General features: G+C 32.9%; 1 protein-coding gene and 1 pseudogene across 3 annotated transcripts; both read right to left on the bottom strand.

Moving 5' to 3' along the window:
- Positions 1-1,123: 1,123 nt before the first annotated feature.
- On the bottom strand, positions 1,124-11,840 carry LOC107873015 (putative tyrosine-protein phosphatase auxilin). 3 transcript variants are annotated; one of them, XM_016719705.2, is made up of 8 exons: positions 11,113-11,840; positions 7,759-8,116; positions 7,534-7,651; positions 7,349-7,449; positions 5,176-5,241; positions 4,535-4,624; positions 3,718-3,894; positions 1,124-1,580 (listed from the first exon to the last, which is right to left on the bottom strand). In XM_016719705.2, the coding sequence occupies exons 1-8, from the start codon at positions 11,604-11,606 to the stop codon at positions 1,542-1,544; spliced, it is 1,443 nt and encodes a 480-aa protein (XP_016575191.2). In that variant the 5' UTR covers positions 11,607-11,840; the 3' UTR covers positions 1,124-1,541. The 3 variants fall into 3 exon arrangements, with proteins under 3 accessions (XP_016575191.2, XP_016575192.2, XP_047270919.1); XM_016719706.2 differs by having other exon boundaries at positions 7,759-8,113; positions 11,113-11,797; XM_047414963.1 differs by lacking the exon at positions 1,124-1,580 and having other exon boundaries at positions 3,831-4,135; positions 11,113-11,783.
- A 4,279-nt stretch (positions 11,841-16,119) lies between these two features.
- LOC107874077 lies at positions 16,120-49,393 on the bottom strand (annotated as a pseudogene).
- Positions 49,394-72,089: the final 22,696 nt, after the last annotated feature.

Below are 72,089 nucleotides of genomic sequence, written 5' to 3'. Positions count from 1 at the left end.
CATGAGTTAATGGTGAAGTAAAAATAAAATGTGGGGTTTTGTTGATATGTATTAAGAGTAAAGTTGAAAATCGGGATTTAATATAAATTTAAAAAATGTAAGGGATATTGGACAATATAGTCTCTTAAATTTAAATTTTATGTAATTTATCCTAAATAAAAAGTAACAATATCATTTCATTCTTTAGTTTAAATAATTTCAATGCAATGTCATGACAAAAAACAAATTAGTCTGGATACTAAATTAAAGTCTGGATCATCTCTAATTTATATTGGTGTTTGTTTCATTATGGGTTCATCGTCACGTAAAACGCTACTCTCAATGTTGGTAATTGTTTTGACAAATAAAATTAAAAACTTGGAATTGTGAGAGATGTTCCATTATTGATCTACTTACTACTATTCCTCATGATAGGGTCAGAAAAAAGGAGACAAACAAGAGAGAAATGAGCTCAGTAGACTTGCTTAATTCGGAAAAAATTTCATACTAATAAAGCATGTCAACCAGTTGCAATATGTCATTTTAATGTCTTTTGTTCACCTTTCAAGAACTTCAAAAAATGCAGTACCAGAATATTTTGGGCTGGCAAATCAAATGCTAGAAGGAAGTGGAGAAAAGAACAGTTCACAACTTGTATCCAGGTAATTTTCAACTCCTACCAAAATGATATATGATTTGACGCCCGATCTCACACAAAGCGAATGACCGCTGTGCCATGTGCCAATTTTGGGGTGGGGAGCGAAGAAGAGAGACAACAAAAATGATTCATTTAAATCTACGAGCTTTTCCAGCCCAAAAACTCTCAATGAATTCGTCTATCCATTTAACATCTATTCTATCTATATATCTAAGGAATCTTTCTATCAACAGAGATTTTTTAACAGAATAATACGATCGGCTAGCTGTAGCTTCATATCACTCCAGATAATTTAAGATTTAAGAATTTAAGAATCCTCGTTGATATGAATGGAAGATGTCTCTTCATAATTTCATTAGATGCTTTTTATGAATGTTAATATAACCCTCAAAACTTAAAAAAGAACAATTCTGATATGATCCTACTTTTAGCAAACAATTTCATGGAGATCACTGAAAAATTCCAACCTCAATTGAAACACAATCCTTGAAATCTAAACCGGTACATCTATATATACGCGTTCATGCACAAGAAAAGGAGCAAAATATTATGACCTCCGATAGGTGTTTCACATGCAACATGTCACCAACCATGGTGTTTCACCTAAATCAATGAATTATGCACAAAAACCTACTGCTGCTGATGAAGATATCCATATATCTGACAACTCCAAGAACCAAAAGCTACTCCGTTTTAAATACATCGCCGGAGATTGTAAACATTCACATTCGTGATGGCACTAATTCCTGGTGAAGCTACTAAATATCGTGTCAGTCCACCAAAACATTAAAGTTGAGCCAATTCGCACAACAATTAGAGCACTCATACATCGTTGCTTCTTCCAAGCAAAGGGACAGCAGTTAATCATCTGCTTTCAGTAAGGAGACCTTAAAGCTGTTCGAACTCATCTTAGTTCCTCTGTGTTGAATTTATTCCATGCTTCCTGTGGTCAAATTTCAGAATAATCTCAGAACAGCATGATGCTTCCTGTGCATATTACACCATATGACAGATAACAGTACTCCATACTAGAGAACACAATACCAAACTGCGACACTGGGTAACAGTTGGCACATTCAAAATGTAGTACTAGATCTTGTGAGTTGTGACACATGAATGTATATGCCACAATCATAGACTGCTCATCCACTTCTTCTCTTTTTTGGCTGGATTTAGTTGGTATAAAAGGAAAAGTTGTAGTAGCTACTTTCCAAGAGATAAGGAAGTAATGTTAACCAAAGGAAAAGATGTATATCAAGAGATTTGGAAGCACAGTAGAAGTGAATAAGTGATCAGTGATACTTCTCTTTTTTTTGGTTCCCCTAATCATATGAAGGAGAGTTTTCGTGTACATCAAAATTTTAACCATTCCACTCAAAGATTTTGATTGAATTAATTGTATGTATTCCATACTCCCTCCAAAAGGATGATGTAGATAATGACATACATTGCTCGGACTCTACGAAAATGTCATTGGATGCGTGTCGCATCCTTCAAAAGTAGTGCATTTTTGGAGGACCCGACACGGATGCGGCAACATTTTTGGAGAGTCCGAGCAACTAAAAATTGACATATACAGACACTAGATTCATTTGCCGTAAAATTCATAAGAACAAAACAACCCAAAATTGTTCAGCTTTGCCTAACAGTACATGTCAAGGGCAACGGCACCAGTACATGTTAAGTTTGAACTGCCAAGCAAACTAAGCATTTATCTTGACTTATTTAGATGGACTCCCTAGGAGGTGTCATTTAATTTATAAAGAGGAATAACTATTATGAGTTGAACTGCTCCTCAACCTTCCCGACAAGTCAGTTTGCTTCTTTTTCTTCGATGAGCTCCTTGCTATAACTCTATATTTCAGTAGCAATTATAAGAAAGGTTTGACTGCTCCTCACACTAATTATAAAATTGGCATCTCCTATCCATATCCTTACTTCTCAACTATTTCAGTTCCCTTTACAAACAATACTACAAGTGCAGTCATTATATGCAGTTAACCAAAATATCATAATTACACCCTGGGAAAGAAATATATTTCATTAGCAGCATCACTTTTGGGTTCAAAATTAGAAGCATCATATATGATATGGATCACTAGTTGAATCCATATAAATTATCAAATTTATTCGACTTGAACTTATGACACATTTTTAATCTAGCATATTAAGTGATTTTCTTTTCCAATATTAAATTTTAATCATATAAAACCTTAACCCAACTATTGAGTATGAACTTTTAGCAGGATCACAGCTAAAGCAACAAAATCATTTTTTTCATCCAAAGAGGTTAAGTGTCTGAACATTGAGTTGGTTGTGATAAAGTATTTTTCTTTAGGATAAAAGAAAAATGGTTCACTCCATGGCCAACACATTTTTAGATCCCTTATTATGCTCCCATATTATTGACTCCATTAGGGCTATTTGTTGGGTCAATAGTGAAGATAATCCCTACATAAGATTTCGCATAAATAATATAATGTTTGGATGGACACATAAAAGAATATTTAATGCAGTGTCCAACCTAATAACGGAAACCAATCCCCATATAACTAATGTAGTGCTTGATTTGTAGTATTTAACTTGACACCAACATATGTTATGAGGGAATTCATGCATTATTTGATGCGAGATACAATACAGAATGACAATAATGACAATATGTATCAACAACAATGCATGTTGTATAAAGATCGTCTAAAAACAAAATGCTCTAAAAGTTGGCTAATCTTTGCCTAACATTTTATGTATTATTATTCCCGCTTAACCACTGCTACTTTATTATTTACCACATACACAAATAAGGGGGTGTTTGGATTGGCTTTTTTGAAGCAGCTAATAAGCTAAAGGCTTAGCTTATTTTTGTAATATTTTCAGCCTAAAAGCAAGTGCTTAAAAGCACTTTTTGTCTTTCACAAACACCTCTAAAAATAAAAAAGAGCTTAAAAGCCAAAAGCTACTTAAAATAAGTCAACTCAAACACCCTCTAAGTAATACGTGAACCAAATGACAAACATATACATGTCAGCAATGAGGATTAAAACTGTGAAATTCACCACTTGATAAACATATATACGTACCTTGAGAAGATCAAAAACCTTCTCAGCAATATACTTCTGCCGAACTGTGGCCCCTTTCTGTTGAACTTTGTCTGGGTGGACACATAAAGTTGCCTTGTGATAAATTTTTTTGACAGATGTAGAAGTAATCAGATCGGTCAATGAAACTGGCTGCCAACCGCATTCAGGCCACAATACCTGCATAGCATTCAATAGTTGCAATGGACTATGTCAGGACACTTGATACAATACCTTCAACATTGCAAGAACTATGGTCACAACTATGTAAACCTTGCAAAAGCCCATAACTACTGGCGGTATTATAAGCTATCATCTTCTCATATTTGTAGTGCAGCAGAAATGTGTATGAAATATAATCGTCTTCTCATAGTTGTAGTGCAGCTTTGTGCATGAAGTTCCATGAAGTACTGAATCTAAACTGAAGAGCATTTCATAAAGCAACGGTTCAGAAATAACAGATTCAACCAGCCCAGATGGCATCACAGATAAAAGATAGGTACTCTAACGAATGCTAATGACGCAAAAGCTAGAGCAAACATCAAACTGGCAATAAGATCAAAAGACTACACACAAAATTTTATAGTAAGAACATGGAACTACTCCCATCCACAACTGTAAGAAGCAAATCTAGAGTAATTTTATCCAGCTTAATTCCATTTTTACCCAACATGAAACCAAGAAGTGGATTATGGATTGAATCAAACTAACTTGAGAAGTATCTGAACTGGCCTGATAGAAAACAGTAAGCTCATCCGATTATGTCTTGAAAGTATCCTAACAGGTCAAAAATGGCTTTCAAGATTAGCTAATTACATACATGTTGTAGTGACGACAGCAATGCACGGAGGTTGCCTTCCTTTCCAGTAGCCCAACGTTTTATATCATAGTTCAGCGTCTCAGCAAGCCTCTGCAGCAAACAGTTTGTTCAAAATCAAAGGAAATAATACATACAGAATGTTCGAGCAGGTATTGTTAGAATATAAGTAGGATTATATATACTATTCCTATTAGAATGGTGGTCCAAGTTTTGCTAACATAATTATTGGCCAGACGGGCAGCATATATGGGTAATAGCCGCTTGTCGGCAGCGGAAGCTCTTTGATTCTCTACCAAGATCGTAGAGGCTATGACTCCATGTGAGAAATATCAGAGATCATTTTAGATTTAAGAAAATAAAGCAACTAGAGACAGCGATATGAAAGAAAGACAAAAGGGAACTGAAGGAATTTCCACACCCAATAATTTTCCTTCCTTTTGCTTTCATCCCCAGAAGAATTCATGCAGCCTGTGATATTCTACGTTGCTCGGACTCTTCAAAAATGTCAGCGGGTGCGTGTCGGTTTCGCCAAAAGTAGTCTTTGGAGAATTTGACACGGGTGCGGCATCAAAAGTGAAGAGTCCGCGCAACTTAGGTGAAAATCACTAATTGGCAGCTCTAAGCAATCAGCAGAAACTTACATGCTTCTCTTCCTGCTCATTCTGAGACTGAAGATCACGCTGAGTCTTCTCAGCCAAAGCCTTGGCCTGACACATAAAGAAAAAGAATCAGATACGGTAAAGAGTAACCCAATGCAACTACTTCACTTCAAAATAACACCACGGAATAGCATTTCCATTCTTTTATATATGTACACCCTGGAAGCATTCTGAGATGCAAATAACAACTGGACTAGAAGTCAGATTTGTCATCACCTAAACTTCGGGATTTGGGATATGAATAGAAGTATGGTTACAGACTTACCAGTGCTCAGGTACGGCTAATATAGTAATATTTATGTTCAACTCCTAAAACATAGAGCTGTAAAAAATGTAGCAACAAATATCGAGAAGACTGAAGTGATTAATTACACTCCACTTGATTTCTCCAAGTGAGCTCATTTTTTACTTGCCTATTTCAAGTGGTTTTCTGTTTTCCTAAACTCAAAATACAGATACTGAACTTCTTTCCATAAAGAAAAATGAACTTCCTTGAGCCTGTGGTGGCTTCTACAGCGTAAACCCAATAAAATATAAAAGTGTGCACGATTGTCAGGGGATGTGGATCAAGTTGGCTGAAGAAACCTTTTTTAACCAAAACAACAGCCGACACCAAGTCCAAAAGAAGGGCATATCTACTCCAGTTCGACACTTTCCAATCTGAAGCCCCCACATAAAAACTCTCCTCGTATTTCTATTCATCTTCCTAGCTCTTCTTTCTCAGGAAGGTTTCACGATTCTTTCGCCTCAAAAACAAAATACTCCTCATACAGAATTTCTTTGTTCTTCTCTCTCACTATTTAATCGTCATGCTGACTAAAGCCTCTTCTTCCTTTCCTTCTGTTAAATTCTTTGTCACTGAGTTGTGGCTTAGCTACCTTCAAGGATGAGCAAGCCATGAAGGAAGCGATTGAGGGATAGATGGCCAAATAGACGACAACAATGGACCAGGTTTGTACTTTTTGTTCTCTCGTCATCTTCTTCTCCCATTAGTCATCCTTTCATTTGCAACTCAATGCCAGTTGAGGATCCTCAAGATAATGAAGGGATATTATTTGAATCCCGTTCAAGCACTGGTGTAATGTGGATGAACACCGTTTCAAGAGAGGAAACTAAGGATCCGTGTAACATAGCAAACAACTCAAACATATCAAAGGAAAGTAAATATCACATTGGCAAATTTCCACAATGGAATTCCAACTGATAGTTAAAGCCCATATCGATACTCTATATTACACCAAAATGAGAAGGTCGAGGTCAGATGTACGGTACGGGTTCAGCAGAACCTAGTAACTTTGGGCCAAATGTATTTTTTTGAAAAATCTATTTAATATGTACGGCGTACAAATTTAGAACCAGCACCTTCAAAGGGCTAGAACCCAAAACCAATGAACTTTAAATCTTGAATCCGCCTTTAGAAAAGGTAATACAAAAGCTGCACAAGAAACAGAAGGAACCAATCTTGAGGATTTACCCCATTAAATAAGAGACCTTGCTTGCATTGTTTTAGAATGATCATTTGTAAATTACACACTGAACTTGGAACATCTCTCACTTTCCCAACCAACTCTAAAGAAATGCTTAACTTTTTTCTTTTCTGCACTACAAGTCCCAAAGGAAGATACAACCATTAGACATCAAGTTGTCAATGTGTTGTAGTACTTGACGAACGTTGTTTCCTCCGTCCCTCCAGGCTCTAACTCTCCCTCTCTCTAATTTAAAGTTTGATAGAATGCATTAAAGAGAAAAATAAAACCCCGAATCTAAGGGTAAAATGATAGTTAAGGAGATACATCACAAACCAAACTCACCCGGCCAGGAGTTCTTCACACTGCCTTTTCTAATGCATCTGGTACATCTTTAAAGCCTCTCAGTTAAATGATAACTCAAGCAAACATTTGACCAACTCATATACAGATTTTTCTTTTCTTAATGTAGCTGAATTTTTCAAATAGCCACACATCAAAACTAACTTAAAAACCATTCACTTTCAGTAGAATCAAGGTTGAATTAATGCATCTAAAAGTAGGAAGGCCATTGCAAGTTATGCATACATGCTAGCACAATACTCATCCAACAATAAGAAGGTTATTGCAAGTAATGAGGAAAAGGTAGCACAATACTCGGGCTAAAGGCCAGCTATAGGAAAGATTACCATGCGCTCTTGGGTCTTCTTATGCTGTTTCAACCTAGCATTTCTTCTTTCTTCACTTTCATCCACAACTTCTTGAAATGCTTCATAGGAAGGAGCAGAGTCTGCATGTATACAAAGGCGAAAAAAATTAAAAGCAGGAAATGGTATGATATATTAGAATTGAGACGCGTGTGAAATTAAGTCACCTCCAAAAGACATTAAGTCGTCGACAAAGTTTTTCACAGGCGACACATTCTTTTTACTGAATGATGACTTCTTTTCTTGTGGCCTTCCCTTCTCATGGAAACCTGCCGACATATGGCCCTGAAAGAAGAAGGGTATAGGGAGAAACATGACATGAGAACCAAACAGGTTATATCATCAGATCAATACACACAAAATCTTGGAACCCAACAGTCTTTATCCAATACCTCAGCTGCAGATTTTGGCTTTGTCGTATTGCTTGGTTTGTTGATTGTCACTTTCACATTTTTGGATTTCTCTTGTGGTCTCTCCACTGGCTTCTTTACGGGGGAATCCTTTTTAGGAACATGTAGTGGTTCAGTTGCATCACTCCTAACTTTAAAATTGGCAAAATCTTCAAGTTCGTCAATTGAAGATGTCACAGAGCTGACTCGAGGATGATGTTCTGATGATTCTGAAAATGGCCAAGAAGAAGCATTTGCCTCGCCGGTGGATGATTCAAAAACCAAAAATGGATCATCTGGTGAAGAGGAGCTTGATTTAGAAGAATTTGATTGCTGAGGACTTCTCGGGTCTGGTTTTCTGCTGTACAAACAGAAATATATAGTTTTAGACTATGCTTCTCAGGATGAATAGAGTTATACATAATGAAAAAAAACCAATGAAGTGCATTTCAATAGGACAATTACTTTTTCCACTTGAAACAGCCTCTGGCAGAAATGCAAGGTAAGGCTGCATGCACCCTTGTGGTGGGGCCCTTCCCCGGACGCCGCGCATAGCGATAGCTTTAGTGCACTAGGTTGCCCTTTTTTTTTTTTTTTTAATTACTTTCTCCACTAACCAAAGATATGCATGCATGTCAAATAGAAGACACGCTAGGGATGGCAGAGCTAGAGCCCAAAAGAGTTTTATTATGTGGCAAAAGTTAGTTAAGTTCATTGTTTTTTCAAGGCTTCCCTTTACTATAGATTTGAGTTACACATTTGATAAAGGTTTGTGCATAAATTTGAAGTGTTCATTTGGCAATGATAGTTATATCATAAGATGGTCACATCCTAACCAGGGGTGGACCCACGTACATTTTTGGGGTGCTCGAGCACCCACTAAACTCGACGTAGAAAAGGTATAATTATATAAGAAATAGTGAAAAAATGGTAAAATATATAAAAAGGCACCCAGAGAATAAAAGCATGGCTGGGTGCTCTGGCTTTAGGCATAACTTTCATGTCTCACATCTTGGGATCGAATCCCAGCAGCTGCATTGTTTGATAATTTTTTTTTCAAAGCACCCACAACCTAAAAAAGCTGGGTCCGCCACTGATCCTAACATGAGCCACTTGGGTATCAAGAAGGCAATCCGTATTCTTTACTTCAACACGAATGGTATCTCTTGAAGCAGCTCCAAGATCAAGATGCTAGTGAACTACTAAAGAAATTACAATTTGATGGACACCTGGTAATCAATCAAACACTTGAAAGGCATTTGCTGAGAAAAGCATACTCCCTCCGTTTCAATTTGTTTGTCTTACTCTCTTTTTAGTTTATTTCAAAAAGAATATCGCTTTCCCTTTTTTGGAAACTCTTTAATTCTAGCTATCCAAATGGCACGACTAAGACCACAAGATTAAAGGGCATTTTAGAACATTTTACATATCTTTAGTTTAAAACCACAAGATACAATAGTCTTATTTCCTCTGTGTCAAATCAAAACCAGACGAACAAATTGAAACGGAGGGAGTAATAAAAAGGAGGTGTATGTAATATAATCTTAGAAAATTTAGCTTCTCTATACACCATCTCTGTATTTTTTCACATCTCAGCATTCAAATCGCAAGGCCAAATACATTCTCAATGTTATAGTGTGCTCTTAGCTTATAGCAGAAATCTATATGATGATTTCTAGCCTAGCCTTCAGTTGACAATTCCTTTAAGTAATGAAACAAATGAACCTTTTTGCTTTTAGTTTTGCGTCACAGTTCTCAAAACTAAAAATATACCAACACACTCCTTTCATTCCAATTTTTTTTGTCTTACCTTCCTTTTTAGTCCATTTCAAAAAGGAAATATCTTCCCTTTTTCGGCAACTCTTTAATTCTAACTTTCACATGACATGATTAAAACTATAAAGATTGAAGTACATTTTGATACATTTACGTATCTTTAGTTTAATACCACAAAATTCAAAAGTCGTTCTTTAATTTCTTAAACTCCGTATCAAATTAAAACTAGACAAACAAATTGAAATGAGGGAGTAGGAAATTGTGGATCAACTGGAAAGTTCTGACCCCTGGGGCTAAAACATAAACAGACATAAAAGAAAATTGACAAATTAAATATTCCCTCCGTCCCAATTTACATGGCACCTTTGGAATTTCGAGATTCAAACAGAGGCGGACCTACCTTGGCAGTAGAGGGTGCACGTGCACCCGCTAGCCTCGAGAAAAACTCTGTATATATAATTTGTATATCTGTATATATATCAGGATGTTATGTTAAATATATGTTGTGCACCCCCAAAAACAATTGACTTGATTGGCAAGATGGCTGAGCTTGCCAATTAAAGTCTTTTTTATTGCGTGATGACTCGGCTTCGAAGCCCAACAACAACATTTTTTTATTGCTCCTTTTTCCAAATACACTATCTGTTTGTTGTTTTCTGTTTGGAATTTTAAGTGCAAACACACATACACACACATATATATCAATTGATTAAAAAAAAATTCCTACTTAGTAATCATTTATTTTACACTTTTTCTTTGTTCTTTTGTGTATTGTGGACATTGTTAACGTATTTTTAATTTTATTTCAAAATACAAGCTCCCTTCCAACTTCAAAATGTAGATATTCTCCCCATCTTGTACTGTAAATGTTTATTTCTTTTTATCTTTTGATCGTTAACTTATTTTTTATTTAAAATATTAGTAATTTAAAGTTTGAGATAGGCTTAAACCAAATATTTTTCATACAATCATCTAGCAAACAAATCTCTCGAATTTCATATTTTTCAAAAAAAAATTATTATTATTTAAAATATAAAAGTGCATTGAATTCAAGTAAGATGGATAACACACTTTTTACATATCAAATCTAATTAATGATATTCAATAATATTAAAAGTTTGCTTATAAAATACTATAATTAATAAGTTTTCAAAGAACTGCATGTCGAACTTAGACACTATTAATTACTATGTTAAATATAAAGGTGCACCCATCAAATTCAAATCCTGAGTTCGCCTTTGGATTCAAACAAGTCTTTTTGTAACCATAATTTGAATATCTTTGATTATTAATTCTTGCGACTTATAGTACTTTTTACCATAGTTTTCAGATACTTATTTCAAAGATCCCACAAGATCCAAAAGTCGTTCTTTAATTTCTTAAACTCCATAAAAACAAACAAACAAACAAATTGAAACGAGGGAGTAACAAATAGCGAATCAACTGGAAAGTTCTGACTTCTGAGCTAAAACATAAACAGGCAGAAAATAAAATTGGAAAAACAAATACATAGTAAGTAATTGAAGTTATAAATTTACCAAAAAACGAATAAAAAATTAAGCAATTGAAGTAAATGCATACCCATAATTTGGTGAGCTAAAATCACCAAATCCCGGAATCAAATCGTCACTTTCTAACCTCTTTCCAGCTGAATCATTCTTCTTACCATCCGATTTCAACCCCAAATTCCCAAATAAATCATCAATCGAATCACTCTTCTTCGTTTCCATACAAAACGTACCAAAATCATCATATGCATTTTTATTATTTATTGAACCTCCCAATACTGATTCAATATCCACATTATTATTATTCTGTTCCTTTGAATTCGCAAAAACACCGCCAAATATATCATTATCATCATAATTCTGCCTACTCTTGGACCGGAAAATCCCACCTAAATCATCCGCAAATGAATCGGATTCATAACCCGGATTTTGACCCGAATTAAACCCGATATTCGTTGGAAATCCATTGGCGGAATTGGCTTTGGCCTTCATATTAGCCATCGGCGTTGACTTTCCGCCTTGAACTTTGACTCCATATCTCTCAACCAACACACCAAATTCATCCATAATTTTGATAACAAAGATTACAACAAAGAAATAGAAGCAATTGTTATAAGTGATGGAATATTAATATTATCTAATGAAGATAATAAAAAAGGAAAGATAATATTAGTACAAAAAAAAGGAAGGTGCAGAGTAATGAGCTGAAAATTGATGAAGAGGAAGATGATGGAACGTCGGTTGGTGGGATATATAGGTATGTACGTGTGATATGTTCCCTTCCATATTTTACACGCGCTATTTCCAAATTATTTGATTTTTTTCTTTTCGATATAATATAAAATGAGAATTGTAATTACATCAATACTGGTGGCGGTAGGTCCGTGCCCAAAATGTTGGATAAATTTTTTAAATTATTATGAAATTAGTAGAATAAATTGTCATAATTAAGTATTGATATATTTATATATAATATGAGTGTATATAGAAATTTAATCACACTTTATATTCTTTCGATAATTTTATTACCTAAAGTTTAGATCTTTCATTAAGTGTTAAAGAAATATATTTATTCATGAAGTGACGTAAAAAGTTTATTTTTTTAAAATAATTTAAGTTTTTAATTATTCTGCTTTATAATTTTTTTCTTCTATTATAATTTAAGTGGCACTGATATAATATTTAGAGTAAAGAAAATATCACGATTGAAGTAGTGAAACAGACATGTCTTAAATGACTCATAATAACTAATTGGAAGTGATATAGAAAAATTGCTATAAAAAATACTTGTGAAAATAATCTAAGTGGACCTCATATAAGATGTAAAGTTAATTTAAAACATCAAGAGTTAATTTATCATTTTATGTCTATTTTATATTTTAAATATTATTAATTTCTTAATACTTAGACGATATATAATAACTAATTAAAGGTGTTATAGTAAAATTACGGTTGAAGCAGTTAAAATAGACATGTCATAAATGTCCATTTAACTTTTTTTAATTAAATATTATTAATTTTCTAATACGTAAACCACATATAATAATTAATTATGGATGATAATAAAATCACAGAGCAAGCAGTGACCGGTACGCATGTCGACCACCAAAATAAAAAAGTAGTTAAAAAAATAAAATTTCTTTTCCTTGCTTACGTATTTTAAGCTTCATTTAGTTGCTCCTAATAAAAAAAATGATATTTTAATTATTCAAATCTTAGCTCGTAATTGTGTATTTAATTTTTTGTTTGAATCTAATCATTTAGATCTTAGTAGATGTACTACTTTCATACTTTCTTTTTGACACGAATATTACAATTGCAAGATTCTTCATCCAACCATTTTAAATTTATAACTTTTATCTATTTTATCCTTGTTATTAAATATTATTTATAATTTAATACTTAAATGACTTATAATAACTATTTAGAAGCAATATAATAAAACTACTCTAAAAAAATATTTGTGAAAAAAATTTAAATAGACCTTATATGAGTCGTCAAACTATTTTAACATTAATGGTTAACTAATTAGAAGTGATATCGTAAAATCTATAATATATTAAAAGTGTGAACGCCTTTAGAAAAATTATTTGAATTTTATATCCTTCGTTAAAAAACTCTTCTTTAGACAAAACTGTCTTTTCACTATTTTTTAAATTTATTATTTAATTATTTATTATTATATTAAGTAGACTTTCTTGGGACATACTTCTAAAATAGGACTCTACTAAGGAAATACTTCTATAAATATTGAGATATACGTTAAATTAGAGAACAAACCGATTTGTATATTGAGAGAATATGATTGATGCGCATCTAACTTGATTCAATTACATATACTTGATTTTCTAGCCCTCAACTTCTTCACTATTTTTGTCAACATAATAGAATTCAACATATATGTATATATATATCTTCTTTGTTTTCATTCAAAATCATTCTTTAGTTTCAAAATTTTTACTCAGACAAAAATTAGTTGGATCAAAATCGAAGCTTTGTGATCACTATTATATTTTTTTTATAGTTTACAGGTTGTAGATGAATGTCGGTTGGCTTTGAAGAATTTCTTTTGTATAAGTTAGGTTTAATTGTATTGTTTTGATATCTTTACTATCTTATTGTTTTATTTTAATTTACACATGTTAGATGAATGTGGGTCAGTTTTGAAATTTTTTTTAGGCAAAGGTTAGGTTTAATTGTATTATCGTAATATCTCTATTAGTTTGTTATTTTGTGGTAGTTTACAGTTCGTAGATGAATCTCTATCGGCTTTGAGAAATTTTTGTATGTAAAATTTTAAGTTTAATTGTATTATTTTGATATCACTTTTATCGTATTATTTTGTTGTAGTTTACACGTGATACATAAATGTTTGTTGGCTTTGAGGATTTTTTGTATGTAAAGGTTAAGTTTAGTTGTATTATTTTGATATCTCTATTATCGTATTATTTTGTTATTGTTTAATGTGGTAGATGAGTATTGACGACTTTGAGAAAATTTTTGTGTGTAAAGATTAGATTTAATTGTATTATTTTGATGTTCTATCATTGTATTGTTTTGTTGCAATTTATAGATGAATGTCGATCGATTTTTAAAAATATTTTTGGTAAAGATTAGGTTTAATAAATAAATTCTCTCTCTTTACATACTCAAAAGATACTAAATTTAATTATCATATTCATCTTTGTTATTTAAATAAATATCCTATTTAATGTAATGTTTGAACTCAATAAAATGAGGTACACGCGCAAGGCGCGTACATCTAAACTAGTTATTATAAAAGTACATGTGAAAAAAATTTAAGTGGACCCTATATAAGCCATCAAGTTAATTTAAAAAAATAAGAGTAAACCTATAATTTTGCGTCTATTTTAACTTTTTAAATAAAATATTATCAATTTTTTAATGCTTAGATGATCTATAATAATTAATTAGGGGTGATATAATAAAATCACAATTGAAGCATCTGAAGCGAACATGTCATAAATATCTATTGTACTTTTCTTAATTAAGTATTATTAAATTTTTAATACGTAAATGACGTGTAATAATTAATTAGAGATGATATAGAAAAATTATGGTTGAAGCAGCTGAAGCAAAATATCTATTTTACCTTTTTAATTAAATATTATTAATTTTTAATACGTAAATGACTTATAATAATTAATTAAAAATAATATAGTAAAATCACGATTCAAATAGCTGAAGCAGACATGTCGTCCACAAGCTGCCTGCTTCAGCAGCTTCATTGCCGCTTATATATTAGTAATAGATAGGAGGCTAATAAGGCCAACTTTACAACGACTGTTTAAAATATATTTGAAATAATTATGATCAAAGACATGTATATTGATATAGAGGAAGTATTATATTACTGTTTCAGAGGAAGTATTATATTACTGTTTTTTTTCATCTGTAGGCTTCTTCTGACTCGCTTACATGAGTATGGTGAGTGAAAATTTTTCTTCCTTATTGCCTTTCTTTTTGAAAAAAGAAATACTAAACTCAACCAATATATTTTTATTTTCTTGCCTAGTCTGTGTGCTTGAACATATAAAAAAGTAGATTTTTCAAAATGCCTTAGTTATTTTAGTTTTACGAATACACTTAATTTATTTATGCATTACTAAAGTCATTCAACATATTGATTTTTTCTTACAAAAATCACTTCAACCTTCCAACTCCGAGAATATAATTTGGCATAACTTTTAAAACAATTATTGAATAGTATCGGGATTCGGTCATCATATTTGTGATGATTGAAAGGGTAAAGCGACGTCTTAAGATAAAACTCATAAATTGACTGAATTTATTAATAAAAATTAAATTAAGTGAGCTTACTTAGTAATTTCATATGATTGTCCTGAAAATCTACTCTCTATAAAATCGTATAATAAAAGAATATTTTATAAGTTAAAATCAAATATAAGGTTGCAAGTGCAAAATGACACAAGGTAGCTACTTCTTGTACCCCTATCTACAGAGAGAAGTAAACTTTTAAGTGAAATGTTGTTGCTGCTTAAAATTTCAGGTCTGAAGTTGGACTCTATCGAAGTCTAAATTCATAATTAAGTTTTGAAGTTTAAAAAATTAAGTTTAAATTCAGATCCTAAATTCAAACTTTAGCTTTGAGGTCCGAAGTCAGGCTAAAAATTGTGTTTGGTATGAAGTAGTAGAACTTTTTTCTTAAAAGAAGGAAGTCATTTTCCGTAAACTTGAAGAAGCTAAGTTCATTTGGAAAATATTTTCTAAAACACTAGCAAACCTGAGAAAATTGAAAAACTTTGTCTCAAAAATGTTTTCCTCCATACCAAACACACTTTATAGAGTACCCAACTTCAGACCAGCCTAAACAAAATCTATAGTTAATTGGATGCAATTAAAACTTCGTAATTTGACTATTTTTTAAATAGATGGATTTCTGCATTTCATCCTTTGCAGTATATAAGACTTATCTCGAAATTTGTCCAATCTTTATCATGAAAGGTTCTTTGCAAGGATCACCAGAAAATGTTGAAAAAAAATACAAGTACAAGAAAAAGAAAAGGACATCACATTGATAAAGTTGATGCTGTGCAGATGAGCAGAGAACATAGTCGTGATTTGAAATTTCACAGCCCATTAGAGAAAAATTATTGGGGCATTACCAATTTGATATACAATTCAGCTGCTGATTCCAAAATTGAGATACCATCACCTAATTATCCTATTTTAATTAGAACAAATGAACAAGATCTTGTAGTAAATAACATCAGCTTAGCAATGCCATTGTCCCAAGCTGTGGAATTCATAATAAGCTTGCTAAGATTTTCAGATAATTGCTTCAATAAAAATTATTTCGATTTCTTTTGATCAAAGACTCTTGCTCCCGCAATCTTGACAACAGGGTGATCCTTTGGTTGGATAAGCTTCAAAGCTGTATGAACCCTCAGATCACCCCATTACCAACTTTTGGTTAACATCCAACTCACTCAAGTCAACGTCAATGTAGGGGGGGATGAAATCCGCTGGGCACAGAAACTTTACTGTTCTCTTGATGATATTCAAATATGACCCTGCCAAATTGGTTAACCAATGATTATTAAAAATAAATAAATAAAAACAAAAGTGCAAGCAAATAGGGAATGGATATGGCCTCACATATTATTTGTGTTTCCTTTCATCATTTTATCATTCAGCAAGGATTCTCTCTTTCTGAATGACCATCAATTCTAAGAGAAGCACTAATTATGTAGCTCACTAAGGTTCAGATATCATATATTTTTTGAAAGACCAGATGCCCTACACCCCACAAACAGATCATCGACTCATGTTTTTAAGCACCACTGTGAGAGAAATTTATCAATTGGACTAACGTTATTTAAAATTAAAAAGATGTGTGGTAATGATTAGATACACACTTTACGCTTTATTCCTCCTTTTAGCTGCTCCAATCTCTAGAAGTACCTTTTTTGGTTGGATGGGAGAAAGGCAAGTTAAAGTCCGTGGGTCTTAGTCATACATTGACGTTGCAATGACTGCAAATAATTTATAATAAAAGCAGCGAGTTGTGCTCATTAAACAAGTTTTATGTTTCGTATATGCCATTAACAGAATATTTTTATTTACATGCAAAACCAATTTGATTGTGGTTTTCCTTGGAGAAGGCAAAGTATTTTATAAATGATTAGCACTAAGAAATGCATCAATAAGGGTTGTGATGGAGTGGTAAGTACTTTTTCATCCTAAATTAGAATTTTCGAGTTCGAGTACCCTGGGCATGGAGTTGCCTTTGTTAAGGAGAGTTTTATCCCCCAATGTGGGACTTTCTTTTGCAAATTCGAATTTAATCAGGCTCCAATGTGGGTACCGGACACCGAGTGGAACCCCCACCGCTCCACAAAAAAAGCTCTAAGAAATGCTTTCAAAATCTGTACATGTGCAGCAAAATCGAAACTTCGCAAAAATCTACCTTTCGGGACCGGTAGTGATTCTCTCACATCTAGAATAAATTCATCCTCATCCAATTGTTTCATTTACACCAAAAACAAAATAAAGCTATACATTTGGATTTTATCTTCTGAATGTTGTTCTCCATGTGTTGAAAACATCTTCTAATCTCTCTCCATCCAAACAGTTCAACAAATAGCAGCTGGTGCAGTGTTCCATTTTGATTGTCCTTTTTTCTTTAAAATCGGTAACTTGTTCCATTTTTGGTTGTCTGGTTGACATAATATATGCCTGCATGTACTAATAGGTAAGATTTTAGAATACTTTAACCCAACCTCTTCCTCTTTAGAATTCATTGTGTTTCTTCTAAGCCATCATGGAATTTACAGTTGATGGACCCTAAGTGGAATGCTGGGACCTAACTATATTATTAGAAGATGGCTACAAAGGTCTTTTCCAGAGAGGAAGAGGTGACTGAACCATAAATGATAGTGCTGGAGATCGACCTACCCCTATGGCTTTATTATGGATTTTCACCAAAATTTTTGGTACATCTTTAGAAATGGGATGCTCTAAACTTCTACCAATTCTTTGAAAAGAAGATTTGAGAAGAGCTTCACTGTGCTTAACGAAAGGCATAGCTGAACTAAGAGAATTCAAGCCAATCTACTTGGTATGAAGTAACTACAAAGGTTTTCAAAATCACTCGCTGAAAGACTAAAAGAGTGCAATAGTTGAATTAATTTAAAGGAACATCAAATGAATGCCTTGATCATCAATTATGCAAGGAGAGCCAGGAGGTCTAAGAAAACTTGACATACCAATAGTAAAATGATAGGATCTGATCAAAGATGGTTTCAACAGATAATACATTCCATCTATAGTGTAAGACTGTCAGTTCTGATTAATGTTACACCAGTAGGGTTTTCTTGCCTCTGCTCACCAAGACTTGGTCAAATAACAAGAAATCATCAGTCATGTTTTACCTACTTTGGGATTTGAACCTTAGTCTCCCATCACTCTACCTTGAGAAACTTCTTGGTCCATCGTAACCATAAAATATTCATTGAATGAATTCAAGAAAACCAGTAGTTATACCTGCGGATAAAGAACTGATGCAAGTGTAAAATATGATAAGCTGGTTTCAATAAATCACTGTGCAAACCAGCATTATAAGAAAATTAAAAGCTTCACAAAAGATAAACATCTTTTAGCAAGCTACAAAATGGAAGAGGCAGATGTATCTATTACTCACTTTTCTTCAAACCGCGGGATATATCCTCTCCTCTAAATACAAGAGGAACCTCAACCTTTAATAGCGCACTTGATGGAGCTCTTATAAATGTAACATTAAGAGGCGCATCTGAACCGGCTTCCAGATGAACCTGAACATCAAAATAGATAAATCAGCACATCACACTGCTAAAATCCATCTACAACTCTGTTTGGCTCCAACAGCTCATAATTTTACAAAAGACTTTCTTTTGAACCAAATTAAGCAGTTAAAGGTCTTTCTTCTGAGCTGAGTTATGCAGTTCCCTGAGTTTCAACCCCTGCCACAACATACCTCAGCAGGCTGTTCAATATATCTCATCGCGGTGACAACTTTTTTTCCTATCATTCTGGTTTACAATGTCACAAGATGTGTGAAAAGAACAGTTCATTAATGATCATCAAACCCAAAATACGAATATTATACTTCCACATAGGAAGTTTTGCGAGCAATTTCAGAAGAATTTTGCTGCCTTCACACTTGTGGCTGCTTACATTGTGGGACATCACAATCAAGGCTTGCAAACAGCACAATGAGAGCTAATATCAACTCCCATTTTTAACCATCTAATCCACCAAATCTCTTTAGAACCTTGCTTTGTTTCAAGCATATATCATCTCAAGCATATATCAAAAGCTCCACCCTTTTCCATTTCGAGTGTGTGAAACTATGTTCAAATGGCCTAGCAGTAATTGAACAACAACAGCATACCCAATGTATTCCCACAAAGTGGGGTCTGGGGAAAGTAAGTGTACGCAGTCCATAGCACTACCTCAGATGAAGTAGAGAGGTTGTTTCCAATGGACCCCCGGCTCAGCACAAATAACAGTATAACAAACAAAAAACATAAATTAAGCAACAAAATGGGATAACATACCGCTAGATAATAAAAAAAAAAAGGACACCGATAGAGTAATACTATAAATCAAGTAACTAAATTCAACACAAACAGACCTGTACGTCTATCTTCAGTCTACAAGCTATGGCATAGCTTTCCTTTTATTTATTTTTTATCCTACCTTCTTGTCATGTTCTGCTTCTTTTCTGGAAAGTAATTAAACAACAATCGCTTCAATGATGCAAAGTTTCACAATATTCAGCTTCCCCAAATAATCACTGGAAAAGAGTTAATTTCTATAATTTTGGTCTTTTTCAAACAAAGAATAACAAAATGTACTCTATACCAAAAGTGTGTATGAAAACATTGGCTAATTAACATTTAACTGAATCAGTAGCAAAAATAAATCCAACTGAGTCAAATGTTCTTTGCCCTATCTCATGCTGGTGTACATATTTGTGTATTACTTGGTAAGGAGCATTAGCTGAGACAATAGTCTCCAGATTTTAAGAATATACATCTTAAACATTAAGAAAAAATAGAAGGCAAACTGCAATATCAGATAGAGAAGGGATGGCAAGCGCAAGTCAGAGAAAAGAGCAAAAGCCTTCAACTGCACTAACAAGAAACTAACCACTGAAGCATAACAATATACAGTATGCTAGAGAGAGAAGACTACCAAAGGCAACTAACCTTTGAAGAGAGATGTTACCTTTTTGCAGCCAAAGCTGGAAGCATATATCAACTTAAGGTTTGAAGGCAGCAAACCGTGTTGGATTAGGCAAAGTGATGAGAAGAGCACGCTTCAACCTCAAACAGCTAGAGGGTTTTGTCATTTGGATGAACTAAAGCTTGAAGCCACCACTTAGGCATCACACTGGATAAACTTCAAATCAACCTCAAGAATTTTAAGGCAGGAAGTGCATATCTCACTATATTCGTCTTAGAAGAGGAATGAACTTGACACTTTATTCCAGGAAGAAGCAATAAAATGTCCGTTTCACTTGACATAGGCAATATAATTGTTGCCTCTATGTTGCAAAAGTCAATCATTGAAGAGATTGAAAATTGGAAAAACTTCGGAGCTGAAAGCACTCAGTAATGCTTAGAAATTGATTCACTTGTTAACTTCTCAGTTTTACAATGGTACACAGCACATGGAACTAAATGATTTATTTCATGAAAATATTTCATAGAGAACCTCATCTATAAAATGAAAAATGACACAAGACCAAGTGCTTGTAAACAATATCTATGCTTAATCTATGTAAACATGTCCCTTTCAAGGGACCAATTCTCCCAGAATACAAATCTCACCCCACACATCCAACAGCTTCCCACAATATTCACATGTTTGTTCCTTTGGCAATTCTCACAATTACTTTATTTCATGAGAAATAATGTCAAGAATCTCATCATCAAATCAGACACAAAAGCCTGAAATCTCCACTTATCCATCTGGTACAAGATTGACGACAAAGCATTGTTTATTCAGAAGCAGAGGCAGAGGTAGAAGCAGAAGTGTAGACCTTTTCAAGTAGGGTGGACCAATCTCCCCCAATATACAAGGATTTGTCTCCACTACCACTCGGAAATCCAACATACTAGCACATGAGGATCTTGTTTGTCTTTTTGTATAATTCCTAGGAAATTGCCCATACCATCCAGGCAGTATTTGGCCATTACGATATCTGAAACGTTCATTTGTATGCCGAGAGCCAGCCAGTTCTATGCAAGGTTCAATCAGCCTTTTCAAAATGCATCTAAGCTATTATTTAGCAGGTTGGCACAGTCCGATGATATGCCAAGCCCCTCAGACTGTAACTTCCACTCCAAATGGCTTCTTAAGAATCTACTTTCAGGCAATTCTCCACAGCTTTGACAAGTCTCCAGACTAAAGTTGTACACAGATCCACTATGGAGAGGTTTTGAGAGCAGGAGACGATTATGTAGGTGGATATTCTCTCTCCCAATAGTTCGAATGCAAGACTTATCAAAGTCAACCTTGCTCAGCTTTGAACTTAAAAATTTACTAAGCTCATTGAAGTACTTCTCAGCTCTGTATCAGTAATTGAAGTGAGTGAAAAATCCAGGGAAACTATGAAGTGATTGTTCTCATCTGCCTAAACTTGGGTGGTCAATAGTTACGAGGTAATTGTGCAGCTACTTAGTGTAACTCGTGAAATGTCAATGTTTGCAATCTGACACAGATTCTATCATTATCCGAAAGAAATGTGTGAATCCATAACCAGTGCCCTAAAACTAGTCTAATATAACAGTGCAGCGAGCTTCAAAGCTAACCTTATCCAGATCAAAAGTATAATTGACGAGTCTAATACATAAGCTTGTCCAACAGCATGGAATCATTATTATCCACACATATATTTAAACATCTTTCTTTTGATAAAGTAATATACTTAAACATCTAACAACTATGTTGCTCGGACGCTTAAAAAATGCCAACGGATGCGTACCGAATTCTCCAAAAGTAGTGCATTTTTGAAGAATAAAGTGAAGAATCCGTGCAACTTAGTCTAATAGAAACAAGCTTTCAAGAAACTGCGTACTTCTATAAGCATATATGAATTGAAAGCAAGTATCAATCTTCAGATCAATTAAAAGTAATAAGTAGAGGCAAAATATCATTCTGGGCAGAACTCGAATCTTCTCAATAACATCAAGAGATTCAAAGTCAGAGCGAACCTTAAGGTCAAACAACCTGGACAAGAAATGTGAGCGACCAAGATGGTTAACAAGCTTCCTAATCTGATTAGCCTGAACACATACGAGCCTTTTATTACCACCATGTTGACCATCCTCTTGTTCAAACACTATGCTGGGTACTCGCCCAGTTTTCCTCTCTTTGGCAGAGATATTCTTGCCCGAAGTGACACGAACAACGGCATGAATAGTGGCTTAACCAAGGTTTTGAAGAAAGAAAATGCAGGGAAAAGGGAAATTTCTTTCTCTTTTTCACATCAAATGAGTAGGATAAAATAATACTCCCTCCGTCGTTGTTGAATTGTTAAGGTATTTATCGATATTAAAAAATAAGTGAATATATAAATATTTAATAGCATTTGAACCATATGTTGGCTAACAAGAAAAATATAAAATTCAGTTCATTGAATTTATTTTTAAATTTGCCTTTATGATTTGACAACCAATTAACTTTAAAAAAAAGTATTACAAAGTAAACTTTTTCTTTTTTTGAGGTAAAAATAAAAAAAAGTGTTAAATTTATGTTTTTAATGCTTTTTTTTGAATATGTGTGTTAAAATTTAATAATTTATTTATTATGAAATGGAGGAAGTATTATTATTGTGAAAGAACAAGTGGTTTCCCATGCGGGATCATTTACTGTAGATTGCCTATTTCTCGAAGGCATTTAACGCCTATATAATATTTTTCTTTTCTTGGCAACCGCTTATATAATACCCCTTACTTCACATGTAAACAGAATATAATCAATGAACTATTACTAAAAATTACTCGTTCTATTCTCTTACTTATATATATATTGGTTTCATGAGATTCGTGTTAAGTTTGAACTCAAACTTAACATATAAAATACAATAATTTAAATTTAAAAATTTGATTTATGTTATAATTTTTTACTTTATAATTAACATAATCTAATATCCGATATATTAAATATATTTTGTTGATAAGTTTTATAATTATTAAAGTTCTTAATTACATAACTGAATAATTTTAAATAAAAATTTATTTGCGTGGAAGAAATTATTACCGGAGAATTAGACTATATCAAAAGGTCACAAGTAATTTAATATTTTATAAAATATTGATTTAGAACCTTTACACAAACTAACTTAATAATGATCTACAAGGATATTAAATAATACTAATTAAATTACATTAACAAATTGTTTCATTTAGTCCATTTACTTGTGCTGATTATTTTTACTGGTCCTTTAAAAAATATCTTATTCATCCTATTTTAATTATTGATTTATCTTTTTTCATGTCCGCTAAGAAACGTAATAAGTTAATGTAGTATTTATTATTGATTAAGTTACCATATTTAGTATTTTTTTTTTAAGAAGTGAATAATACTGACTATATGGATGTGTTGAAAATTATTACTCTCTCTATTCCTTTTTAGTTGCTCCCCTCGTTTTTTTGTAAGTCAATTTGACTAAGTTTCATATTCAAATTAGATCAGATTAATTTATTTTTTAAAAATTTAGATATTCAAAAACTACAAGAAAAGTACTATAAATTATATTTTTTCCTTATTCAATTTGATTAAGAAATACATCTTAAAATGATGATCAAAATTTGTATTGTTTGACTCTAAAAATAAAAAGGGAGCAATAAAAAAAGAATGGAGAGAGTACTAACTTCAATTTTATGTGAAAAGTTATTTTTGAATAATTTTTTTGAGTAAAAGTGACTATTAATTTAAAATGAAGGGAATTTTAATTAAAAGACAATCTATTAAGAGAAACGAAGAGACCAATTATAAACACACAAGTGGGAATGGTCTTAACAAAAAAATTAAGGTAAAAAATAAAAATATTTAACAAAAGAACATCATCAATTGTCATGTGTATTCTTTTAATTTACTTAGCCAAAGAAGTGAAATACCTAAAATGCCCTTGTAAGGACTACCAAAAATTGAGATCCTCTCTTATACTAGATAATTTTAGGGCTCGTAAACGGGCCCAATATAATTGATTATAAATTTTAAATAAATTTTTTAATTAAAATATTTAAGTTTTTCCTACTATTTTGACTATTTAAGAATTATCAGAATTTGTCTAAAAAATACAACACTTTAAAAAATATTTTATTGGTCCCCTTAAATATTTAGAAAAAATAAAATATTAAGGTAATTTAATACAAAAATAGTGTCAAATACTGTTGGTATCAATTATGAGGAAAATTCATCGTTTAAGTTGCAAAATATTTAAATCTAATAGGTTTTTTCGTTACTAACATTTTTAGTACCAATTAATTATTCAAGTGAGATATCTTAATATGTCATAATTCTACTATCGGATAATAAGTAAATTATTAGATTTGATTTTTTTATAGAACAATCGGGAGCTACTATGTATTAATCTTTTAAAGCTCAATAATGTTAATCTATGAGGCACACAAAAAAAAAAAGATTAAAACTAAAAAAGTACATCTTACTATCTCATAAATTTTTATAAATAATTGATCTTAATGAATAATAGAGATATTGTTATGATCCAATATTTATTTTTGATTTTTTAATGTAAAATGATATACAGTTAATTACCTCTATCAACTACATCAATTTAATAAAAAGATTACATCTAGTCTTAAATCATAAGTGTGTTTCCTTGAGATCTAATGAATTTAAAAACCTCTTAGGAAGTTCTTAAATATAAAATCTTTATAGTTACAAATCAAATTTGTTTATTAGCCTAAATATTTTTAATTTATTAAAAAAATTAATTATTTTAATTGGCTATGCAATTTTTTAAAGTGCAATAATTCATTCGATATTCCTTTTTATCATTTCTAAATACTAATGCTTAAATTCATCAACTGTAATAAAAATTATATGTTTAAAACCTGATTAATTCATTAGTTCATAAAATATATTCAAAAGGTTTATCATTATTTTTTGCCACAAATATAAAGTTTGTGAATACTCAATATCAAGTATAATATTTTTATGAAATTTAATGATATCTTTATAAAAGATAAATTGGTTAAATAATACTTTTTTTTCATTATTATTTGAGATAAAAGTAAGTAATTTTAAGCATTAATTAATAACTTGAAAAATAAAATAAGTGATCTCTTATAATTAACTAAATTTGATTTGGTTAATTTAAAATTATAAAAATATTCTATTGTAAATGCACATAAATTGGACCAAAGATAATCATTATTTCTATATAGAAAATAAGATTGTGTTGGTTAATTTTAAAATTAAATTAAACTTGCATTAGTTCAACTGTTTAAATTAACAACAAATATTTAAATTGACAAAGTACAAATTTTGTTTTCTTATATGAAGAGCAAAAATTAAAATTTTGTGAATTCTCCTATTCACTTTAATTCAACTTACTTTATTTATTGGTATTTTTTAGAGGGGTTTCCGAAAATATTTTTGCTATTTAACAAGGTGTAAATAAGGTCTACATAAACTCTTTCGTCTTCAAAATCCACTTGTGGAGCTATAGCATATGGTATTGTTGTTGTCAATTACTATTTTTTTTTTATCATATTAATTTTTTAGGAGTAATATTTTTAGATAAAAAGTAAAAGTGGAAAAAAATGTGAATGATTTTTTTATCAAATATAACAAACTATCAAAATTTGTCTACAAAAATGGAACATTTAAACAAATATCTTATTGATCCCCACAAATATTTAGAAAAAATAAAGTATCAAGATAATTTAATTCAAAAATATTTAAATACTGTTTGTATCAATTATGAAAAAAAAAAATCATCTTTTAGGTTGCAAAACATTTAAATCTAATAGTTATTTCGTTACTAACATTCTTAGTACCAACTAATTTATTCAAGTGAGATATCTTACAATCTCACAATGCTACCTTCGGATAACACATAAATTATTAGATTTAATTTTTTTCTTTCATAGAACAATCGTGAGATACTATGTATTAATCTTTTAAAGATCAATAGTTTTAATCTATCACGCACAAAGAAACATTAAAACTAAAAAAGTGCATCTTACTATCACGTAAAATTCTACAAATAATTGATCTTAATCAATAACAAATAAATTGTTATAATACAATATTTAGTTTTGATTTTTTAATGTAAAATGATATACAATTAATTGTCTTTATCAGCTATATCAGTTTAATGAAAAGATTACATATAATCTTAAATCATAAGTGTATTTCCTTGAAATTTTCTAATGAATTTATAATATCTTAGGGAAATTCTTAAATATAAAATATTTATAGTTACAGATCAAATTTGTTTCTTATCCCAAATATATTTTAAATTTATTAAAAATATTTTTAATTACGTTAATTGGCTATGTAATATATTTAAAGTGCAATAATGCATTCGATGTTCTTTTTTATTATTTCTAAATACTAATCTACTTAAATTCATCTTCTTTCTTATTAGCCAAAAGTTATATGCTTGAAACGTGATCTATTCAATAATTCATGAAGTATATTCAAAAGGCTTATCATTAATTTTTGCCATAAATATAAAGTCTGTGAATACTCAAATATCAAGTATAGCATCTTCATGGAATTTATTGATATTTTTCTAGAAGATAGCTCGGTTAAATAAACTTTTTTTTTAGTTATTATTTGAGATAGAAGAAAGTAATTTTAAGCATTAATTAATAACTTGAAAATAAAATAAGAAATATCTTATAATTAACTAAATATGATTTGGTTAATTTAAAATTATAAAAATATTCTGTTATCAATGCACATAAATTGGACTAAAGATACTCATTATTTCTATAAAATTTTTTGTGTCGGTTAATTTTAAAATCAAATCAAACTTAAATTAATTCAACTATTTAAATTGATAGCAAATACTTAAAATGATTAATTCAACTATTTAAATTGATAGCAAATATTAAATGACCAAGTACAAATTCTGTTTTCTTATATAAAGAGTTACAATTCAATTTTTTTTTGCGAAATCTCCTGTTTACTTTAATTCAACTTATTCCATTTTTTGATACTTTAATTATTTTGTTGTATTCATATTTTTAAGTAAAATCTTTTTTCATTATTATTTGATATTACAAAAATTAAATTTAAGCATTAAATAATAAGTTGAAAAATAAAATAAGTGATCTCTTATAATTAACTAAATTTGATTTGGCTGATTTAAAATTATGAAAATATTTTATTATCAATGCACGTGAATTGGATCAAAGATAATCATTATTTCTATTAAAAAAGGTTTGTGTCGGTTAATTTTAAAATTAAGTCAAACTTACATCTGTTCAACTATTTATATTAATAACAAATATTTAGATTGATAAAGTAAAAATTTTGTTTCCTTTATGAAGAGTTACAATTGAAAATTTTGTGAATTCTTGTCTACTTTAATTAAAGCGTAAATTTTATTTTATTTTTCAAAAATTTTCTTGAGTCACATATTTTTTTTCTCGTAAGACTGAGAGAAATGAATAAATATTGTGCCTTTATTTTATTTAAGTAAAAGATCTTTCAAATATATTTACTTTATTTAACAAGGTATAGATTAGGTCTACAAATATTCTTCCGTTTTCAAAACCCACTTGTGGAGCTATAGAGTATGATAGTATTGTTGTCAATGACTCTATTTATTTTTTTATCATATTAATTTGTTTATATTTATTAAACAAAATTAAAAGTGAAAAAATGTTAAGAGTTATTCTCAAATATAACAAATATTTAAATTAAATTAATTGTTTTCAATATACTATACAGTACTAATAAATAAGAAAAAAATAGCAAGTACATCATTTGATTGGATTTCCCCTTTTTAATAATTACTCCATTAAAAAAGAAATAAGTTAGATGACTTTTACCAATCATGGATCACATGGGTCTCCTTTGTTTTTTTTTTTTTTGAGAAAATACCCTGTTACCCCTCTGAACTATACCCAAAACGGTTGTGACACACCTCAACTTAAAGGGGGTCCTATTACCCCTGAACTAATTAAAAGTGTAGTTTTGACACCTTTAGTGCCTACGTGGCACATATGTGGTACACACGTGTGCCTACGTGGACACTTCAGTGCGTTGTGCCACGTATGTTAATTCTTAAGAACTTATTTCCGTACCGAATACCACGTGGTTAATTCCTAAGGACGTGTGTGCCATGTGTCCTAAGGACACACGTGTCCTAAGAACCGGCGTGGCACACACGTGTGACCGATGTAGCACACACGTGGTACCTGATCCTCCATATACATGTCCGTACCGGTGTGGTACCCGATCCAATATATATATATCTGTACCAGTGTGGTACCCGATCCTCCATATACATATCCGCACCGGCGTGGTATCCGATCCACCATAGACAACTAATATTAATATTAAATTTACACTATCTCACAGCATACAATACAACGTACTAAATTTATACGTGCACTTAAAATCATAACACAATTCGATCAAGTTCTTTCATTTATCAACATTTTGACCCTCTTACAAACACTATTACAATAATTCATCATGATTACCAACAAGCCATTCATAACAATACTTTAAGGAGTTATCATTATCAAACAAGCCACTCATAGGCACAATTCACTAAACCATCATTATCACCAATTTAGCCTCTCATGGACATCCAATAGATATAATATTTTTATCAATATCAAAACAAGAATACCATAAAATAAATCACAATTTAATTCTTACGCATACAAGTCACTATTGAAGCCTTAGTTACTCATTAATTATTAAAAATATCATTATCCTCTTAAATACCGTAACTTGGGTTCTAACATCACCACCTATAACTAGCACATTCACGCGTATCATTATCCTCTACCTCTTTCCACATAATACAATCATCACACTAATTTAAGTCATCTATCCCTTAGATATTACTATAATCATCGATATTCGATCTTAGTATTATTCTCCTCATCATATTATTGCATAATACATACAACTTAATACCATTATAACTCAACTAGGTTATCAATAGAACAACAAAAAAAAATATCATGTTCATATATTATATTTACAATAATCTCCTTTCAGGCAAATTACACATAATATCTTAAATGTCACATAATCAATCAATAATATAGTTTTTAAAATTAAAGTTAAGTACTCATGTCTTTATCCACCTCAACTCCCGCAGGCCTAGACATGCTTTCTCCCATTAATTCTAAATTATTAAAATATAAAATAACACAATCTTCTACTCATTAAACCTAACCTACCTGGACGTCAAGCTTTTGAATGAAGCAAGCCGTAATAAGAATGTTATTTCTTTTCCTTCATGCCTTCGAATAATCAACCATCTCAAAATCAAGAAATAATAAGAGTAGTTAAATAATTACTCTTCAAACAAATATCTTGGGGATTCAAACTCACTAGTTCTATCCTTAATTCAAGGTCTATATCATTCCCTAATGTCAGTTAGCTAATAATTAACTCTTTCAAGCCTAACCCATCTCCATTAATGGAGTTTTTATGCTAAAGGTCTTACCTTTGCGGAATTCAAGGTTTCTAATTATCAAAAGTCATAATAGAGTTTACGAAATTCATGCTAGAGATCTTTAATTTATAGTTTAGAATCAGCTCTTGGTCATATTAAAAACACGCATGAGTATTCTCCAAAAAAATTCCACTATTAAAGGTCTTTCTAAGGATTCTAAGATGTTAAAGGAATAAAAGACGAAGAAAATAATGAAAAAACTTACCTCAACGAAGGAATTTCACCTTAAGCCTTGGGAAATCAACTCTCTAGGGTTGAGGAATGAAATTTGGGGGTTTTAGACTTAGAATATGGCTAAAGCTGATTTAAATACCATTAGAATTTTCGCTATAGCAAAATCCAATTTCAGCCCAGACAGTGCTTAGTAAAACAGTCATAAGTTTTTACTCCAAATTCGTATTGACGAACGGTTTGTTGCCTTGGAAAGTGGACTCAGAGTTCTTTTATTTGGTAGGTATTATACCTCCTAAATCCTTATATTTTAGGAGATATGATTATTTGAAATTAGCGCTAATAGAAACCCATATCAAAACTGTATAGGAAAGAAAGTTTTAAACTTAACTTTGTGTTAGAGATATTGTATGACCTTAATTAATACCTACAGAACTTTTAAGCTAAAGTATTGATATTATCACTCATGAATAGTTAAAATTCATCAAGATTGAGTCTATCCAGACACATTCGAAGGCTAAAATCTACACCGAAAAATTCAAGGTGTCATAATAAATAAAGTATTGGCTATTTTGGACCCAAGTTAATATTGCGGAATGAAAATTAAGAATTTTTATGAATTTATTATGAATAATTTAGTAACGACGAAATGGGTCGTTACAATCGGATACTAATTTACCATCCGTTCGTCCCCGAATGGGCATTTAGTGGAGAAAAGTACGAGGTTTGAATTAGAGAGACATTACTAATAGAGTTGCTTATTCTGCACCCTATTCACTCACTCGATATTCTTGTCGACCAACCCACATTCTATACTCCATCATTCTATTAAAGATTTTCAAAATACGAAGACGAGGAGTCAAATATTTACACACGAATCACTTATTCTCCTTTCAACGGCCTAAGTCTGAAACTTGAGTTTTATGAAAGCAAGATAAAGATGGTTAAAAGATTCACCTTGAAGAAGATAACTATTCAAAAATACCTTTTTTTTACCAAAACTCTAGAGCCCCAAATTCAATTATGAAAAATGATACGAGATGCTACATGATCTACTACTCAAATTTTCAACTCTAGATAAGTCACATCTAATCCATCCAACACACAAGCTCTCCCTAAGACACCTGACTTTGTTTCTATCCAAGACTACCCCATAGAGAATGTACATTTGATCATATTTAAGCCACCACACCACTTATAAGTCACATAACATAGATATCCACATGAACTCAATCAAGAGATTTAAATTCACTCTATAAAGCTAGCTTCAACATTTCACAAACACTATTCTTTTCACCTCAAGATCACCCACAGTTCAAGCTTAGTATTTACTACTATACATAGATGACAACATAACCTCTCACTCATTACACAAACTTACAACTATTAGCCATAAATATCCCGTAGAATTATAGCCTACAACACATTCTCCTCCGCAACATTGTTAATATCCATCGAACCATCATACCGTAACCACTCAACAAGTAATATCCATCAAGTATCACCCACGGGAAGATCAATCATACCATTTAGTGATTCATTTATTCTCCCATTCAGGATTATTCTTAATTATTTTTTAAGTGTAACTAAGTCATTTGATTTTCCATTGCCACTGTAACGCCCCAAAAACAGGTCCTGAGATGTCACACAGTGCTCAAAACTACGAGTGGTCTCAAGCTAACCCTGTAAGCCTTCACTAAATCTGAAACTCCTAATAAAGAAATGTAGATATATATAATCAAAACTAACATGTGAAAATATGTCAGATTTAAGCTGAAATTATCTAAACATGATATCTGAAAATACTAGACGTAAGATTATGAAAGATCAACACTAGAAAGCTGAATCATAACTAGCAGTCTGACAAGCCTCTACTACTACTAACTAGAGATCCACAGGGACAAGTCACCAGCTGACTCGAACTGACTGAAAAATACTGAATCAAATACTACGAAAGCAGGAAATCTGAATAAATAGGCCCTCGAATCATGAGGACTCACCAGCTGTCGGGATGTAGATAGAGATGCTCGAAATCACTCACACTGCTAAAACTAAGCACCTGAACCTACATTATGAGACAATGTAGCACATAGACGTATATATGGATCAGTAGTTTGAGAATGTACTGAGCATGTGGGGGTGAATGCATAAGTAAAAATGATATTTTAATATTATTAGAATTCATAAAATATGCATGCTAGAATATAATGACTCACATGGCTTGAATATCTGAAAGCTGAAAATCATAAATCATGGAATATAAAACATACTATGTAAATTTGGTAAGCTATCACATTTGAAGTCTAAAAGCTGAACTGTTATCTGTTAGTCTTTTCTGTTAGGCTGTAGGGAAGTTTACTCACAAGCTGTTTATTTACTTTTACTAGTAGGGAGGTTCTTCTAACCGACATACACTATGTGAGCTATCATAGTATCCAACATTTAGTTCCCCTAAGGGGAAAACCTCACATTGGGGTGAGGTGTCATACTCTTGCCAAGGAGTATAACCTAAGCTAAGTGATCCCATCTGTAACTGTCATCCATATAGAAATGAAATTAATATGAAACTATACCTACGTTTGGTCGTAGTTCTAGGAAAGTAGGATGCGCTAAACTCACACTTCCCACTCGGTGCTAAGTACTACTCCCTTTAATCTGTATGCTCATTCAATAGGAAAATCCACTTTAAAACTTGTATAAGGGTTCATGATGGAACCAAATTGTATATCTGTTATTTTAAACTGTAATTGAATCTGTAAAGTGGATTTCATATCTAAGCTAAGACCAAAAGACTAAATCTTGATCAAAATCTGAGAATAAACTAATCATAGGATGCCCAAAGCATAGTCATTTATGAAATATCAGTGTTCAAACTAGGGCTTAATAACCCATGCATCAAATTCATGTCAAATCATAATAAAGTTCATGCTTGATACTGAAAAATATTGACAATTAAATTCTAATTCTGGAAATTTCTGCAATACGCATAAAAATACAAAAATAGACATGCAATTTAACATCTTAATCATTCAAAATCTCATAATCTCAAATAGTAATAGAGGGGTATAAACCCTAAACTGAAATTCATGTGTAATCACACAAAATCTAGTAAATATGTAATTGAAAACTAGTTTTGGGCACAAGGGTCAAAGGATTACCCTTATTCATAACCTCACATACCTTAATTGATGAACTAGATGAAGAAGCTTGGTTTTGAGATTCTATTTGTGCTCTTGAAGGTTGATTCTTAGAATTCTTGAATTGGGAACCTTGAATTTGAACTATTTTGAGAAAAGAATGATGGAACTTGGGGATTCTTAAAGTTGAATGTTGAAGCCTAGGGTTTTAATTGAGGGGGATTTGATAAACAATACGCATATTTTGCTCAATATTATAATTAATCTTTTGTTTACACGATTTGGGGGCTTGATGAAAGACAAAATTTCCCTTCGGATTTAAAATTCCACAACTGGAACACCGATTAAGGACCCACCGCGACGCGGTAAGTGGATCATCGCGATACCCACCGCGACGCGGTGGAATCACAGTGACTCAATGGATTGTGAAAATTATCGATTCGGGCCTCATCGTGATGCGATGGCATGCTCATCACGATACTCACCGTGATGCGGTTCAATCTTGATGAGCTACTGGAAACTGACAAACGCCAATTTGGCCTCCATCGTAACGTGGTGGCTTCCTCACCGTGATACTTACCGCAACGCTGCCTAATTGCAGTGAGCTACTATTTTGCCAATTTGAATGTGATCCAATCCTCGTCCGAAAATTTTGAAACTTACCCGAGACATGCTATTTTCACCCCTGAATATAATTTAACTCAAAAATCATTATCTCGAAGCCCGGAAGGTCAACTTAAAAATCTTCGAAGTTTAAAGGGTGTTAAAATGACTAAGTCCCTCAACTCTTAGCTTTATTTTCAGGTTCTAAGTGCTTCAAGTACGTACTAAGGGATGGACTGAGCTAGAAATATTTGGGGTATTACAATATCTCCCTCTTAAGAACATTCATCCTCGAATGAGACTAATGAAGCTGAGATGCATAAAAACTGAGGCTATAACTGGTGTGCATAATTGAAAGCATGACTAAACTGATTTGCAACTGCAAGAATTATCAAGAGAATGGCTATATAAAGCTAATACTTGGAATGAAAAAGAGATGATCTAAGGAAACTTGGTACCTTAAACTGAATCTGAATTTGCAGCGAAAAGATAAGGGTACTTGGTTCGCATATTTGCTTCTGCTTCCCAAGTGGCCCCCTCAACGGATTGATTTCACCAAAGAACTTTGACCAAGGGAACTTCTTTATTTCTTAGTTTATGAATATGGAGATCAAGGATCTCGACTGGAATCTCTTCATAAGAGAAGCTATCACAAATATCTGTGCTTTCTAAGGGTACTACAACAGCTGGATCACTACTACACTTCTTTAACAAGGACACATGGAACACATGATGAACGGAGGGCAAATATGCAGGCAGCTCAAGCTTATCTGCCACCTTCCCAACACGGCTTAATATCCTAGAAGGGCCAACATACCGGACACTAAGTTTCCCATTTTTCCAAACCTCTTCACCCCTTTCATGGGTGGAACTTTCAAATAAACTAAGTCATCAACTTCAAACTCAAGATCCCTTCTCCTTACATCTGTATAAGATTTCTGACGACTCTGAGTTGTTTTTAACCTTTCTCAACTCAACTGCACTTTCTCCATAGCTTCTAACACCACATATGGTCCTATCAACGTGGCCTCACCCACTTCGAACCAACCGATAGGTGACCTACATCTCCTCCCATAAAGAGCCTCAAATGGGGCCATCTAAATGCTAACATGGTAACTGTTATTGTAGGAGAACTCAATCAACGACAAATGCTTATCCCAACTACCCTTAAAGTCAAGCACACATGCCCTTAACATATCTTCTAGGGTCTGAATGGTCCTCTCTGCCTAACCATTTGTCTAAGGATAAAAAATTGAGCTAAGATGGACTTGAGTACCAAGACCTTTCTGAAAGGCCTTTCAAAAGTGAGAGGTAAACTGAGTACCCCTATCTGAAATGATAGACGAATGAACTCCATGAAATCTAACAACTCTCTAATATACAACTTAGCATAATCTTTAGCTGAGTAGGATGTATGAACTGGCAGGAAATGGGCTGATTTGGTCAACCTGTTTACAATAACCCAAATCGAATCATGCTGATGATGAGAACGAGGTAACCCTATTAAAAAATCCATGTTCACCTTTTCCCACTTCCAAGTGGGAATACTGGACTCTTGCAAAGTGCCAATAGGCCATTGGTACTCTACCTTAACCTGTTGACAAACTGAACACTTAGCTACGAACTTTACAATATCTTTCTTCATACTACACCACCAATAGATCTACCACAAATCTCGATACATCTTAGTAGCACCAGGGTGAATGGAGTAATACGCACCATGTGCTTCAGCCATAATCCGTTGTCTCAAATCATCAACGCATGACATACATAACCTACTCTAGTATCTCAACACGCCATCTCCCCCTTGGGATAAAACCTCTACCTTTTAATCTCTAACCGACTTCTTTAACTTAACTAGGATGGGATCCTGATCTTGTTTCTCCTTCACCTCAGAAACTAAGGAAAATTCTGCACTACTCTGCACCCAAACACTACCCTCAGCCGAATTAACTAAATGAATACCCAATCTAGCCAATTAATGAATTTACTGAACTAACTCCTTCTTATCACTTTCCACATGAGCAACACTACCCATAGACAGTCTATTAAAGGCGTCTGCCATAACATTGGCCTTGCCCGAATGATACAAAGCACTCATGTCATAATCTTTCAACAATTCTATCCATCTTCTCTGATGAAGATTCAACTCTCTCTGTGTAAACACATACTGCAAACTTTTATGGTCCGTAGACACATCAATATGCACCCCATAAAGATAGTGCCACCATATTTTCAAAGAAACTTCTAATGTCTGATGGAGAAATAGGTCTAGGCTAGTTCTCATGGCTTCAGTTTTTTGGGGATCAACTCTTATGCCCTCACTGGAAATAATATAACTGAGAAAAGCTAATGACCTTAGCCAAACACTTGTTGAATTTGGCGAACAACTGGTGATCTATAAGAGTTTGCAACACAATTCTAAGATGGTCTGCATGGTCATCCTCATTACGAGGAATAGACAAAGATATCATCGATAAAGACTATGACAAACATGTCTAGGTACAGTTTGAACACACATTTCATCAAGTCCATAAAGGCTGCTGGGGCATTTATTAGTCCGAAAGACATGACTAGGAATTCAAAATGACCATAACCGATTCTGAAAGCTGTCTTTAGGATATCACATTCCCTTACTCTAAGCTGATGATAGCCGGATCTAAGGTCTATCTTGGAAAAATAACTTGCACCTTGGAGTTGGTCAAATAAGTCATCAATTCTGGAAAGAGGATATCTGTTTTTGATATGACTTTATTCAGCTGACGATAGTCAATGCACATTCGCAGAGAACTATCTTTATTACGCATGAATAGGATGGAAGCACCCCATGGAGAAATACTGGGCCCCCTTATCTAAGAGGTCTTTGAGTTGCTCTTTCAAATCTTTAAGCTCGACAGGAGCCATACGATATAGAGGAATGGAGATGGGCTGAGTATCAAGAAGAAGATCAATTCTGAATTCTATTTCCCTTTCAAAGGTACCCCTAGCAACTCTTCAGGAAAAACTTTCGAAAACTCATTTACTACCCGGACTGACTGAACGGTTGGAGCCTTAGACTTAGCGTCTTTAACTCGAACTAGATGATAGATACACCCCTTTGGTATGAACTTTCTAGCTTTAAGATAGGATATGAAATAACTTTTGGGAGATACTGAATTACCTTCCCACTTAAAGATTGGTTCATCAGGAAATTGAAAATTCACTACTTGGGTGCGACAATCTATAGATGTATAACAGGAATAGAGTTAATCCATACCAAGAATAAGGTCAAAGTCAACCATGCCTAATTCTATCAAATCTGCTAACATGACCCTATGAAGAACAGTGATAGGATATTTTTTATAGATCTGTTTAGCGACAACTGACTCACCTACTGGAGCAGAAATGGAGAAGGGCTTAGAAAGCTCTTTAGTATCTATCGCAAAATTTACCGCAACTAACGGAGTCACATAAGAGAAATTTGACCCTAGTTCTAACAACACATAAACATCAAAATAAAAGACACAAAGAATACTCGTAATAATATTTGGGGAGCTCTTCTTCTTTTGATGGAATGGTAAAGCATAGAACTGATCCTGGCACTGACTGCCATCGGCACTAGATGATGCGCCCTGAGGATAGGCTGGGCGAGCTACAGGAGCTGGTGCACTAGTAGCCTGAGTCTGGGGACGAACATCCCTGCTTCCCTAGTATACGGGCACTCTTTGATTCCATGACCCAACTTACCATATCCAAAATAACCTTTCTGACCCAACAAGCATTTACCAGGATGATTCTTACCATATCTAGAACATGCAGGATAACTAGGCCTTCCACCCAAACTATTTTGAGATCTGGACATCGAAGTCCTACCCCACTGCTCCTGCTTGGTTTGGGGTATGGGGGCACTGACTGTAGATGGTGCTGGCAAGGACGGATGACTCTGAAACTACTAATGATTTCCCCCTACAAACCTTGACTGACCATACTCAAACTGCCCAATTCTAGCCTTCTTGTTTTCTCTATCTTTTCCCTTTAACTTTTCTTCCTCAATCTGTTGGGCATGAGTCAACAATCTAGAAAGATCCATATCTCCAATAAGCATGGCAGTCCTACACTCCTTGATTACCACTCCAGACACTCCAGTAACAAACCTACTCATGCTAGATCTAGTGTCAGTCATCAAATCAGGAGCATACTTGGAAAACTGGTTGAACTTAAGGAAATACTCCTTCACTGTCATTGAGTCATATCTCAAGTTTATGAACTCCTCAATCTTTGCTTCCTACAACTCTCGTGGAAAGAGCCTATCTAGAAATACATCTTAATATACCTGCCACCTCATGGGAGCTGCATTCTCACCCTTACCTTTTTTCCACCTAACAACCCAATCATAAGCAACATCTTTTAGCCTATAAAAAGCTAATTCCACTCTATCCTCTTCAGTAACATGCATAACTTGGGTGATCTTTTTCACCTCATCAAGATACAACTATGGGTCCTCACTTATCTTTTACCCAAAGAATTTGGGCGGATTCATTCTCATAAAGTCACGAAGTCTGGCTGTAGCTAAATCACCCTCTTGTTGATGTGGGATTGCAACCTGATGGTTGGCCTGAACATTAGTAGTTACATCTTAGGCTAACACCTGAAAGGCAGCCCAAAATTTGGCATGAGATACATTCTCATTTAAAGGACGAATAGGCTGGGGTGGCTGGTGGTCATTTCTTCGATCATTAGGTCTGCGAGGAGGCATATTTTGTCATGAAAGAGCATGAGTTAAAAGTAGATAGAGATAGCTGTAAGCACGATGGATTATGAACGAAAAGAGATGATTTTCTAAAATATCCCGTAGACTCTTGCTCATAAATATGGCGCGCTTCACACCCATGATCAAGACTCTACGTAGCGCAGCTTGTCTGACTCCCTAGGACTCTCTAAACCTTAGGCTCTGATACCAAGCTTGTAACGCCCCAAAAACAGGTCCCGAGATGTCACACAGTGCTCAAGACTATGAGTGGTCTCAAGCTAACCATGTAAACCTTTTACTAAATCTGAAGCTCCTAATAAAGAAGTGTAGATATATATAATCAAAACTAACATGCAAAATTCTGTCAGAGTTAAGATGAAATTATCTGAACATGATATCTGAAAATACCAGATATAAGAGTATGAACGATCAACACTAGAAATCTGAATCATAACTAGCAGTCCGACAAGCCTCTACTACTACTAACTAGAGATCCACTAGGACAAGTCCCCAACTGACTCGAACTAAATAAAAAATACTGAATCAAATACTATGAAAGCAGGAAATCTGGATAAATAGACCCTCGAACCATGAGGACTCACTAGCTGTCGGGATGTACATAGAGATGCCCAAAATCACTCACGCTGCTGAAACCAAGCACCTGAACCTACATTATGAGACAATATAGCACATAGACATATATGTGGATCAGTACTTTTAGAATGTACTGAGCATGTGGGGGTGAATGTCTAATTAAAAATGATAATTCAATATTATCAAAATTCATAAAATATGCATGCTAGAATGTAATGACTCATATGGCTTGAATATCTGAAAGTTGAAAATCATAAATCATGGAAAATAAAACATACTCTGTAAATCTAGTAAGCCATCACATTTGAAGTCTAAAAGCTAAACTGTTATCTGCTAGTCTTTTTTTTTAAGCTGTAGAGAAGTTTACTCAAAAGCTGTTTATTCACTTTTACTAGTAGGGAGGTTCTTCTAACCGACATACACTATGTGAGCTATCATAGTATCCAATATCTAGTTCCCCTAAGGGAAAAACCTCACGTTGGGGAGAGGTGTCATTCTCTTGCCAAGGAGTATAACCTACGCTAAGTGATCCCATCTATAATTGTCATCCATATAGAAATGGAATTAATCTGAAACTATACCTACGTTTGATCATAGTTCTAGGAAAGTAGGATGCGCTAAACTCATACTTTCTACTCGGTGCTAAGTACTACTCCCTTTAATCTGTATGCTCATTCAGTAGGAAAATCCATTTTAAAACTAGTATAAGGGTTTATGATGAAACCAAATTGTATATCTATTATTTTAAACTGTAATTGAATTTGTAAAGTGGATTTCATATCTAAGTAAGACCAAAAGGCCAAATCTTGATCAAAATTTGAGAATAAACTAATCATAGAATGCCCAAAGCATAGTAATTTATGAAATATCAATGTTCAAACTAGGGCTTAGTAACCCATGCATCAAATTCACGCCAAATCATCATAAAGTTCATGCTTGATACTGAAAATATTGACAATTAAATTCTAAGTTTAGAAATTTCTGCAATACATATGAAAATACAAAAATAGACATGCAATTTAACATCTTAATCATTTAAAATCTCATAATCTTCAAATAGTAATAGAGGGGTATAAACCCTAAACTAAATTCATGTGTAATCACACAAAATCTAGTAAATTATAATTGAAAATAAGTTTTGGGCACAAGGGTGAAAGGACTACCCTTGTTCATAACCCCACATACCTTAATTGATGAACTAGATGAAGAAACTTGGTTTTGAGATCCTATTTGTGCTCTTGAAGGTTGATACTTGGAATTCTTGAATTGAGAACCTTGAATTTTGAACTATTTTGAAAAAAAAATGGTGGAATTTGGGGATTCTTGAAGTTGAATGTTGAAGCCTAGGGTTTTAATTGAGGGGATTTGATGAACATTGAGCATATTTTGCTCAAAATTTCAATTAATCTCCTGTTTACACGATTTGGGGGCTTGATGTCAGACAAAATTGCCCTTAGGATTTAAAATCCTACAACTGGAATGCCGATTAAGGCCTTACCGCGATGCAGTGACTCACTAGATATGACAATTATCGATTCGGGCCTCATCGCGACGTGATGGAATGCTCATCACGATACTCACCACGATGCGGTGCAATCACGATGAGCTACTAGAAACTGACAAACGCCGATTTGGCCTCCACTGCAATGCGGTGGCCTTCTCACCGCGATACTCACCGCGACGCGGTGAGCTACTATTTTTCCAATTTGAATATGATCCAATCCTCGTTCGAAAATTCCAAAACTTACTGAGACATGCTATTTTCACCCATGAATACAATTTAACTCAAAAATCATTGTCTCGGAGCCCGGAAGGTCAACTTAAAAATCTTCAAAGTTTAAAGGGAGTCAAACTGACTAAGTCCCTCAACTCTTAGCTTTATTTTTAGGTTCTAAGTGCTTCAAGTACATTCTAAGGTCTGGATTGAGCTAGAAATATTCGAGGTATTACTTCCACCACATGGAAATTGCTATCCTCTAAAAGTGTCATATATCAGCCAACCTTGCGGGACATGTAAATGTATAATTCAGCCTTAAGGTCAAGTCAATAATAATTTGTCTTCTCATGATTTTCCCTAATGCATAAATCCACAGCTACAACTTATGTCCCGATAATCACTAACTCAATATTTTTCAACGACAAACACTTCATAGTCAAGACAAACCACTCTTATATCACTAACATAAATTTAAGATATACAAGTCATTCCTATTTCTATCTAACAATATTTTTATTACGGGCTTCACTTAACTTTTAATCACCTCAAGAGTGGTCCCTACACCACTAGCATATAAGCAAGGCCAAACAAAATAACTCAATAGAGTTTATTAACAGTTTCATCCCCAATATCATATTCCAGACAAGTTCTCGATCAAATTCTGTATGTATCAACAACCTCTACTAGTTTTTGTCACTTTTATTTAAAACTCATTATTTTGCCAAGCATTAAGAATTTGTTCCCATAAGGAACTCAAAGATAATGTCACTTAGCTAGTCCTCACAAGGAACCCAATATAATTTCAATAATAGAACTGCTAAAATTTTTTAAATACAGTCTCAATGATCGGACCACACAAGGATCTCCACTTAATATCAAATAATCAAACTACACAAGGATCCATCCACAACATCATTAACAAGAACCTCTCATTACGGGAAACACATATCACCTCAGTCTTTTATTCATGTCTTCTTTTCACCATCTTTTCTTGACATCATGTTCTCATATCATCCTCTCAATTCCCAAACCATCAATTTCATCAGTATAATAGTACCAAAAATAAGTAAGCACCATAGAATTGCTAGTTTCACAATAACAAGAAATCATATAATCTCATCACAATTATCAACAAAAATAACTTGGTCAATTTTTATCACTTAAATTCAAACAGAAATAATTTACATCAACGACAAAAATCTAGCAACACAAGTTTAGCCAACTATCAAACACAAGCAATCAATAAGTTCACAACTTTCACAAGACTTTACTTATTAGCAATAACTTTTAGACCTTATTAACAAATACCAATTGAAATCTCCTAGATTTCTATTTAAAATTACTAAGCTACCAATTGGAATTAACTACATTCCAATTGAGCTTTGTTAAGATACCAATTAGAATTGTCTAGATACCAATTGAATTCAATATAATAGTCAAAGATTAGGACAGTACAATAGACAGAAAGAAAGGAAAATGACTTTTACATGCCTCATAGCCTTCTGAAGATTGGGTGTGGGGCCCTACACACAAATCTATGAAACTTTACTTAACATTGCTCTTGTACTAATGGGACTGATGAACCTAATGCTTTGATACCAACTATCACTACCCAGACTAACGGACCGTGCGGGCACCTACGGTATTCTAAGTAGCTAGGAGAACCCTTATTACCCAACTAAAAATATGCAGAAGACGTTTGTTTTTAAGGAAATACTGGATTAAATATAATAAAGTAAATTAAATATTAATAAATAAACTTTTTCAAAAACTTCTTACAAATGTCCTTCACTATCCCAAGACTTATCCAGACATGTACAAGAGCTACCTATTACAACATAGACTGACAAATAAAATAAATAATACAAAGACTCTAACATCTGCTAGGAAGAAAGTGCAGAAGTTAGTGCTAAATATCATCATCCATCTAGTAACTGCAATTAACCTGCATCCAGTCTACACTCCAAGAAAGAATGTAGAATAGTAGGGTCAGTACAACCACATGTACTGGTAAGCATCATCGGCCGACCGTGTTAGTTCAAATAATCATAAAATAAAATTAAGGAAAATAAATCATGACATTTTGAATGGAATATAATTCTACTAAGATTGTAATAATATTATTACTTTACCTATATAAGTTACAACATCCAACTACTCTTCCAACTCCATCAATATTATATTCGTTGGTAACATACTCTAGCCTCATTAATTCACACCATCAACCACAATCAACACTAATACATCACTATTCCTCTTTATTCACCTTATCTTTTTCATTACTCATATTCACAGGAACAAACCCGTAATCATAAACAACCCACACTAAACTCTCGGGCTAATAACCAAATGCTCTCATATAATATTAAAGAATGATAACTAGCCATTTTGATTAGGTACGATTACAACACGTATAAATGAAGTAAGTAAACCAACATATAAGTAGGTACAAAGTTTTACTTTTCAAATATATATCACACAATCAATCTCAAGGATACAATCAAGTAGGGAATACAAGTTAACTCACATCTCAATAAGACACACCAGAGAACTCAAGTCTTATTAGAAATCTTTAGCATCAGCTACATTGCTACTAACAATCTTTTCATAAATAACAATTACGTCATGTTAAATCTCATAATAGAACACCATTAGCATGTTATCAGCTTATTAAATCACACGACCTTTGAAAACCAACACAAATCTGTACACACATGCTAAGAGACTTATTTTTGCCCAACTAGTCATGATCTGCAGGGAACAATCCATGTTCATGTATTGTACCGGAGTGGTACCCAATCCACCATATACATATCTGTACCGGCGTGGTACCTGATCCACCATATATTTTTGTGCTCAATTAGTAAAACGATTTTGTCAATGTTTTCCTAAATTAATATTTTTTAAACCCTCAAAGGTTGAGATAAGATAAAAATCAAACTATACATTCTCAAAATCTTTTCTTTCTCTTTTAATTTTTTGTTTGGTATCAAAGCTTGGTTAGTAAGTTCGCGACATTTCAAAATAGTTACTCCTACTTAAGAAGATATTTCTTCTACACTTCTATGCATTTCCTAGACTGTGTATTCTCTCATGAAATATTTTTATTGTTATAAATATAACCATGACCTCTTGATCAATAGAATATGATTACTTATTATAAAAAAAGTTTCACAAATCGTTAACTGCAATAAGAAAAGAAACAAGGGCTTATTACCTACAGATAATGATAGTAATGTCTTCTTAAGTATAATGAGACGCGAACAAATTTCTATGACCTTCACCAGATGCAATTAAGGAAAGTGCATGAGCAGGAGACAAAACAACTTCCTCCTAGACCCCTTCAACAAATATTCATCAAATAAATTGTTAGAACGTTGAACAATATACAACTTCTAAGAAAATTAATTGCATCAAACAGTAAAAAGAAAATAGGTTCTCCAATTTCTTAATAATTAAAGAACAGACTTAACCATCCAGCAACAATTATCATTAGTCTAGAGGATTACAAAGAGAAAATTTATACAGTTATATAGGGTATGCCTTGGGATAAAACACTAGGAGTAGATGAATTTTCATTAAAATTTTTACGAAAAATTAGGGGATTGTTGTGAAAAATGTGTTTGACTACTTTGTTTTTGGTAGTTTGGACTCAAAAGTTAATTGTACAACTATTTTTCTTGTACCAAAGAAGCAGATACCAACTCATGGTTGTTGCACCATTATATACAAGATCATTGCAAAAGTACTAACCGGGAGTTTTTTGGAATTCAGACCTATTGGACACAAACATTCGTTTTACCCAAGAAAACTCTGAAATTGATTGAAGCCATATGCAATCATAGATTAATTATAGTGTAATCTAAAATATTGACTTAGTAAGTGATAGATGAGACTAATTATAGATTCACATTTATTTATTATCATACGTTGCATTTTTTCCATTTGTTTGATGTTTGCTTTTCCTCTATATCGCGTGCTTAATAAGGTCAAGTTAATTGTCGATTCACTTTTATTTTCTAATACTATATTTTTAAATTTTCTAAAATTGTAGTTTAAATTTATGTTTATTTCTTGTACGCTAATGTTTGATACTGGTAGCACAAAAGGTTGTTGTAGGTTGATAATTAAGTATTTTTTATCCTTAATTAAAGATTCAAGTTCGCTTCATAGAAATGGAGTCTCCTTTGGTAAGGAGCATTCTACTTCTTCAAATTGACTCTTCAATGTGAATCTAATAAATTAATTGAGCCTAAAATAAATACTAGAGATAAATGCTTAGTCAAAAAGAATATGTTTGATATCTTTTTAAAGGTTGGTCTAAATAATTTATTTGGAACTATGCTAAAGCAATGGATGGTCACTTGTAACTAATACTCTACTTATACACCATGTCATGAGTTCATCTAATTTGGTATGGTAATGGTATAAAATTTTTTAAAAAAGAAAAATCGACATTATCAAATCAAAGTTTTCAATACTGTATCGTACCGTATCACGTCCACTCTTAATCCTAGAGACATTGGCCTGCTTTTGAGAAGAGTTCGTATCTAAGTTCTTTGTGCATTAGATCTTTCTAATTCTGTCCTTTCTTTTCATCCATACATATTATTAGCTATTTCACTTTACATCTGCAATTAAGTTAATGCGATTGGTGTAATACCTATGAGAAATGGAAACTACAATTTAGATAGAATGAATACCATTTCTCGAGGGTAAGATTAATACTATATAGTAAGATGAAATTGTTGAAATCAGGGTAATATGTGTCAGGATTTTAATCCTGATTTTCTTATCAAATTTAAAATTTTTACTTTTTATTGGAAGAATAATAAAAGTAATCATAATTATTTTTTTTGGAAGGAAAATAAAAGTAATAATAATTATTTTTACTTTTCCTAAAAGAAAAAATATATATAAATTTTTCATATTTGACTAAATTTTTCATATTTTTCAAAATTTTCATATTTGACTAGAGGAAATGTTTTGGAACTCTATAAATAAAATACCCCTTTCTCATCCAACAACACGATAACATCTACAATGTAGTCCATTAAAGAGTCTTGTTTAGGGGGATATTTTCTATTTAATAGTTTTTATGCTTTCTTTTATATTAGCTTTTCACATGTAGGTCAATTGAACAAATTATATAATAATCATGTTTTTAGTGTGTTTTTCTTTTTGTTTGAATTATCTCATTTATGGTTTGCAAACTTTAAGCTTTCTCATGACAATCCCTCTCAATTCTTAACCCAACAAGTAGTATCAGAGCATACGGTTCAAAGATCTAATGGTTTGATGAAATGAGACTAAAGAAATGCTCAACCAACTTGGCGATAATGATGACTTTCTTGTCAAAAAAATCTAAATACTATGTGTGGAGATTTCTTTCATCATATTTTCAATAATCCTGCTACTCCATCTTTAAACAAAATTAATTTTCAACCCAGGCTTCCTGATGCTTCATCTTTAAACAAAATTAGTTTTCAACTCAGGCTTATGGACTTCCACTTTCAACCCCTGCTTACTTTCAACGCTTGAGCTCCTTTCACCTCGTGCATATAATCCTAACACATGAGCTCCATTTTTAACCTGTGCTCACTTTCAATAAGTAAGACTACACTTTCAACTCTATTTACTTATAACATAGGTCTCCAATAATATCAACCCATGCTTTTATTTTAATGCACAGGGCTCCAATTTTTAATCCATATCAACTTGTAATCATGGTAAGCAGCGGTGATATATGAAGATCGTGTGAAGAAGGAATATCAAAATTATTTTGCCAGAAAATCAAGTCATAAAAGGGAGATTTGTTAGGATTTTTGCCCTGATTTTCTTATAAAATTTAAGTTTTACTTTTTTGTCCAAAGAAAATTAAAATAACCATAATTACTTTTACTTTTTTTGTGGAAGGAAAATAAAACTCTTCCATATTTGTCAAACCTCTTTCTTATAGGAAAATTTTTGAGAACTCTATAAATAGAATAACCCCTTTTCATATAACAACACAATAACATCTACAATGTAGTCCATTAAGAGTCTTGTTTAGGGGGAGATTTTCACTCTAATAGTTTTGATGATTTCTTTTATATTAGGTTTTCATATGTAGACCAAATGACCAAACTATAATAATCATGTTTTGAGTGTGCTTTTCTTTTTGTCTGAATTATCGCATTTATGGTTTGCAAACTTTAAACTTCCACATGATGCCCACTCAATTTTGAATCCAACAATATGAAATTGTAAATTAGAGGAAATTTGAAAGTTTAACAATGACATTACACAATGAGATATTAGTGTAGTGTTGTAACACAGTAACCATCTAGAAAAATAACTAACACTGTCAGATATTAATTGCTTTAATAATTCTACTTAAGAAGGAGAGCCTTGGAGTAACTGGTTAAATTATCATCCTGTGACTAGGAGGTCATGAGTTCAAGTCGTGGACATAGCCTCACGCAGAAATCTGGGGTAAGATTGAGTACGATAAATTCTTGTGGTTCATTCCTTTCCCCGAACCCCACACATAACAAAAACTTTAGTACGTTGGACTACCTTATTTTGGTAATTCAATTTCATTAGCTTCAATTGCAATGGTTTGTTTTTATTTTCAAAACATCAACCTATAAATCAAGAGAAAATATGGGACAAATGAGAAAGAAAAAAACTCTAGATATCAAGAAAGAGTAGAAAACAAAAAAAAGTACAGAAGTTCAAATGCAAAAGAGAGACAGACAATAGTCATTTCATGAAAGTGTTTATAGTTCACAGAATTAGTTAGCTACTATGTTCACGGAGTTGGTTTGTTGAATTCTTGAATTCAGCTAGAATACCTATGCTCTCCTGTTTTGGTTAACATGGTACATATCTGTAATCTTGACACTAAATCATCTAGTTCCTTGTATCTTTTCCTTTGGTTATGGTAACGAGCCTTCTATTCTGTGTTGTGCATTCTATTCTTGATCCAACTCATCACTGCCAAACAATCTTCTGTCTTCCTAACATGTGCATCAGGTTGACCTCTACCATCACCATTTTGCTTCATATTAAATGAAACAGATCTGTGACAATAACTTTTTTTGAAAGCATGTCTTTTTTAGTAGCAAGTTTGGCATTTTGGTAGGAGAGCTTAGTAACTCTTCAGTTAAGTTTTGGAGTCAACTGCTAAGGATGAAAAACATGATAATGCATATATTATATTTATAAAATTTATATCAAAAGCATACCAACAAAAGGAAAGCTTACCTGCGAGAGAAGGTGAGAGTTGAAAAGGTCATCAACACTACAGTTATTAGAGACTTTGTGCACAAATCTTTTATTTGATCTCATTTCATTAGTTTGTGTATTCACATCGTAGTTCTCTCTTCCTATGATTGAGCCCTGGACTCACTTTCAAATGTAGTGTGGCACATCCTGTCGGAGGCATGGAAATCTTTGTCTGGTATTAAGGAATTAAGTTTCTACCTCAGCAGAAGGATAGATTCTTGCAACTCAGAATTCCCCATCATCTTCAGGACAAACGATTTTCATTAGAGTTCAGAAGAACGAAATATCTGGAAAGCAGACCCATACGAAGATTACAAAAGTTTTTTCATTTAATTGAGTAGTAGCAAGCTTGGACAATGCCTATATTAAAGTGAAAATCATAATTCAAATGACATTACGTGATAAGAAATTATTCAAGGTAAGAAAGTAGACATGGACTTGGATATATCCTGCAATGAAGGGCACTAACATAACCTTTTGTTATCTAATCCCTCTTTATTATATTGTTTGGTCTATGAGTCTGACACCTTTCAAAAAATAATGTCAGAATTTCCATAGGGTTTAAATGGTCACGAGCCACTCAATCCATTGCCTTGACGTCTTGGGTTGGATGCTCAATTTCTTTTAATCCAAGGAGTTATACTGGAGATCATTAGTAATTTTATTTCTGAAGAATTTCTTTGATTGAGGTTAAGGGTTATGGTCATTTAAAAACTGCAAGACTCTTTAAGAATATGCTATAAGAATTATGTTGCCAAAGATTTCAGTCAAAGATGATAAGAAATGAGATTAATTCCAGACGAATCATATTGGTCATGCACCCATGTCAAATAATCATGCACTACAACGAGTACTAATACTAAATAACTTGAGATTAACTTTGCTTGGATGGTGAACGATCACCATCTAGCCCTTCAATCAAATCATCAACATTTATCTCTCCATGCAACTTATCAGCACCATCACAGAATCCAAGAGAATCATCACCAACATTAAATTGTCTAGAGCCTATGCTCATAGCACTCGTACTCATAGCACCAATACCTAGAAGTAATAGTTGGGAAACATTAGGTATAATCGAAAAGTTATGGACAACAACATCTAAAGTCATTGAATCAATCCTATGTGTAGAGGGGGGTGGGGCAACCAAGCCGATAGTTTGCCTAAAGTATGTTCTTCTCCCTTTTTAATTTGTGCAGAGCTGGTGCACCCAGTAAATCTATCACGCAACCGTCCAATGGTAGAAACAGAATCTGGAGGAGTTAAACAATAGGTAAACCAAAGTTCAAATAAAACACTATTAATTAATAAAATGAAAAACATAAAAATCATACGTTGTAATAACTTTTTAAGAAAATTATCACGAGCAACTTTGCTTTTATATGCATGATGTCGACCTAATGCGTGATCAATGGACATAAAGTCTTCGTTTTTAATGCCAATACTAGTACCTTTCCCTCCTACTTTGATCTCCAATTGTCATGACCCAAAAACGAGGGCCATGATGACACTTATGGTGACATGCCTTGATAAGTAAGCCTATCAACCAAACTGAACAAAAAGAGGAAAAAATAGAAATACCCCAAAGTAAGGCTTTTAGAACAAAGCCAAGCGATACTAGTAATTATAACAATTCAGAAAAAACATATCCAAATATCATACATTTCCAAAATCAGGTGTCAATAGTGTAAGAATTACTAATACAAACCATGAGTCAGGTACATCAGAAATATCCACACAGGGTCAACATCTGTTTCCTAATACTAATAAAGACATAACTACTATAGAAAGATAGAGGTGAACTCCGAATGCATGAATCTCCAACCTCTACTATGAGAAATTTATAGGTGCTCAAGATCAACCTATATGAGGTGCACTCGAGCTAGGACCTGCACCGAAAGGGTGCAGAAGGAGTGAGTACGATCCACTTGTACTCTGTAGGTATCATAACACGACCGACCAAAGTAAAAAATAAAGCATACGAAATACATACTATGGGCATGTCACCTACAATCAAAGAATGTCCTACAATGGTAGCCCATACCGCTTGCACCGGTAGCCCATACCGCTTGCACTAATAGTTCTATAATAGGGATATAACTATACTCAAAATCACATACAAGTAGAACAAAAGAGGAACATGTATAATCAAGTACAAATGAAGGAAGATAGAATAATTGAACATTTACAAGCCAAGATTAGAACACATAGATAGAGGAAAAGTCAATATGGAAATACAAACACAATAGAAACACAATAAAATAAGTGCAATGTATATGATGATGATGCACAAGGTCATCGCATAACCTCCAGAATCATCGTACAATCCCCATATACTTCCACGGAGGCAAGCCTCTCGACGTGGGACCCATGGGGTGTTCGTCAACCCATATACAATCCATATATCAATATCTCCTCCCCGTTACATCCCTCGAGGAGGGTCACAAAATTCGATGTTCCCAGTGTTTCTAGGATTCCCAGTATTTCTAGAGCATATAAGACGCAAATTACGTATGACAAATAACAACAAGTATATATATGAAACGTAAAACAATCAAGTGAAATTATGTGTATGATGCCATGAGAATGATAATGAAATATTCATGACCCATCATAATGAGTATTTTCACAACCAACCACATGAGGTATTTCCATAACCAATTATAATAATACATTTTGACAACCACGTGACCCAATAGCCACTCATCAATTCCACCATTCATGAATTTCCACATGTTTCATATGCCAACAAGTATGAATATATCACAATACACCAATGGTACCACATTAGGCATTTCAGCAACACAACATAATTATTCACATATATTCAAGGCTACCAATATCACATAGGGTCCCACACGATCACACATATCACATAGTATCTCAATTTTAATAATTACGTCACATATAGGCCCCACACGAGCAAAACACACAGATAACCATTTTTCATTATTAGTTCCCACCCTTAACAAATTTTGTACCATCATTTACTACCCAGTCTAGTTTGAAAGAATTAAGCCAAAACCTACCTCGAATGTCGAAATCAGTCTGCTACACTTTGAACCCATGACCTTACTTTCCACGAACGATCCCAAAATAAACTAAAACCAATAAATATAGAATCTACGTGTCAAAACAAAGCTAACAATACCCATATTGACTACTTTTGATTTGGGGTCAAAATGGACCCCTGAAATGAGTTTTCAAAAAAGAAGGACAACTTTACTTTAATACGTATTTTTCATATTTTTAAAAATCTACAGCTAAAAATTCAAGTCAAATCGAATAAAAAATGAGGTTTAAATTGGAGAATTTTTTTTTAAGCTTTACCGGGCAAAATCTTTGAAATCAGTGTTAAAATCAAGAATTGAAGTTGTTCTAAAGGTTAAATTGAAGAAAAACTATAAATTATAAGATTTAAATATTATTCAAGTGAAAAAGAGAGAAATTAGGGTTTAAAATCAAGTGCTAAGATTTTGGGGGTTTCGAAAAATTAATCAAGAATTAGAGTAGAAAAGGGCTAAAATCTCACCTTAAATTCGTAATAGAATCAACAAATAGATGTTAATCTAGCTTCCCAAGCTCCCAAAACTTTTAATTTCAAGATCTCATACTATTTTAGGGTTTAACTCTCAAGAGATAAGGTGAAAGAATGGGAAAAAGGACAAAGAAGAGGGCTAAAAAGGACAAAGAAGAGGGCTATTGGGGCTTTTTTATACTACACCAGATCTGTGAAACCAGATTTTTTTCAAGTCCAATACAGACTTCGACGGGGGGTCTGGGATTCGTTTAGAGTCCTATATACATAAACGAACTATGCAACCACACTAAATTTAATACTCCAAACTCAATGGTGATATTATAATTTCAAAAAGACATTGTTTTCACAAAGTTGACCCCCAAAATTTGAAATCACAATTTTCTAAATCGAGGATCAAAATGAGATTTAATAGCCATAAAATCACACCAAATATGCTACCATCCTAAAAATTGATGTTCTGGATGCATTGGCGGAGTTAAAATTTCCATCCGAAGTTGTTTTGACCAAATGTGGATCCCACACCCATATTTTTAATTTTTCAACTTTTGGACTAACAGGTCAAAATAAGCTCGGGGTGCATCGGGACTCGAACCAAAGGTCTACCTAGCCTAAAATTAATATTCTAAAGATGTTAGCACAGTTCGTTCAACCATCTGTCACACAAATCAAAAGATATCTACATAAGTTCAAAATAAGGCTTTTGAAGCCACCAAAATCACAATAGTGCACAAAAGATATCAAAATGCATTGGGAATCATGCCAATCACCGCCACACCCCAAAAATACCACTATGCAATATCGGGGAGGGATAAAATAGTTAAATCACATAAAATCACAAATTTCATATATTTCATCAAATTTTTAGGTCGTTACACTATTCCAAGGATGAAAATGCCAAGGAAATAAATTGACTTCCGAACATTGAAAAATACATAAAATGTCAATTAACACTAAGAAAAGAGAAAGAGAGCACTATACATAACATAAAAATACGAAAGGACAATTAATAGTAGAAAATTAAACAATACTCTCTCCGTTTTAATTTATTTGCATATTTTGCTGTTTAAAATTTGGATACCGTAACTTTTTATATATGTTTTCAAATATTTTGAAAATACAATTGTTGTGACTTATAACACCTTTTACTTAGTTTTTAAATATATAAATTTTATTTTAAAAAATTAAAAGATGTCATGTTCAAACTCATGATCAAACTTATCTTATTTGAGTCTTGAAAAGCAAATTATGCTACACAAATTGAATGGGAGGGTGTAGCAAATATAAATTTATGTCAAAAATTACAAAAAAAAAAAGAAAAGAAAACAATTAACAGTAGAAAATGTAAAGTTGCATGTATATTATCTTCCACATATATATATATATAATATTAAAAGTGTGAAGACCTTTAGAAAAGTGATTTGAACTTTTTGCCCTTCATTAAAAATCGATGCAGTAGATAAAATTGTCTTTTCACCTATTTACTTCAATTATTATATTATTATATTTATAATATTTTTAAAATCAAAGAGTCCCAAAATATATGGTAAGAGAAAAATATATTTTAAAAATTAAAAAATTCTATAATAGATGTCCCAAAATATTTGGTAAGAAGCTACTCAATTTTGGTAAAATACATTAAAACGTAAAGTAATATTAGAAAGGAATTAGACCTTTAAAATAAAAAATTTCAAAAGCCAAATTTTGTTACAATTTTTGTTTGATACGTGTAGGGTTGTCCCCAAAATTTTTAGTTATTAGGATTTTTAATTTTTTCAAAAATAAATAAATAAGAAGTTTCATATTTAGATAATCCTTTTTTGAAGGAAAAAGTTTTGAGTTTCTATAAGGTTTTGGACTTCTATAAATTGATAGTTCTTCCTAATTATTATCTCCCAATTGAAATTATTTTATATCAGTTATATGTATATTTTTAGCATGTATGTAATTATTTGTTCTCTACATTATCTCAATTATTTTTTATTTTGATATTCAATTGCTTACTTTTTCTTTCTTAGTTTTCAGTGAAGATGATTCTTTTTATTAATTTCAAATTTATATTATAGATGAATTTTGTGTCGGACTTTGAGAATTTTTTTATGCAAAAATTAGTTTTGATCGTATTCTCCTAATATTTCACTACTTGTTGTTTTTCTTGTTAATACAGGTGGTAGATGAATGTCGGTCGGCTTTGAGATGATTTTGGTGGAAAGATTATTTTAAATATATTGTATTGATATCTCTATTATTGTATTATTTTATTTATTGTAGTTTACAGGTGGCATATAAATTTTGGTTAGTTTTGGAGATTTTTTTCCTAAAGGTGAGGTTTAAATTATACTGTATTTTGTTGATATTTCTATTATAGTATTGTTTGATTGCAGTTTACAGGAGGTGGAGGAATGTTGACCGACTATGAGGGATATTTTGTGTAAAAAGGTTTAATTATATTATTTTGATATCTCTATCATCATATTATTTTGTATATTCTGTCAGACTTTAAAAAATTTCTTAGGTAAATGTTAGATTTAATCGTATTGTCATAATTTCTATATTATCTGCTTAGTACAAGTGGTAGATAAATGTCAGTAGACTTTGAGAAAAATTTTATACAAACGTTAGGTTTAATTATATTATTTTGATATCTCTATTATGTCATAGTTTATAGTGATAGATGAATGTCGTTCGGCTTAGAAGAAATTTTGTGTAAAAGTTAGGTTTAATTGTATTATTTTTATATTTCTATTATCGTATTATTTTGTTGTAGTTTACAAATGGTACATCAATAACGATCGGCTTTGAGAAGGTAATTTTTATGTTAAAATTGGGTCTAATTGAATTGTTTTGATATTTATATTATAATATTGTTTTGTTGTAGTTTACAAGTGGTAGATGAATGTTGGTGATCAGCTTTGAGAAATTCTTTGTGTAAAGGTTAGATTTAATTATATTATTTTATATTTCTATTGCCCTATTATTTTGTTGTAGTTTGTAGGTGGTAGATGAATGTCGGTCGACTTTGAGGAATTTTTTGTGTAAAGGTTGATATAATAATATCTCGATTACTTTATTGTTTGATTGAAGTTTATGATCAATTACTATCTCTTGTTTTTATTATTATCTATTTTTTTCTTCAACTTTTGTTGCTACTATTTTTCTTTAATCTGTTCGCCCAAAGTAGTTATATGGAAGATATTAGAAATTGCTTTTGTTGCTACTCATGCAGTGAATGCATTTATCCGCTAATAATGATAGTTACTTTTTTACTTTTATTTATTTTATCTAAAATTTTGTGTAATTAATGATATTTCAGTTGCTTGATTTATAAATATGTTGCATAGCAGTGAGAGAGGCATATGAATTTGATTATATTGGAGACAAAAGTTACTATAGACGTGTTCTCGTGACTAGGGTTTTTAATTACATTTCTTTATTTGTAATTTGTTAAATTAAGTATGTATTAAAAAAATTGTGGGTAAATTACTTTTATGTTTTAATTCTGCCGATATTTTTTATATAGGTATTGTATGAAACTTATGAGAATTTATCATGCCATTATTTTATTTTTTCTCTTTTTTCATTATTTCTTGTTAGAATTTGTTTTAGGTTTACAATCAAAACAATATATTCATAGTATGTAGAATGTACACAAATTTAATTCTTTAAATTCTATAAATAAAAAGTTATTGCGATATCCCACTTACATGTGTATTCCATGAGGACTAAATCTAAGTTACCTAAAAGATGTGGTGGTAAAGCAATAGTAACACCAAGTAAAATTTTTAATGTGTATATTTTATACAATTTGTCTTTCCCAATGTTTGATATTACATTTCAATATGTCAGATGTTTTTTATATTTTTCTATGTTAATCAGTCGGTATATTTTTATTACTTATTTGAGAGACTCAAATTTTCTTCTTTAATATGTTCTTAACTTTATTATTTAGAACCTATGACACACGTTCATAATTCCTTTTTGATAATTACCAAAACTAAGAGGGCTTTAGATGTTGCAATCAAACTCAACAAGCTAACTTTGATGGAACACATGAGACATGATCTACAAATTCTTTTCTGTGACCATAATTGATGTATAGTATTAATAATAGGGTAAAAAGTGAAATAAAATGTATAGTTTTATTAATTAACGCGAGACACACGTGCAAAGCACGTACACTAAACTAGTAATCCAAAAGCACAATAAACGATAAAAAATTAATGGTAAAAAATTTAAATTTGCATGTATATTATCTTCTAGAAAATTCAAAAGCACAATGAACCATAAAAACTTTACAATAGAAAATATAAATTTTCTTTATGTTATTATATTCTGCACAAATCCAAAAGCACAATCAACATTGGAAAATCAACAATAGGAAATGTCAATTTACATCTTTATATCTTGTACGTAGAAAAATTTAAAAGTAGAATGACCCATCAGTATTCCTTCCATAATATTGACGTCCACTGCTGATGAATTTTGCTCCTGAATAGTGATGTTGTTCAATTTCAGATTGAATAAAAAATGGTGATTAGCAGTAAATTGATGAGTATAATTCTATTTAATATTGAAAAATTTTCTTCTCCAATTCTATTTTCAAACTTACTTCCTTCCTCACCCAACTCCCTCCAACAGGCCCTAACTCATCTTCTCCTCTAACTTATTTATTTTGGTGCCCAAATTCTTTTGTTTTTTTTTTTAAATTAAGTATAAGTATTTTTTCATTTGTGCTGATTTTATGTTAAAATTAAAATAATTTTATTTATTTTTTAATTATTAATCAAATCTAATAATACATATTTATTGGTACTTATTTATACTAAAAATTAGTAACATATTATATATGTTCGAAATTATAAAAATTATGTGTAAAATTTATTGATTTCGTTCAATTTGTTGATCTTTCAATATTGTAAGTTAATAACCTCCATAAGTAACAGCCAAATCAATTAGTTTGCGCATTCTGACAAAGAATTCAATATTTAATCTGACGAAAATGTGAGGGACTATAGATGCTCTAGAGTAGTAGTTTTAACCTAAAATGAAGTGAAGGAGACTTCAATTTAGACAAGAAAAGTCATCAAGAGTAAAATAATGAAGGAAATATCTTAATGAACAAAGAGTGAGAAAGCTTATTGTAACACCCCGGAAGTATACTCTGGACTCCACATGGTGCTTATGCTCCCGAAAGACCACAAGCTAAACCATGAGTTGGTACCTGCTGTGAGCACTAATAATTATAATAAAATACACATATGCAGAATAACTAAATATGCCATAAGGTTTCAAATACTAAAACATTTCTGAATCATAAATCTAAAAAGAACTGTTGAAAAACAACTATCAGAAAACTAACAAAGGTAATGACAAACTGACTGACTGTCTGAAGTGTTCGAAAGCCTCTAAAACTGACTGAATAAGAGTTGATAGGACAGGCCCCAACTAACTCCCAGCGACTACTAACCTGAAAACACTGAAATAAACATAATCGGTCCTCGAAATATGAGGACTCACCACCGCTACTGTTTCCAATGCGCTAGAGTGTCTAAGTGCGATTGGGAACCTGAGCATCTGAACCTATAATATCAGATATCATAGTGTAAGAAACGAGTATGTAGTCAGTTTTTTGAATGTACTGGTATGCTAGATGGGGTTAGGCTGATATGCATGGGCTCATGTGCATGAATAATAACTGACTGAATGAATAACATGAAATAACTAATGCATAGTATATGTTACTGAAGTAGTCTGTAAACTGAAATATTGAGATACTAATAACTGAATAACTGATAACTGTATGCTATGGTCAAGCAAACTAGAAACAAAACTCTTTATTGAATACTGAACTAAGACTGTGGGAGCTAGCTATAACCGACATGCCCTAATGTACTATTAGGGTTCAAAATATAACCCCAATTGGAAGGGTATCAGAATTGTGCCATAGGTACTAACAATGGTTGTGTGGATCCACTAATCTGATATCTCGAAGGACGAGGGTGTCATGCTTAACTGACGGGGGACCCCTCAAAGTCTACAATGGCGCTGTAGGTCTGGAACCTAGAGACTGCTACTAACGTATCATGCCTACTGATTGGGGAAATAAGTGCCTAATGCCTACTGGTGGAAGAGACGTCATCCCTACATTCATTCGATGCTAAGTTTTACTCCCAACTGAAAGACACTGACTTCTGAACTGTTCTAAGTTTAACTGAATATGATAGCTGACTGACTGTTAATGTTCTTTACATATATAGAACCATTCTGAAACAACTAAGACTAAGTAAACAACTAAGTTTTTGGGTATTCATAACCCCCAGGACTCGATAGCAATAACAATAGGAACAAATGAACACTTAAAACCATGATAGGAACTATTTTTCAAAAACTCATCTCTTAGACATTTCATCAAACAGATGAGGGATATGAATTTAAAGAATGGGAATAGTTTAAAACATATAATTAATCACATGGCTACAATACTAAACCATAAATTTGGGATTTAACATGAAATTATCATCATTCCAACTTGTATGGTTTAACTTCAACAACAAGATTTAAAATCGAAATTCATAAGGATTCATGGAGATAGTTTATTGCAAACATGTAAATTGACGATTTTAAATCTTGAAAATGGATATGGACTCCATGGGTGAAAAGGACCCAAGTATGAACATCAAACATACCTTAAAGATTTAATTTTGAAAGAGAATTAACTTTTCTTGAATGTTCTTAGATTGTGAAACACAACTTCTTGGTTTTCTTGAAGAAGGGCTTAAATCTTGTTCTTAGGAGATGATCTTGAGAGGAAATCATAGTCTTGTTCTTGAGAATAAAAAGGGTTAATTTCTTTTAAAAATTGATTGATAATGACTAAATATGCTTATGAGGTGATTTAAGTCGTTGGGGGTAAGGTTTGAGGTGATGAAAAGACCAAAATACCCCTCCGAAGCTAAATAAGAATTGCTGAAATTTTTTAGTTGATAGCTTATCAACTAGTTGATGTATTATCAACCTAAGTTATCAACCCATAGTTTGATTTGGACCCCTACTATTTAAGGGTGGCGGCTTGGCTGATAAGTCGTCACTTAGTTGACGGCTTATCACCTTAATTCGTCACTTTGTAGTTGAGGTTGATCATATTCTGGTTATGGGTGACGACTTGGTTGATAAGTCGTCACTTAGGTAACGACTTATCACCTCAAGTCGTCACTTTATATCTAGAGTTGATCATATTCTGGTCAAGGCTGATGACTTAGTTGATAAGTCGTCACTTAGTTGATGACTTATCACCTTAAGTCTTCACCTTGTTGACAGACGGACATATTGAGGTAAAATGAGCATAACTTTCCACCCCGATATCGTATTAGGGTTAAATCAAGTGAATTGGAAAGAAGACTCAAAAACCTTTCATTTGATATATAGTAGGACACCTGAGTTGATATCTTCTAGGGGATACACTCGTCTAAAGTGGACCCTAGTTGGAGAATTTGGTAAAACTCTATCAATAGAAGAGTCCTTAACTCGTCTTTGAGTTAGGAGATTTTTTTGTGATCTCAATTTATATAAAAATGTATTACCACACTGTAGAATTGATAATCACCCATACATAGACATAGAATTATTGGGTTTAGGTCTGTGTACTTAGGGACAATGGTTTAAATTCTAGCCTAAACATGTGGGGTGTTACAATTATGTTCATGAATGAACCTGCCCTCCTTCTTAAACCAGTTGTCTCAGGTTTGGAACTTTCAGAGTCAGTCAAGTCAATTAGATGAAACAAACCAGATTTGGGTACAACATATATGATCAGCAAAGTGAAGCAAAATAAAAAGATAAATGATAAAGCCCAAAACACCATAATGACTACATTTGTAAGAAAATTGATATTTTGATTAAAGAATAAGACTATAACATCAAACGGGATTAGACAAAAGTAAGACAAGTTATCAGACGCGATAGTGCAACTTCTTCCCCTCAATATTATCTTTAAGGATGTGATAGTGATCTCTATTAGTGGCTTAGGAAAATCAGGAATTACAGAACTAATATATTAAGTGTGAAAGTAGGTACCTCTTGTATAATTTCGAAGAAATCCCTTCGAATAAGTACAAAGTATATCTAATAGTCATAAACTATAAAAAATGCTAATATTAAAAACTTGAGATTAACTTTGCTTGAATGGTGAACGATCATTATCCATCCTATTAATAAAATCATCAACATTTATCACTCTATGCAAATCATCAGCATCATAAAAGAATCTAAGAGAATCATCACCAACAACAACCGTTCCAGCACTTGTGCCCGTAGCTGTCGTACTCGTAGCAGCTGTACTTGTAGGAACAGTACCTAAAAATAATAGTTGAAAAACATTAGGTATAATCAAACAGTCACGAACATCAACATCCGAAGTCTCTGAATCAATCCTAGTTATAGACGGGGGCGGGTTCAACTAAGCCGATGATTTGCCTGAAGGCATGTTCTTCCCTTTTTTCTTTATTCGTGCAGAGCTGGTGCACCTAGTAAATCCATCATGGAACCATCCAATGGTAGAAGCAGAAACTGCAAGAGTTAAAACAAGCATAGGTAAACCAAAGTTCAAATAAAAGACTATAAATTAATAAAATGAAAAACATAAAAAAGATACCTTGTAATAACTTTTACGAAAATTATCATGAATAACGTTGCTTCTATATGCATGATATTGACCTAATGCTTGATCAATGGACCTAAAGTCTTTATTTGTAATGCCAATACTAATACCTTTCCCTCTTACTTTGATCTTCATTCCAAAGATGAAGATGCTAAGAAAATAAATTGACCTCCGAGCACTGAAAAATTCATGAACTTGATCATCAAAATCTATAATAAACAACACCTCCATCCCTCGGTCAACAACTTGAATGATAAATTCAGAACTCAAATCTCAATCAAAAGAGATTAAATATCATTTTGCAATGCTTTAACTATATATTCATCACTGAAATGAAAAGCACTAGTTCTACGAATGTTTGCCAAACCGATCACAACAAAAAAATAGGTTGCTCAGCCAAAGATAAACCTTTACCCTTCCCCTGGTCCTTCCACCTTGAAGAAGATGGACGATCATCAATGCGAAGAGTTCTGTGGTCCTTTCTTCTTGAAGAAAAAAAAGATCATCAAATCAAAGAGAAGATACATGTAACTATATAAACCAATCTGAAAAATTGAAAAGAGTAGTAGAGTATCCATCACCCTGTAAATAAAAATAGAACAGTCAATATTTTATAACAAAGAATATAAATATTTTAATAAATAAATTATTTAACTATCACCTGATGATTTTTCTTAATTGTTTTGTACTTATATAAGGAAAATGTAACACCGCAGAAATACACCGTGGGCGCCACACGGTGCTTACAGTTCTGAAAGACCACAAGCTAATCCATGAGTCAGTTCCTGCTGTGAGCACTAAATAATAATAATAAAATACACATGTGCGGGATAACTGAATACACCATAAGGTTTTAAATACAAAAAATATTTCTAAATCATAAGTCTGAAAACAACTGCTGGAAAACAACTCTCTGAGAATTGATAAAAGTTATGACAAACTCACTGACTGTCTGAAGTGTCCAAAAACCTCTAAAACTGACTGAATAAGAGTTAATGGGACAAACCTCAACTAACTCCAACTAACTAATAAAATGAAAACATTGAAATAAACATAAATGGTCCTCAAAATATGAGGACTCACCACTGCTGTTGCTACTGATGTACTAGAATATCTAACTGCAGTTGGGAACCTGAGCATTCGAACCTATGATATGAGACATCATAGCTCAAGAAATGAATATGCGGTCAGTACTTTGAATGTACTGGTATGCTAAATGAGATTGGGTTGGTATGCATGGGTTATGTGCATGAGTAATAACTGACTGCATGAATAGCATGAGGTAATTGAATAACTGATATGAATGCGGATAACATAATTCTAAAATAGTCGGTAAATTAAAATATTGAAACCTATTAACTGAATATCTAATAACTGTATGCTAAGGTCAATGTGAACCTGAACTGAATCATACTGAATATTAGACTGAGACTGTGGGAGGTATCATCTAATCGACATGCCCCAATCTGAGCTAATCAAGGTCCAACCTGCAACCCAGTTGTAAGAGTGTCAGTACTGTGCTACGGATCCGGATAATGGCTATATGGATCCACTAAACTAGTATCCCAAAGGACCAAAGAGTCACCCTAATCTGGTAGAAGTACTCATGAGATTTGAGTCAACCCTAAACTGACAGAAAGATATCTCAACCTATGCTGGATACGTAGTTCTGTAACTCAGGGATTGCTACTAAGGGTCAAACCCTAACCTGGTAGGAATGCCCCTATCCCTGGGTTTGATCGGTGCTGAATTCTACTCCCAACTGAATTGACATTGATCACTAGTCTAGACTAAGCATACTGAACGACAACTGACCGTATTAACTGACTCAATGATATTACTTATGGTATGACTAAAATCATTCTATAGATAATGAAATTACGGTAAACAGCTAAATTTTGGGTATTCTTAAGCCCCATGACTCGATAACAATAATAATAGGACATACTAAAACTTTGAAAACCATACTAAGTAGTCATTGTTCAAACTTATCAAACAATTGGAATTCATAGGCTTAAGCATAGGAATAGTTTAAACATGCAATAATAGCATAGTTTCAATACTAAAATCATGGATTGAGATTTAACAAGTGAATAAGCACCATTCAAATGTGTCAAGGCTAATTCCAACGAAACCACATGATAAACATAGTTTGAAATTCAAGTTCATAATAAATTCATGAAAATAACTCACAATAACAAGTAAAAATCATAACTTTAATCTTGAAAATGGGTTCTTGTACTCCATGGGTGAAAAGGACCCATGAATGAACATCTAACATACCTTAAAAGCTTAAATCCTTGAAAAGAAACGCAATTCCTTAGGCTTCCTTAGAGATTCTTAAATTAGGGAACTTATTTTCTTAATTTTTCTTGAAAGAAAAGCAGTTTAATTTGATGAACTAGGGAAGATCTTAGGATATATTTAAGACTAAAATTGGGGATTTTGGGCATAATATGCCTTAATTGAAGCCAAATCCCATGTTGATACAGATTGGGGCGATGGAAAAAGACAAGACTGCCCTTCTACAATTTAAATTCATAACTGGGATACCGATTAGACCATTACCGCGCAGTGCCAGTGATGTCATCGCTATTCCACTGCGACGCGGTGCAATCGCATTGAGCTGCTGGAAGTGAAATCCAAACACGACCCAAACCTCATCCAAAAAATTTAAAACTTTCTCAAGGCATGCTTCTTACACCCCTGAACATAAATTAGCTCAAACTTATATCTCGAGTTCAGGAAGGTCACTTTAAAAATTATTGAAGTTAAGTGTAATACCTCACATTTTCGGGCTAGTCATTGAACCTTCGTTCCTATGTGTATAAGCTATAATCTAAATGATTCCCATGTGAACATAAGTTTCATGATCTTTATCCTCATATTTTATTTGCTTTTGAGGTGAAAAATATTCATAAGAATCACTTAGAACAAAGTTGAACTTAGAGCCTTTGATTCGTCCAATGTTTGGCATTCGATTCTACAAGGGTCTACTTTAAACATATATAACATTTTATGTACATAGAATTTTTCATCTCCAGACCCAACAAATTGTAGATAATTTAATTATCTTTCCAACGATACAAATTTCGCCAAAATCTGATACCCGAATGAAAAGTTATGAAATTTTCTGTGTGAGGGAATAAGCCAACGCGATATCGATGCGACGCGTCGGACAGCGCATTAAGGAACTGTTTCACACACTAATTTAGTTTTTAAAGGGTCTAGAGGCACTTTGGTGACTTCCCCTCACCCAAATCTGCCCATAACACTTAATTTCAACCCCCAAAAGCAATATACACTCAATTATTCATCTTTTCTCTCAAAGAAAAACCCTAGACTCCTCAAGAACACCAAGAACTTCATCAATTTTTCTTCAAGAAAAGCTAGAACTCAAGTTTCCTAATTCAAGGATGCTTTCAAGATTTTGTTTCTCCTTCAATATTAAAGCTTTAAGGTATGTGGGAGTTCATCCATGGGTCCTCTTTTACCCATGGAGCCCAAAAATCCTTTTCTTTTAATTAAAGAATGATTTTTTTTCATTATTATGGTATTTTGTATATTCAAGAAAGATTGAATTTCATGTTTTCATGGTGGTTTTAATTCAAATCAGCGCATGTGTGATTCCATGAAAAATTTTATATTCCTCGTGCTATGAATTTGAATTTCCTATGCTTTATTCAAGTAAATTCCATAATGGAACCTAAATTCATGATGTTTAGTAATATTTCCATGTCTTAAATTCATGCCTTCCACATGTTTTATGAAATTCCCATATCATGTTAAGTAAATTTTAAGATGAATCCCCAAGTTATGAATTTTGCCATGTAACTCTATTATTCCCTCATCTTTAAGACATTCTTACATTCGTGTTATGAACTTTACATGTTTGATGAAACGCTCATGTCTTATTTTAAGTGAATTACATGTGAATTCCCCAATTTATGATTTTAGTTATGTAATCATGCTATGCTCTCATGTCAAGATATTCTCATGTTCAAGTTCATGCCTCTCAAGTGTTTGACAAAATGTCTAAATGAATGCATGGTGAATAAGTAGTTTATGAAATACTTTTAAGGTCATGCCATGCTTTACTATCAATGCTATAGAGTTCTTGGGATATTTAATACTTGACAATTTAGAAGTTTACCTAGAATGACAGTAGCTACAGAATAGTATCAGTAATGTCACGAATAGTAGTACTCATTTAGTTACAGAACTAAGTCCAGTTTGGTCAGTCAACAAAATCAGTATGGGTTCAGTCAAGCCTAGTACAGTCCTGTTTTAGTCCCAGTATCAGTTAATTATTAATAATTACCTTAGAATCCGCATGCACTGTTAAATTTAGAATACCATAACCTAAGCTTATCAGTTATCAGTTAACAGTGTATGCACCAGTTTGTATTCTAAGTCAGTTCAGTTGGGAGTAGGATTTAGCACCGAGCAAACCCAGGGATGGGGGAATTCCTACCAGCAGAGGGTTTGACCTTTAGTAGCAATCCCTGCATTATAGAATTACGTAGCCAGCATAGGTTGAGATATCTTCCTGCCAGACAAGGGTTGATACATCTCATATGAGTTTTCCTACCAACGAGGGTTGACTAAACGTCTTTCTATCAGAGGGGGTTAACTCATAGCCATTATTAGTATCCCTTGGCAAGGTGCTAACACCCTTCCAACTGGGGTCACAGATTGGACCCTAACTCAGTTTATAGTCGGGGTATGTCGGTTATATGAACACTCCCACAGTTTTATTTTCAATTTCAGACTCAGTATAGAACTTATTCCAGTTCTACAAAATCAGGACTGTCAGAAACAATCACTTAGTTATTAGTAATTCAGTTATCAGTAATCGTAGCTATCAGTTACTTAGTTATCAAAACTCAATATTCAATTCCAGTATAAGCTCAGTTACAGTATTAGTTACAGTCTTAGTTACAATCTCAATTACTATCCCAGTTGCAGTCTCAGCTACCATCTTAGTTATAGTCTCAGTCATAGTCTCAGTCCAATAATCAGATCAGTAACTCAGTTTAGTTTTAGGTTTGCTTGACCATAACGTATAATTATCAGTTATTCAGTTATTAGTATTTCAGTACCTTAGTTTATAAATATTTCAGAATCATGTTATACGCTTGGTATTGCATTCTTAAATAACACAGTTTTTACGAATTCATGCTTAGTTATCTTATGTTACTTAGTTAGTCCTTACCTTATATGTCTAATAATCTATAGGTCTAGTCCAGTTATTCATACTATGTATAGTTCAGTCTTACATGCCCAGTATTCATCTATCAGTCATTCAGTTAATCAGATAAGTTAGTATGTTTATGTATTCATGCTTAGTGTGATTGTATATTCAGATCCCCAATTTATGTCAATCTTCAACACGTAGTTTCAGACCCAGTATTCATACAGTATCCATGTTTTATCATATCCCAGCTTTAGTTATACTTATATCATTAAAGTAAAGTTCACAAAAACTAAGCGTAGAGATTCACCATCTTATTTGAAAATATTTGTCACTCATGCTTTAAGATATTTCAGTTTTTAGTTTATTCCAGCCTATGGGTAAGTCTACTTACACTTAGCATGCATGTTTTACGACTATGTATAAAATCAGTTTTACTTATTACATTCACCCCTGCATACTCAGTATATTCCAGAAGTACTGATCCACATATACGTCTATGTGGCTATATTATTTCATAATGTAGGTACAAATTGTAGCCCGCACATCACGATCAGACAGTTGCAGATTTTAGCTAGCAGGTGATAAGTTATCCTACTTCGGGAACTCCAGATAGTTTTAGTTTATTACAGTTTATTTATTTTCCCGCACATCATGTTTAGACAGTTACAGATTCCAGCCAGCAGGTGATGAGTTCTCCTACTTTGGGAACTCCAAATAGTTTTAGTTCATGTACAGTTTATTTATTTTCCATGTGTATTGATTAGTGGTAGTTGGCATGTCCCAACTATCTATAGTCAGTATAATAGAGGCTTCATAGATGTCAATCAAAGTCAGTCATATAAATCTCATTTCTTTCTTCAAATATATCAGTTTGTAAAGCCTTATCAATATTGTATTTATTTCAAATTTTTAGTATAGTTATATTTCCACACAGAAGAATAGCTATTTATTATGTTAAAATTTAGTTGCTTCACAGTATGCCAGTTCATGGGTTAGCTTGGGATCACTTGTGGTTCCAAGCACCATGTAATGACTAGGGGTAGTCTCGGGTCCTAGGGTATATGAAGCCGTGTCTAGTAGATTCTTACAGAATAGTACGTAGACGTCTGTACTTTTCTTCGGGAGGATACCGGGCATTTAGGAAATATTTTTCTTCTTTCAAGTCTCATATCATGTAGTAGAAGTATTATCTAAGAAATTTATATAGATCCTCATCTTGCACTATTCTTGCTAACTCTGCCTTAGTTTTGAGGCCACAAAAACAGTGAAGCTTAATTTCTTACACATAGTGTTTCATCAGCCAATCCCTACAGACATTTATGGGATTGCATGTTGGCTCAAAAAGTATCCCATCAGTTCCCTTATATCCTAAAGTTTGAAATATTTCATTCATGTTCATGAAAATCGTGCATTAAGCCAAAGTCAGATGTGCTTTCAGATTTTCTTTTTAGAATCCCTTTTACAGTATGTGATTTAGAGTTAGAAGTATGAACCCAAAAGTTTAACAGTAGTAGAGTTGGGATAACGTTATCCAGATTTAGCAGATTATATATTCATAGGGTTAGTTGTATGAAAGGTGAATCACTAGGCTTGAACAGTGTATGTAAGAATTTAAGTTTGTTGATTTGAGATTACGTATGATGGTGTGGATGTGTTTATCATTCATGTGTATTATTATACCCTAGACTCTAGGGTAAAGTAATTGTAGTTTAGTTTAGAGTTTAGTAAAGTTGTCACAGACTTAAAATGATGGCTTAAAGCTAAGGGGGAGACGATAGAACAAGTAACCAAGTTAGGATATCAGATTCTCGTAGTAGTGCCAGTGTATGTAGAAAAGCAGTAAGGAGGATGGTTCCCAGCCTATTCTTATCTCAGTATATAGTTTTTCAGTCATCACGATATCTACTCATGCCTAACATATCATCTCCCTCATCATAGCTCATATTCATGCACATTATAGAAAAACCATGTATGCTTTCAGTTTCTAGTATGAGGAGTTCTAGTTCACTCAGCAGTACGAATTATTTTCCATGAAATCATGAACTCCAAACTCAGGTCATGCAGCACATGACTCATATACCCATGCCTTACAGTATGTTTAGTTCCATGTGCTCATGCTACACCTCTAATGATCAAAAAAATTTAATTTATGCCATGTATGTCCTCAGTTCAGACCTCCTTGATCAATTCATATCATTGATACTTTATTCCTCATCCCTCAGTTGAGTGTCAAAGTTATTCTTTCATGTTTTAGGTCCTCATGTTCTAACCTTTCATTGACCTCTCCTTATGTCATGATTAGTTAAAATTCTACATATGTTTTTTTTGGGCTAGTGCATAAAAGTTTTAAGGGTAGAGGTTTAGAGAAAATGAGAAAGATGCTTTAGTGGTTGTTTGCCTACAAATTCATATGTGATAATGCAGGTAGGATTAAATGTCATATTGGTGTACAAGTGGAATGTATAGTTGTATACAAGCTTTAGTATAATTCTGTTTGTATAGGCATCAATCTAGTCTAGCAGTCAAACAAACAAGTTCTTACGATTTTCCATCTTTCCTATTCATGAGGTAATTTACATTTATGCAAATTTCAAATTTAGATCAGTTTATGCATATGCATCAGTTTCAGATCTCAAATATTTATTCATGATTCAGTCCATAAGTTTTTCGTGCATCATCTCAGTCTTTCCTTAGTATTTCGCCAAGTCACTATCATTCGAGGGATGAAGTATCCCAAGGGGGAGATGTATTGTAATACCTCGAGTATTCATGTCCTAAACCTTTCATTTTTATTCATGAAATAGGAACCATCTAGAAGTAATAGTTACTCATCAGTTGACTCTCTAGTTTCTATCCTAGCCTTACAATCATTCTCATGTCATTGCATGTATTCAAGAAATCAGTTCAGTTCATGATATTTAATTCATGTATCATGTTTTAAAATCAGTTATGTAATCATGTTCAAATTCAGTCATGATTAGAATATGATCTTAGTTACCTTTGTACAGTACTCTCAGTCTAATCAGTTTCATTTGAGGACAAAAATTTCCAAGGGGGAGATAATGTAATACCCCACATTTTCGGGCTAGTCTTTGAACTGTCGTTCCTACGTGTATAAGCTATAATCTAAATGATTCTCATGTGAATATAAGTTTCATGATCCTTAGCCTCATGTTTGATTTGCTTTTGAGGTAAAAAAATGTTCATAAGAATCACTTAGAAAAAAGTTGATCTTAGAGCCTTTAATTCGTCCAAAGTTTGGCATTCGATTCTACAAGGGTCTAAATGTGTATAACTTTTTATATACATAGAATTTTGCATATAAAACCCCACCAAATTGTAGATAATTTAATTATCTTTCCAAAGATACAAATTTCACCAAAATCCGATACCCGAATGAAAAGTTATGAAATTTTCTGTGTGAGGGAATAAGCCAATGCGATATCGATGCGACGCATCGGACAGCGCATTACGGAACTGTTTCAAACGTTAATTTAGTTTTTAAAGGATCTAGAGGCACTTTGGTCACTTCCCCTCACCCAAATCTGCTCATAATACTTAATTTCAATCCCCAAAAGCAATATACACTCAATTATTCATCTTTTCTCTCAAAGAAAAACCCTAGACTCCTCAAGAACACCAAGAACTTCATCAATTTTTCTTCAAGAAAAGCAAGAACTCACGTTTCCTAATTCAAGGATGCTTTCAAGATTGTGTTTCTCCTTCAATATTAAAGCTTTAAGGTATGTGGGAGTTCATCCATGTGTTCTCTTTCACCCATGGAGGCCAAAAATCCTTTTCTTTTAATTAAAGAATGATTTTTCCATTATTACGGTATTTTATATATCCAAGAAAGATTGAATTTCATGTTTTCATAGTGGTTTTAATTTAAATCAGCGCATATGTGATTCCATGCAAGATTTTAAATTCCTCATGCTATGAATTTAAATTTCCCATGCTTTATTCAAGTAAATTCTATGATAGAACCAAAATTCATGATGTTTAGTAATAATCCTATGTTTTAAATTCATGTCTTCCACATTTTTTATGAAATTTCCATATCATGTTAAGTAAATTTCAAGATGAATCCCCAAGTTATGAATTTTGCCATGTAACTCTATTATTCCCTCATCTTTAAGACATTCTTACATTCATGTTATGAACTTTACATGTTTGATGAAACGCTCATGTCCTATTTCAAGTGAATTACATGTGAATTCTCTAATTCATGATTTTAGTTATGTAATCATGCTATGCTCCCATGTTTAAGACATTTTCATATTCAAGTTCATGCCCCTCAAGTGTTTGACAAAATGTCTAAATGAATGCATGGTGAATAAGCAGTTTATGAAATCCTTTCAAGGTTATGCCATGCATTACTATCAATGCTATCGAGTCCTGGGGATATTTAATACCCGAAAATTTAGATGTTTACCTAGAATTACAGTAGCTATAGAATAGTATTAGTAATGTCATGAATAGTAGTACTTATTCAGTTACAGAACTCAATGAACTCAGTCTAGTTAGGTCAGTCAACAAAATCAGTATGGGTTCAGTCAAGCCTAGTACAGTCCAGTTTCAGTCTAATCATTAATAATTACCTCAGAATCCGTATGTACTATTATTTTCAGAATACTATGACTTGAGCTTCTTAGTTATCAGTTAACAGTGCATGCACTATTTAATATTTTGAGTCAGTTCAGTTAGGAGTAGGATTTAGCACCGTGTGAACCCAGGGATGGGGACATTCCTGCCAGCAGAGGGTTTGACCCTTAGTAGCAACCCCTGTGTTACAAAACTACGTAGCCAGTATAGGTTGAGATATCTTTCTTCCAGACAAGGGTTGATACATCTCGTACGAGTTTTTCTGTCAGCGAGGGTTAACTAAATGTCTTCTTGCCTAAGAGGGTTAAATCATAGCAATTGTTAGTATCCCTTAGCAAGGTGCTAACACCCTTCCAACTGGGGTCACAGGTTGGACCCCAACTCAGTTCATAGTTGGGGTATGTCGGTCAGATGAACATTCCTACATTTTCAATTTTAGTTTTAGTTTTAGAGTCAGTATAGAACTCAGTTCAGTTCTACAGAAACAGTCTCCTAGTTATCAGTAACTCAGTTTTCAGTAACTGCAGCTATCAATAACTCAGTAATCAGAACTCGATATTTAATTCCAGTATGAGCTTAGTTACAGCCTCAGTTACAGTCTTAATTACAGTCCTAGTACAGTCTTAGTTACAGTCTCAGTCACAGTCTCAGTCCAGTAATAAAATCAGTAACTCAGTTTAGTTTCAGGTTTGCTTGACCATAGAGTACAATTATCAGTTATTCAGTTATCAATATTTCAGTACCTCAGTTTTCAAAATATTTTAGAATTATGTTATACGCTTGGTCTTGCATTCTCAAATAATACAATTTTCACAAATTCATACTTAGTTATCTTAGGGTTTCTCAACTTGGTCATGTAAGGGCTCAACGGTTAATTTCTCTCCATATTTCCCTGCACTTTCAGGAATATGACTCTACCCTTAAACTTGTTTTACTTAAAACATAAAATTATATGATTGTTCATATGGATCTGAACGTGGGTTTTGATATGGGTTGAGGATTTTAGCATGATTGGTTCTTAAATTGTTTTTCTGTGTCTTATTATGCATTGTTTATGCTTTATTAATGGTTTTAAACTTGTGGGGTGCACAAAATTTACACTTTGGCGTGGAACTGCCTTATCGCAAGGTTATCCTCTATAACCTTCATGACACAGCGATATCGTGGACCCTCACTACCTTGGGGTACCAAAATGACCCCAAACCTCTTCTGAAAATTCCAAAACTTTCCCAAATCACCCTTTTAACATCCCAAAACATAATTCAAGGAAAAAATTGATATTATGCATGCAGGAAGGTAAAAAATAAAATGATCAAAATTTAGGACATTTTTAGCACGAGAATAACAAAAATACACTAAAATCAATTGACAAACACATAAAATTACAAGAATAAAATGAAACCCATACCTTAAGCGCTTTCATCCAATTCAGGTAATAAGAACAGGTATTTGGACTTCATATCTCCCTCAGCTTTCCAGGAAGCCTCTTCTATCTTTTGGCTTCTCCAAAAAACCTTTACCGAAGCTACATCTATTGTTCTCAATCTATGAACCTGCCAATCCCATATCTCAACTGAGACTTCCTCATAAGACAAGGAGTATATACACCAACATCCTTAATAGGCACTATCAAGTAAGGATCATCTACGCACTTCTTCAACATCGACATACGGAACACGAGATGAATGGAATCCAAACTCTAGGCAACTCCAACTCATAAGTAACATTCACAACCCTCCTTAAAATATGATATGGCCCAACATAACGGGGACTGAGCTTTCCCTTCTTCCCAAACCTCATAACTCATTTCATAGGAGACACTATCAAGAATACCTAATTTCTAACCTCAAACTCCAACTCCCTTCACCTCACATCCGCATAAGACTTTTGGCGACTTTGAGCAATTTTAAACCTTTCTCTAATCACCTTCACCTTCTCTATAGCTTGGTGAACTAATTTAGGACCACACAACCTAGTCTCACCCACCTCAAACTAACTAATAGGGAACCTACACCTCCTACTATAAAGAGCCTCAAAAGTGGCCATTTGAAAACTCAAATGATAACTATTATTTATGCAAACTCAATAAGAGTCAAATGATCAACCCAACTTTTCTTAA

This window comes from Capsicum annuum, chromosome 6 (genome assembly GCF_002878395.1).
Source record: "Capsicum annuum cultivar UCD-10X-F1 chromosome 6, UCD10Xv1.1, whole genome shotgun sequence".
NCBI lineage: Eukaryota > Viridiplantae > Streptophyta > Magnoliopsida > Solanales > Solanaceae > Capsicum > Capsicum annuum.
Note: the sequence above shows the minus strand (reverse complement) of the source record. Positions and strands in the feature narration are given on the sequence as shown.

Excerpts from the sequence above, each read along its gene's own strand:
- LOC107873015 (XM_016719705.2), bottom strand. The coding sequence starts at position 11,606 with ATGGATGAATTTGGTGTGTTGGTTGAGAGATATGGAGTCAAAGTTCAA. Across the intron at positions 7,652-7,758 it reads AGCCAAAATCTGCAGCTGAG|GGCCATATGTCGGCAGGTTT; the intron begins GTATTGGATAAA and ends TTCTTCTTTCAG. Across the intron at positions 7,450-7,533 it reads CGACTTAATGTCTTTTGGAG|ACTCTGCTCCTTCCTATGAA; the intron begins GTGACTTAATTT and ends GTATACATGCAG.